We start from the raw sequence: 71,706 nt of genomic DNA, 5'->3' as shown, positions 1-71,706 counted from the left end.
GAAAATGTTATGAGAAATAAATAACTAGCCATAAAGGTATTGTGAATAATATGCAAATAGCCATGAAGGGATCATAAGTAATAAATAACCAGTATTGTGAGTAATAAAAAAAAAGTCATGTCAATTAAATAACAAATACTTTGCCTGTTCATTGTTTCAGTCAAATTTTAGTATTTATTTTCAAATAGTAGCCAGTTATCTTCTGCGTCATATTGTATTTAAGTCATTTATTTCACGTTTACAACATTATATCTTATCATCATTGCTTGGAGTGTAGGAAGTGGTCTCAATTTTTAGAAGCGATTTCATGTCTCAGAAGTAGGCTTAAATCAATTTTCATATATAGCATCACATTTACACATATATTTTACTGTTTAGTTCATTTCAAATGGTTTTGAAATACTTATTTTACTTTCTTATTTAACGTACGTCAACAGCTGTCGTTTCATATTAGAAAGAACCAGCTGGAAGCAGAAATCTAATCTCAACCATTCCTATCTTAAGAGACTACTCACTACTACTGATGCGAGAGATTAAAAGATGATACTAAATAAGTCGCTCGTGCTGCTGAAAGCCTTGTACATAAAGCTAACAACACTTAATTGTATTTGATCACAGAAGTTTAAAAAATAACTTTAAAGTTTCATCGGCTTCATAAAAAAGAAAGTACTCAAAATTTATTCCAAGTAATACAAATATAGAAAAATTAAGGTAATTTTACTGTAGATAAATACTTTGAACTTATTTGCTAGTTGATATCTAGAAGAACACTTGGTGTTATGAGACATATGAATTAATTGACTAATCTGAAAATTCATTCACGAATCTATATCACATATTTTGTTTTTAACACGTCCCGTTCGTTTATTTTTCACGTACGTTTTAATGTCTTGTTAAAGCAAAAGGCAAGTTAATGACCAGCATAGGCTGTGTTATAAATTTCTATTAATGGATTATAATTATTCAAGCCAAGATAAAAACATAAGCAATTTGAATAATGAAAACATCATATACTAGACCTTTTATAAAATAAGCCCTCCGTTTGCTTCAATAATTATATTTATCCTTAACCTATTTCAGGGCAACGTCTGTTCAGGTGCTAACATTTATTCGTGTGAATAAATACATTATATCTTTATTTGGTGTATTAAAGTCCTACACATGGCGAACAGTTCCACATGTATTTATCATATTACATTGGTTTTACATTAACTGAGAGCATTTACACAAAATACCCTATCAGTACTGTTTTAACAGTTTAAAACTATCAGTACTGTCTTAACAGTTTAAAAATATCAGTGCTGTCTTAACAGTTTAAAACTATCGTGGGTTTATTAGTCTAGCATTAAGTGGCATTATTCAAATGCTTATTATTTAACACACACACACACATATAAGTTAGTAAGAGGTTATTGGTTATCCCAATTGTTTACGCAGTAGCGATCTAATTCACACAGGAGGTCAATTTTGTGTCAATCAATTGCAAAATAATTTTATGAATCACGAGGGAGTCTACCGAAAATAATCGTATATTTACATAATTGTGTACAATTTTTGATGAAGTATATCAGGGTACTTTATACGAATTAGTAAATTTTGTGTTGTTTGTAGTTTATCATTATGTTTTGGTTCTATGTTTATCCATGCAGGGCATGCATATTCAATTAATGGGCGTGCGTATGTTTGTCAGAGTTTTATTGTGTTGCCAGGTGAAGTTCAGCTATTGTGGCTCGTTAAACTTCTGGCATGATTCTTATGTTACCAAACTTAAGTTAGGATACTATTAATGTGTTTAACCCACTTTAATCATAGGTTAATCCTAAGAATTTAGCTGATATTGTGATCTGTCGAAGTTTTACATTCATGTATAATATGTGAGGATCCTTTTTGAATTTTGTTAGTTTTGCAAATACTACCAACTGATTTTTAGGGACATTTATTGAAAAGCGATATTTTTGGCAGTATTCTACGGAATTATTTAATTAAGATTGCGTTTACAGAGTACGAAACAGTTATGGGTGTTTAGTGTATGATGCGTTTTGGAACCTGAAACAAAAACGAAAATGAAATCCGTAGTAAAGAAAAAAGTAGCTAAAAGGTTTTCATAGCAATCTATAAAACGAATCGAAGCTAAATTATTGCAAAGTAAAGTAAATCTAAAAACGTAATGAACATAAACTTTCTGAATATGCAGAAACGTCTGAATATATGTTTTGAACGAACTGCGAATATACATTTTAAACCTAAAGAAGCAGGGAAAGTCCAGCGTGTTATAATAAAACTTTTCTAATCATAAGGAGCAAAATAATGAAGCACAAGAGCTAATGATCGAATAATATCTGTAAAATAAGATAAAGAATTCATTGGACATATCAAGATATTTCTTTTACCAAATCTGGACGCATTTCTTAAACTCTTAAATCGAACAGCGTTTTTTAGATTTGAAAAAAAGACATTCCTTTTATAAATGCCCCAATGTAAAAAGACATTCCTTTTTTATAAATGCAAAAAATAAAAAATATAAAAGTGATTTTTCATGTTCAATTTACAATTTTTTCTTGTACAAACAATTGCATGAATGAAACTGTATAGTAACACTTTAGCTTGATAACATAGTAAAAACTGAAATATTTGGCTTTTTTATTTTCAAAGTAGTTGGCCAATAGAAAATGATATGTATTCTTCATTATTAATTTTTTTATTCCATATCCTCCACAGTTTGTAATTTCAATGACCTCTAGAGATTATCATCTCTGTCATTATTAGAAAGGTTTTGTATTTATAAAATATTAGACAAACGTTTTCCAAATATATTTTTTTTTTTACCAAGGCACACCTGGAACTAGTAAAAGGTATTGCAATCCATCAGTTGCGGCATTGCTTAGCAAAGTGAGATAAAGTTATACATTCAAACACGAGAATCAAGTTACACACTCAAGTATCTGAGTGAGAATAAAATTATATACTCAAACACGTGAGTGAGGATCATGTTACACACTCAAATATCTGAGTGAGAATAAAGTCATACACTCAAACACGTGAATGAGAATGAAGCTGGACATTCAAATATCTGAGTGAGAATAAAGTCATACACTCAAACATGTGAATGAGAATGAAGCTGGACATTCAAATATCTGAGTGAGAATAAAGTTATACACTCAAACATGTGAATGAGAATGAAGCTGGACATTCAAATATCTGAGTGAGAATAAAGTTATACATTTAAACATCTGAGTGCTAATAAAGTTATGCACTCAAACATCTGAGTGAGAATAAAGTTAACATTTAAACATGTGAGTGCTAATAAAGTTATGCACTCAAACATCTGAGTGAGAATAAAGTTACTCACTCAAACATCTGAAAAGCAGAGAGTGGTAACTGAAATGGGGTGCGATTGTATTTTTGTTTGGTTATCTTACTGTAATCGTTACTCTAAGTATTTTACTCAAATCATCTACGTTTTAAAACGGCTATAGATAATTGAGGCACTCGATCTGAGTGCTCACTTGCGACATAATAGAGTGTTGCGGCAAGTTATGCGGGTTATATTATGCTACACATACCTTTTGCTATCACTTTTCTAGAAAACTTACAACAAGAAATACTTTCGTTAACTGACTAAGCCAAAGGGATAAAATGAAATTTTAAATTGATTCACATTAATCGCTCCAGATTCAATAATTGGTCCACAAATGTTAGATCATGACATTTAGGGAATAGAACAAAATTTTAATGTCAAATGCTTTAGAACAGCTTATTTAAATGGATGTGGTAATGAAAATGTTTAATTTCCCTGTACCCTTTTCATTACTTTCGTTGTTTACTATTTAAGAAGCCATACACCTGCTTTAACTTCCAGTGTCCCTGTTATTTCGATTGTCATTTTTCTGTTCGTTGCTTCGCATTTGTAAATGACAGAATCCATTGGGTCAAGACTGGACAATCAAAGACGAGAGCTGACGTGACCTCCTCCGTGATCAGAATATTTTATGTCCATTCTCTCTTCGCCTTCTTGTAACGGAGCTTTGTTTTTATACCATCTAATTCCAGCAGCAGAATGTCCATAAAAATTACATTTCATCCTCAGTTAACCAGTGGACATTCAACACTAAAAAAAACGAAACCTTAGAAAAAACACAAAATTTAGAAATTTGCTCACATTACAAGTTGTTTTAATAAATACTTTAAAATGCACTAATGAGGTACAAAAATAAACATCACATCTTCAGAATCAGCTTAATTCACAAACCTCTCGACTTTTAAAAATTGCACTTACTAGCAATTACAGTAACCGACTAGTTAATGATAGCAACGTTTACTGGTGCTCAGCTTATGTAACTAGTACTACCATTATTTCTTCCTTTGAAACAAGGAAGAAACGTAAATAGATTAAAATATTTTAAACAAGTTCTCAGAGACGAATTTCGTCAAATAGTCTTTTTATTTCAATTCATTTTTTGTAATAAAAACATTAGCTGTATATATTTATCAATATTTTGTATACCCGGCATAGCCAGGTAGTTAAGGCTCTCGACTCGTAACCTGAGGGTCGCGGGCTCGAATCCACTTCGCATCAAGCATACTCGCTTTTTCAGCCGTGTGGGTATTATAAAGTTACAGTCAATCCCACTATTCGTTGTAAAAGAGTAGCCCAAGAGTTGTTGGTAGGTGGTGATGACTAGCTACCTTCCCTCTAGTCTTACACTGCTAAATTAGGGACGGATAGCACAATAGCTCTCGTCGTGTAGCTTTGCGAGAAATTCAAAAAACAAACAAACAAGCCATCATTGTCACTGAATGTTCTGGACAGCTAAGTATGGGCTGATCTAAATATAAGTTTTTGGCAAATTACTGAAATAAATTTTTTTTATTTTTCATTTGCGATACTTAACATACACTGCCCATGAGAACCATCAGTCATTTATTTGTTTGTTTTTAGACACAAACAATTATTTCCACTTCGCCAACAACAAGGATCAAGTTCCGAATTTTAACATCATAAGCCCTGAGGTTGGGATAGGAATAAGACTCTCTATCAGGAAAGTTATAACGGCTTTGTATCTACACTAATTATCTCACTATCAAATACCAAGAAACTATCGTCTCACAAAATAGTGATAGATCCTCGCACATTTTGTAGGTGCAAAAATTTTATTCTAAATCTAATACGAAGCGTTTGCAAACATAAATTCTAATGTGTAAATGTATACTTAGAAAATGGTATGAATCATGTCCTACAAAGAATACCCACTGAGGAAAGGTAAAAAAAGAGAAACATTTATACTTTTAGTATACTGTAACATTTATACTTCTAGTATACTGTAACATTTATACTTTAGTATACTGTGACATTTATACTTCTAGTATACTGTAATATTTATACTTCTAGTATACTGTGACATTTATACTTCTAGTATACTGTAATATTTATACTTCTAGTATACTGTGATATTTATACTTCTAGTATACTGTAATATTTATACTCTAGTATACTGTGATTCTAGTATACTGTAATATTTATACTTCTAGTATACTGTAATATTTATACTTCTAGTATACTGTAATATTTATACTTCTAGTATACTGTAATATTTATACTTCTAGTATACTGTAATATTTATACTTCTAGTATACTGTAATATTTATACTTCTAGTATACTGTAATATTTATACTTCTAGTATACTGTAATATTTATACTTCTAGTATACTGTAATATTTATACTTCTAGTATACCGTAACATTTATACTTCTAGTATACTGTAATATTTATACTTCTAGTATACTGTAACATTTATACTTCTAGTATACTGTAACATTTATACTTCTAGTATACTGTAATATTTATACTTCTAGTATACTGTAATATTTATACTTCTAGTATACTGTAACATTTATACTTCTAGTATACTGTAATATTTATACTTGTAGTATACTGTAACATTTATACTTCTAGAATACTGTAACATTTATACTTCTAGTATACTGTAATATTTATACTTCTAGAATACTGTAATATCATTGATATTTAATTTTATACCATATATTTACAATTTTATTTTAACTTAGTTATACGTTTTTCCAAACGTTTTAAAAATATTTTTACCGGTAGAAGTTTTCTTTCCACAAGCAACTATAATCCATCGTCAGATTAAAAACTACATTTTATTAAGCGCAAGGCTCACAATAGACTATCTGTACTCTGTCTACTGCTGGTATTGAAACTCGATTTTTAGCGTTATAAGTTCCCAGTAGAATTATAGCTGAGCTACCTGGGAGCTTTGTAGATAATCAATATTATGTGAACTTTCAGATGTAATAATTTTTAGAGAATATTTCGATAAAGTCTACTTGCATACGATCATATATTCCATACTGTAGTTTACTTTCCAATACATAAATGTTGGTAATTGGATAAGGTATTGGGTTCAGAATAGATAGTTAATAAAATATGCCGGATAAAGATTAACGTTTCAGTTTTTGAATGAACTGTTGAGAAATTTATAAGTCTATGTTTATTTTTATGTACTAACCTTTTATATATAAGAAAGACTCATGTAACAAAAAGTGCCTGATAGTAGAAGTGATGTTATGCTAAGAACCGCTCTGAGTTGTATGCTACCCAAAGAAATAACTTATTTTGGATCCTTAAATTGAATCTCTGTGGGCAACGACTTGCCCTGTTGAACGCGCACCAAGAATATAAAATAAACTTTATGTTTTTTTTTCATTTTTATCTTCTCAGAAACTTTATCGTTGCGACATAGCTTCTCAGGAAATGAGCATTACTCCACCACCTTTTGAGAGATTGGAGATCTAGTGTATTACACCATGCTCAATGCCTCATAGATTAAGTTACTTGAATTCTACCTAAAATAATTTAATTTCAGGGTAGGTAGGCTGGAAGAGATCCTGATAAGTAATGAAATCGAATCGGATATACTAACTCCACGTTTGTTATTGCTGATACATAAAAATATAGCTAATAAAAAGGAAAAAAAGGACTTATATAATAATTTATTATAATCCTACATAAAATAATTTCAATTGCTGCGGCTACTGAGGATTCTCTCTTGTTTGTTATATTGGATAGTGAAGGTCAATGATGGGTCATCAGTGCAGTGATTTGTAATATTTGCTACCAGGTAGCTAAGTGGTAAGCTAGAGATCTTGTAACATCAAAAATCGTGGTTTGATAACCTTGGAGGAAAGAGAGGGGTAAGGATAAAACACAGAGCTTTGTTCTCAAGCATAAAGAAACAAAAGCTTTATAACCTGAACAGCACTACATGTTGTAGCGAATAAATTAAAAGGTCAGCTAAAATAGTTACTTTAGTAAGACAATTTTGGAAGAGCTTCTTAATCTGTGAGTCAATACTGTATTTTTAAAGAGACTTTACAAACATCGTTGAAAGAAAAACAGAATGACTCGAATTGCAGGCATTTTGGATATAAAACTAATACACCCAACTTTAATTTAAAGACACATTGCAAGTTCAATAAACATAAAAGAGTGTTGCATGGTTAATAAATCTGATGATTTATTGCTGTTCTATCATGTAAGAAACAATTTTATTTTTATCATTAAATGAACATAAATTCTTCTCTTGAGGATTATATTTGTCAGTGCTTACAACTATTTTAACATTTAATTGGTCAACAGGTACCGTGATTTTTAGGTATATGCCTACACTTCACACTTTTGGGGCCATGGCTGTATTTAAAAGCGATGATAAAATCCCAGTATTTGGGCAGTCAAAAAAATAATAAAAACACCCAAAATCAGCAATGAGTATTGTTTACCAGCTGTATTCTTTTTACTCCTATCAGTTGAAACTTAGGAACTGTTAGCGCGAAAATTCAAACACGATGGAATCCACAATAGCCACAAGATTAAAACAAATTAATCTGAGACATTGAGCTTGATCGAATTCATCAATCGAAAGGATTTGACCTCTTGAGTTCAAAAGTGTAATTAGATCACAAATCTGTCAAGAGATGACGACGTTATGAGCTAAACGTTTGTACTTGATAAACAAAACTCAGAGCCATTTGCTGAGCCGTTATGCCGCGGCTAAAAATATATGTATAAGTGAAACAGTACTGAATTTTTGAGTTCACTTAATTTTTTTAATTTCTTGTAAGAAAGATAAATAAAATTAAACTACTCATAATTGATTTCATCTTTCTCAGTGTTTGAGTGACATCGCATGATTTGCTTCCCATATATGTGCTTGTATACACACCCACTAATTCATACATACGCACATATGGGCAACACATAACAGGAGTAACATTTGTCGATTATGTTACATATATCTAATCGACAGAAACTACTCTCATGTGTCGCCATCTGTAGACGCTTATGTGTATAAAAATTACACCAGTGTGAAATGCAATACACCCGTTATTGATTATTAAAGTAATATTAAACATCTAAATAAAGTAGATGTCTTTAATCACTTCACTATTACAGATTAATGTGTTACCAACATGCATTGAATATTTGAAACTGGAAACTTTGATTTTAGCTTATTTCTCTAAAAAGAGTCTAAATCACGTTTTTATAAGCTCATTTTATTTGACATTAGGAAACGTAATTAGTGATCATGCCTCTAAAAATAGAATTCTAAAAGCATCATAATCTAAAAAAAAAACATTATTTACCATAGCCCTCCGTATCATATTCTAACAGCATATCTTTTCTTTGTTAATTATTATTATAAATACATATACGTAATCATAACTTACTCTCTCTATTTCATATCCATAGACCCAGCATGGCCAGATATGTTAAGGTGTTCGACTAGTAATTCGAGGGTCGCGGGTTCGAATCCTCGTCGTACCAAACATATTCGCCCTTTCAGCCGTGGGGGCATTATAGTGTGACAGTGAATCCCACTATTCGTTGGTGAAAAAGTAGCCCAAGAGTTGGCGGTGGGTGGTGGTGACTAGTTGCCTTCCCTTTGTCTTACACTGCAAAATTAGGGACGGCTAGCGCAGGTAGCCCTCGTGTAGCTTTGCACGAAATTCAAAAACAAACAAACAAATACTCTGCTGTAATGTACATGTTTAATATGTGCTCTTTTAGTATTTTTCTCTAACCATTGATTCAACTTGCTCTGATTATCTCGTGTTTCCAAGATATCAGAAAAAATTCCCTAATGGGTGATTTATGCGACTGAAAGAAGAGGCAAGTTTAGGTTGCTATTTTAAAAATTTAGAATACAGTGCTTTCTGGAGTTTCATAATTTAGTAAATCGAATATGTTATCTTAAGGCTATTTTATATATACAAATCAGCAAGTCGTGTAACAACCACAGCCGATATAAAGTTGCAGTGGAACGGTATATATCTCAACTATATTTTGATAATATTTGGTGTTTCGTTGATAGTGGGATACCATTTGAGAAGTAAATGTAAAAGCTCTTTTGATGGAAAATATTCATATACTTAGATCATCCCTTTCTGAATAGTTCTACGAGAAATTCCCCAGTTATGGCAAGAACATGTGAGACTCTAAGAAAAAAAAAGTTAGTAGGAAAAGCCGACCACGTTTCTCAGCCACTAGTACGCAAAATAATTAAAAATGATATTGATGTGGAAAAGCGACACAGAGCAGGTGTACAGAAATTGTTTCTACGACATACCTCAAGCATTTAGTGAATGCAACTGGTGTTCATGCTATGTAACAGGCAGATAAATCATAAAAGTTGCTGGACTCAGCATTTATGGATTTTTTTTCGATCCAACTGTTGAAAAAGACTCGAATAAGCTGTCGCACCCCTACACTAGATGGATTATGGAAGTTAGATCTGTTGTGCTTTGGACATGACAGTAACAATGTGGTGATGTTTCCAAATCGTTTTAACATAACGTACTTACCGGTTTAAATCACAGTTGTTATTCACTTGTCTTTCCAAGTATCGTCAGCTGTAATAATGTACATATAATAAGATACCTGTGGAACTGAAAATGCTGTTTGAAGATTAATCCCTAAATTAAGTGCTCACACCACTAATGACGGAGAAGATACATCTTAGGCTTACGGAGGGTCTAATAACCCTCAAAACTAGGCAACAATATAAATCTACCAACCTTAATTAGAGGCACAGACTTGAAATGAAAGATAAACCATGTTTTATCATAGTAAATATGCCCGACACTATCTGTTATAAAGTCCTTGGCAGTTGAAAGTTAAAATAAACTAATAAATAATATGCATGGCTGTGTATTACTGAGAGTGTTATTGTACTGAATTGTCAAGCCCACTACACAACAAGCCGGTACAAGTTTTTTCCAGGTAGCTATCCAAGACGTCATCTCCTCTATGATTTTTCAAGACGGGTATTATAGTATGTTTGTAAGAAGGTGAGTCATGTATTTTATCTGCTTGGGTAGTTTTTGTTTCCAACCTAAACTATTTGCATAGCTAAATGATATTTAATTATTTACAGAGCTGAGTATCTGGCAATATTCAGGAAGTATCAAAATGTTAAAGTTGGAGGAACTTGTATGTACATTTAAAATATTAAAATCCACAAACGAACAACGTTTTATAATCAACAAATAACATCTTAATAATTATTAAATATTAATATGGTAATACGAAATACATTATTTTAAGGCATCATTAATTAAACTAATTGTATGCACAATCCTAGATTCTCAGAAAAGTCTATTTTTCGAAAACATTGGAATTTTATCTTCTATTTTCATTATTCTATTTTCATTATTCTATTTTCATTTTCTTTCTCTCTCCGTTTGTTAATTTCTCGTGCTTTCTACGTTGAGCACGGACCAATGGTTAGTATGACACGTGAGGGATACGAGGTTCCACAGATCGAGCCCATTCAACACGGAAGAAAAAAAAAGTATATGCATTCTGGTCATGGGTGTGTTATAAGATGATTAAACGTTAATGGTGGGTGTTGTTAAACAACTGTCTCCCCTCTAGTCTATTACTTCAAAATTAGAGAGACTAGCATAGAGTAGCTTTGTGAGAAAGTTGACAACAAACAAACGCGATATCCACATACATGAATACGCTAAATATCATATGCTTATATAAAAATTGACGTTACAGGATAAGCCTGCGAATCAATCCAAGAAACTGTAATATGTTCACTTTCAATCGAGCAGAATTTTAGAAGTTTGCAAAAACACTACACTAAACAGTACAAATGGTGATATAAAATCGAGTGTCACCTCATGTTAAAATCTCAAAGAGGTCAGTGACGTTGATGCTTCATTTAATTTTTGAAAAATTGCAAAAGTTTCCAGTTTCATGTTATTGATTCTATGTTTATTAAACAGTCAAAAGCTAAATTACCTAGACTTTGGCGCAGAGTATGTCACTTAACAAGAAAAAAAAGATTAAACATACGTGGGGTAAGATGTGATATTGCACCATTAAATGTTTTTGAATAAAGATGTACTAACTTAACCGTAAATTTTCATTGATGATGTGTTCTGGGTAATATGTAAATAAGGCACAATGGTTATACTGTAGGTTTAAGTAGCTCGTTTGTAATAAAGATAGGCAATGGTTCTGGTAACTGGTTTATTTGTAATAAAGTCAATCAGTGATCTGATACCCAGCCAACTGTAATAAAGACAGTCAATAGTTCTTCCAACTATCTCAACTGTAATAAAGCTGGTGTGTGTTTTTTTCTTATAACAAAGCTACATCGGGCTATCTGCTGAGTCCACCGAGGGGAATCAAACCCTTGATTTTAGCATTGTAAATCCGTAGACTTACCAATGTACTAGTGGGAAACAATGAAGTTGATTCTAACAGTTTAAAGTAAATCGCTGCTCTGAACACAGAATTCTAAATTGTGACTTTTAAACTATGGAAATACAAAGTTCATAACATACTGAAACGCATTAAAAAATGTGTTTGGTCAGGACTTGATACTAATGTTGGTGAATAAAGCCCGCTAAATAAATACTTCAACCATTATATAAAACAATTAATAATGATAATAACTAATCCATCTATATAAGAGACAATCAATGGTTCTATTATCTGGCCAGCTTCGTAAAAGCAGTAAACGGCTCTAGTAGCTAGCTTAACTCGAATTAAGTCCGTCAATAATTATATACTAAAGTCGCTCGTGGTATTAAGAACGTTATACTATTGACACTTTTCAGAACGTTTGAACGCTCTTAGAAGGAAATGAAATTTCTCTACAATATAAACAGTTAAAAGGCATAAGCTATATAGTCTTTCTGAATACCTTTTTAAAAGTGTGCATGAGTTGTAGTTGAATTAGTTGATAAATTAGACTGAACGAGGTTTGCTCATTCTTTTCAAAATCCGATGACAATGTTTTCCCACTTATTGTTATTTTTCCCTATCCTAAAATCTAAATCAAATTACATTTGCTTTTATAAGCTAATTTCAAATACCTTTAGCTGTACTTGATAAAATGATTTAATATTCACGACAATCGTTTTATAAATATAAATAATTATGTTAATAGTAGCTTACTTTCCTCACATCAACTTTTGAAATAATACCATCATTTCACTAAAAAAACCCATAAAAGTAGCAGACGATCTGCATATATTAATCGGGAGTGCTATATGCATATATATATATATATAGGCTTAAACCGAGAAGTTTAATCCGAAATTCAAAACTAAAATCTTTACTTATAACAAAATTAAACTATATTAATTTATCAAACTTTCATAAATATTTGCATACATAAAAATAAAATAAAAAATCATAACATTTTTCAATGACGTACAAAAGGTTTAATTTTAAAGAAAAATGTTTGTGGTAATAACATCCCAAAGCGTTATGAATTTTTTGTCTACCAGACATAACAAAACAAAAGTGAATGAATCAAATATGGGTAACGTAGTGTACTTTAAACCCATAATGTCTCAACACCTACCATCATTCATTGTCTGCGGTCAGTTCTGTATAAGGTAGTTGTCCATAAAGAATTAAAATTGTAAAAGTATTATTGTTGAAGTAACATGTTTTAAAAATCACCCTCAATGTCAATTCTTTTCAGACACTCGCATTTCACTGTTTATACAATTATTACCCGGTAATACTAATTACAGGGTATTCAGAAAGTTACTGTGCAGTTTTTGTAATCATATTTTATTATATTTCAGATTTTGATCCCAATATGGTTTTAACAACTGAAGAACGTGTATGGCTCGTTGAACACGTATTCCGAGAAGGTGATAGATACACAGATGAGGTGCGACAGCGATTTGCTGAAAAATTCCCAGATACACCTGTTACACATCACAATGCAGTTCGTAACCTTGTTGATAAGTTACGGGAAACAGGATCACTGGATGATGTCAAACATTGTGGAAGGCCAGCAAAGCTACTGGAGGAGACACTGTTGGATATTTCTGACAGTGTGATGCAGAGTCCATCAAAATCATTATGAAAGTTAGCTCAGCAGCATGATATTGTTCTTGGAACTGCTCATAAGGTCGTCAGAAAGAAATTAAAGCTCTTCTCATACAAATTAATGGCGGTACAAGAACTGGAAGCAACTGATAATGAAAAACGAATACGTTATTGCAGATGGTTTAACCGATTTATCGAAGAGAATACAGTTAATGTGTTGGATGTGACCATTTTCACCGATGAAGCATGGTTCCATCTCGGGTTACGTTAATTCACAAAATTCAAGATTATGGTCATCCGATAATCCTCACAGCTTGCACAAAACACCCCTACATGATTTCAAGGTTGGTGTGTGGGTTGTGATTTCCAGACGTCAAATTGTTGGCCCTATTTTCTTTATGAGCGAAAAACAGCGAGAGCTATTGTTCAGAGATTCTTCACACCATCATTGGTCAGATGACAAGTGATGAAATCAATTACTCATGGTTTCAACAGAATGGTGCTACTGCCCACACATCTCACAGATCTATGCGGTTATTAAAGGAATGTTTTGGAGACCGCATTATTTCCAAAGACTTGTGGCCCCCACGCTCACCAGATCTTAATCCACCAGACTTTTATCTATGGGGAGCAGCAAAATCTGCAGTGTATCGAGATCGTCCGCGCACGCTGGATGACTTGAAAGCAGCGATAATAGGATTCATTTAGTCTATTTCAAGCCAGCAACTGATAGCGGTGTTTAGAAACAAAATAAGAAGGATCCAGGCCTGTATTGATGCCAACGGGGGTCACTTTCTCATTGTTTATAATCGTCATTCATATTTATCTCCTGTTTGTTTGTTTTTGAATTTCGCACAAAACTACTCGAGGGTTATCTGTGCTAGCCGTCCCTAATTTTGCAGTGTAAGACTAGAAGGAAGGCAGATATTCATCACCACCCACCGCTAACTCTTGGGCTACTCTTTTACCAACGAATAGTGGGATTGACCGTCACATTATAACGCCCCACGGCTGAAAGGGCGAGCATGTTTGGCGCGACGGGGATGCGAACTCGCGACCCTCGGATTACGAGTCGCACGCCTTAACGCGCTAGGCCATGTCAGGCCTTATCTCCTGTATTCTATATTGAAACATGTCTGTCAATAAATATATAAGTACACAGTGACTTTCCGAACACCCTGTATAAACCCTTACTTCAGTAACAATTTCTAAAAATATTAGATTACAGAACTGACATTTTAAGTCCTTGTTCTAAGTAATGCATGATTGCTTATTTCAAATATTTTGGTTTTAATAAACTAAACGATTAAAGTTTATTTGTTGTTTTTCAGCTACAGTAAAACTAATGCCACTTACGGCTATTCTTATAGTTCTAGAATCTAGATGAATAAAAAGGTAAACAGTTTTGAGTTCTTTAATCTGGGCTCGGCATGGCCAGGTGGGTTAAGGCGTCCGACTCGTAATCTGAGGGTCGCGGGTTCGCATCCGCGTCGCACCAAACATGCTCGCCTTTTCAACCGTGGGGGCTTTATCATGTGACGCTCAATCCTACTATTCGTTAGTAAAAGAGTAGCCCAAGAGTTGGCGGTGGGTGGTGATGACTAGCTGCCTTCCCTCTAATCTCACACTGCTAAATTAGGGACAGCTAGTGCAGATAGCCCTCGAGTAGCTCTGCGCGAAATTCAAAAAACAAAGGTTCTTTAATATTAAAATGTAACACTGCGGTATAAGTAATAGCAACTGATAAAACTTTTAAGTGATTTTGAACATTTAAATTATATAATTTAGCACGAAATATACAGTTGTCAATTAAATTCTTTGATTAAGTTTTATCTAATAAAAATACTTTTAGTTCATTAAATCTAACATTTCATTGTTTCGTATTATAATTTATTACAGACGAGTCTCCGATTTATTATGTTAACGTTTTACTCTTTGAAATAACCGGAAATTTGAATTTAGAAGTTAATTATATATTAATATGTATCAAATTCATGGTTACCAACAACAGTGATACAATTTTCTTTTTTTAACACAAATATATCTTAACATAGAAACAAGTAAAATAATACAATTTATAATAAGGGTTATTACTAATAATTATTACAAAACATAGTTTATGTACAAGTTTTACAAACTTACAATCAATACTGAGTCTTATAACTGGTCTAAAACTGAATTTTTATTGATGTTTATGAAGAGCAAATTAATTCTTTGTTGATACACCTATACACTTCTTCTGACGGCTAGCTAGCTTGAAGCATCCCTAAGCTTTCGACACGATAGTATCTGATATCCTCGTAGAAGTACTAACATCCGAAGTAATTCACTGAAGTTGAGATATTTAAGATCTACAAACGGTCCTGGTCCAGTTCTGTAGTTTTCTGATTAATAAGAGTTAACAGTGTAAGCACTATTTCTAGCCTAGTTTGTTTCTTTTTTTATTTTAAATATTCTCTTGTCGTAGGTTTAAAAATATAATCTTTTCATTTGATTCAATGTATTTTTTTACTAGCAATGTTCACGTTTCTTAATGAACATTTTCTAATTATATTGTTCAAATATAAGTGAGTTAAGTACTATGGAAAATATACTTATAACATTTCTTGCCAATATTGGTGCTTCGACATTAAAGTCAACCACACAAAAATGTCGGTACAAATAACACCACGTAACAAAGGTTTTTCTTTTTCTTGTTCCTGGGTAGAAAGTGTTATTTACCAATTGCTTATGCCTTAAGTAAATGGAAAAGACCTATTTTTCTCTTCAAACTTTGCTTTTGTGACCTGGGTAATGGAATTTTCAATTTAGCAATTTTCCAGAACATTCCAGGTAGATCTAGTACTAAGTAGCTGATAAGAATTTTCTCGAACTTACAAGAATTTTCAAGAACTTTCTAGAATGTTGTAGAACTTACAAGAACCTTTTAGAATTTTCTAGAACTTTCCATAGTAATATATATACAGGGGCTCACCATTCACAACTTTCAGTTTAGTTCTAGCTGCCTAAGTGAACACATAAACCTATCTGATATTATCAAAAATGGCATAAAGAAGCTGCAAGCATACTCCAGACGCATTCTGCTATGTATGTGGCCAATTTATCAAAAAAAGAGCGAAAAGTATTCTGTGAAATAGGACTACCACAGCGTCAAGACATTACTAGAAGCTTTGTAGTATGATTAGTATGGCTGGGAGGTTATCGGAGACTTCAAAATGGTGGCATTCCTGATGGGTCTCCAAGGAGGCTTTACCAAGTTTCCCTGTTATCTTTGCCTTTGGGACAGCAGGGGCACTGCAGCGCACTACCACAGGAAATACTGGCCACAACAGACCGAGTTCTCTGTGGGGAGGCAGAATGCCAAGTGTGAGCCACTAGTGGACCTCCAGAAGGTGTTGTTCCCACCGTTGCACATAAAATTGGGTCTTATGAAACACTTTGTCACAGCTTTTGATAAGGAGTCTGCAGCCTTCAAGTACCTAAGCTGTCTGAGGCAAAGGTCAAAAATGGTTTCTTCGTTGAATCACAAATAAAGAGATCCTGGAGTGCACAGAATTCCCAAAAATCTTAATAGGAAGGAAAAAATAGAGTTGGGGCATCTTTTTTGCAGTGATTCCGGGCTTCTTGGGCAATCACAAGGCCGAAAATTATGTAGAATTGGTTGAGGCTCTGGTGAAGAACTACGGAAAAATGGGCTTCAAATTGTCCCTGAAAGTCCATATCCTTAACGCTCATCTTAATAAATTCAAGGAGAACATGGGAACATACTCAGAGGAGGAAGGCGAACGCTTCCATTAAGATATACTGGACTTTGAACGCCGCTACCAAGGAGTGTATAACGAAAACATGATGGGAGACTATATTTGGGGCTGATACGTGGAAGTGATTTACGTTACAGTCGCAAATCCAAAAAACAAAAAATACTCCTAAACATTTTTATAACTTTAGTATAAATACATGTAAATCTTGATTCATATGTTGTTTTATTCAGAACTTATGTAAGTGAAAGAGTGCAAATTTTCCCGTGTTTTACACAGAAAATAGGTTAATTTCTAAATTTCATTATCCAGGTCACAAAAGCAAAGTTTGAAAGGAATAATGGCCATTTTCTGTAATTTTACAGTATAAGCAATTAAGAAATAATACATAATATTCAGGAACAAAATTTGTGTCACATAGTGTGATATCTTTATTGGTGTAATTTTTAAATGCAGTATTGAGAAAGTGGAGTTCTTTAAAAACTATTAGTTCTTCAATAAACGTCACCGCGTTTAATGCATAAAAGCATTACAGTTTATATCAGTAAAATTTATGAAAATTTTGATATCTGTACCTTGAATCATTTTGAGTTGAATGAAGAGGATAGAACACTCATATCACTTTTTCTGTGTTGTACTTTCCGGAAAAAAAAATCACTTGTTGGAAAATGTTCATTTTTTAAAGTTTATTTTAATGAAATATGAATACTACGATTAGATAAACAAGCTATCCGTTTGTGCAAGTACTTTTATTTGGCATTTAGGAGTATTACATGATTTTTGAATTTCTAAATCATTTTCAAATTAATTCTTATTTATAAATCATATTTTATAATTCCTATACCTTGCCATATAATTCCTTTAATACGGCTAATAATGAAAATGCTATTTGTATATTTAGGTTCATCAGCGTGAATTTTTTCCCAAAATGTATTAAAAACATATTCTTGATTCTTATCCTAAAATAAGTTCATATAATTCTTCCCTCATCGATAAGTTCGAGGTTTTTTATTGGTAAAGTATTTGACTCGATCTTTGCAGTTAAAATAGAACAGCTTAGCAACAAACACACTTTACAAAATTGCGTATAAAATTATATTATTGAACTTTCACCATTTTCTATCTATTCTTTCTTTACGTTATCTGTGATCTTAAATAGATATCAGAATAATCCCAATGTCGCTCTCTAGTTTTAATGATATTCAATATAACAAAATATGATGCAAACAAAATAAAGACGAACCTATTATGATATTTATTGACCTTAGATTAACAGCAACTTTTAATTATCTATACAATTATTTGTACTGAATATTTGTTGATCTACAGAGTGTTATGATAAATGCATGATATTATCAGTAATGTAATTTATTCAGTACTCTTATAACAGTAAGAAGAAAATAAAACACTACTGTAACTCTAAAAACTGAGTGTCTTGATAATAAAATACACAAACCTAATATACCTTTAAAATGGTCAAGTGTGAGCCACTAGTGGACCTCCAGAAGGTGTTGTTCCCACCGTTGCACATAAAATTGGGTCTTATGAAACACTTCATAAGTTAGCAATAACATAAGATAAGTTAGCAATCTATGGTTACAATTGTTTGAAATTTCATATAATCTTTCTACCACTCAGAATTAGCGATAAATAAACCAAGTGCAACTCATCCTCCATAATCACCAGTATATCAAATACAAATATTTCTTTATTGCTTGTGGTGGCAACTCAGAAACATCTATTTTCTGGTATCTCAATAACTTCTAATAACATCCAAAAACTACTCTTATGAAATTCAATAATAAGCATAAGTTCTATCAATCAATAGCGGGGCGAAGATAAATAAAAATTCTAAGATATTTAAATAGAAATCACGTAGACTTTAATTGTTGAACGTCAAACGCTAACGAGTAATCTCTTGCACATCATCTTTGAAAATAATAATTTAGTTATATACAATGGTGCAACGTCAACTCACACATTCTTGATTCAGCCACAGTATTTAGTCCATTCATAGACAAAACTTCTGTTTACACGAAACCATTAGCTGTGATCACGACCTAATTTTAGTTTATCTTCACCACAAGTCACACAATACAGATACTACCCCACATCACTAAAATTGATTAGGAGAACATTAAATAAATTATTGACTCCTTGTTACCTCGTTCGAGACTCATCATTCGCGGCACAAATGACATAGATAGCTAAGCTATAACTAATACTGTTCCTACACCCAAGAATGTTCTTTACATCCTAACCTCAGACTTAACAATTAAGCCAAAATAAATAAAGCCAACAATGACATTTAAAAACTGAATAAAAACATCAAGAAACAAAGTGGCTCTCTTGCTGCCAAAGTCTAGACAACTGTAAAGCAAACTCTGTCTTCTTTCGATACAACTTCAAATCAATTTGTAACGAGTGCGCGGCTAAAATGCATAACACAATTAAACATAACAACACTTTGGCAACCAAAGACGAAAACAAAGTCAGCCTCTTCGCTGCTGAACAACATTTATTATACCTAATTCGACCAGTTTTATCAAAGATCACTTCATTACAGCCAATAAGCTTTGTAAACACAATCCTACACTGTTCAAACCGAACTGGCGCGGCATGGCCAAGCGTGTTAAGGCATGCGACTCGTAATCTGAGGGTCGCGGGTTCGCATCCAGTCGCGCCAAACATGCTCGCCCTTTCAGCCGTGGGGGCGTTATAATGTGACGGTCAATCCCACTATTCGTTGGTAGAAGAGTAGCCCAAGAGTTGGCGGTGGGTGGTGATGACTAGCTACCTTCCCTCTAGTCTTACACTTCTAAATTAGGGACGGCTAGCACAGATAGCCCTCGAGTAGCTTTGTGAGAAATTCAAAAACAAACATCAAACCGAACTTTCCAGTAGTATTGTAGAACGGTCCTATTTTCCTACTATCATATCTTCGTTTTCGATTTAACATTTATTTACTTTCAGGGTAATTTTCAAAGTAATTAAAAAGCGCCATCATTACATTTATCGCCAATAAAAGGGAAAACCTTAGCGATTCCATAATTATCGGCAAGAAAAGTAGCTTAAACTGTATATATAAACTATTAGAAAAATTCATTATGACTAGGTTATTCTTTCTTTTAGTATTAAATAACTTGTTAACGGATTTCCAAAAGCGTCCTGAAAACAAATACAAACCGTAGATATATTAACTAGACTAGTGAAATCATGCCATAAAACATGGAGTTTTTCACAGTCGAAGTTACGTCATGTCATCGTTGAAATATTAACGTCCGAAGATGATTCACTGAAGTTAAGCGCTTGGTAATGTTTGAAATCTACAAACATTCCTGGTCAAGTATTTGCACTTTCCCAAATAATAAACGTTAATCACAATTATAGCTTCCGAGGTTTATAATATAGTAACTGTAGCAAACCAACATTATTAAAGTATCTCTCCGTGTGTTGTGATGGCTACCTTTCATAATAATTAGACGAGGTTCTCAAAAGTTCTGTTGGCAACAATGTAAGACATATATTGTTGATTTTTACACTTGAGAATCTTCTACAAATTTAGAAAACAGGCTGGACTTTCACAATATACATTTAACAATATAAGTTACATGCATTTCTAAATATATATGAAACCGAAACAAACACAGGCATTAAAATAAATATACAATATTAAATTCGTTACCTAGGTCTATCAGTATTTAACTCAATAGCACAGTCTCTCCAGCTTTTATCCTATAAACAGAAGTCCTTCAAGAAACCGTACTTAGTTCATTGCTTTATGTCATTTCTACTTCCCAATTTGTGAAGGATGTCATGGTATGCTAAGAAAGTTCAGTGCACCACGATCATATAGTCATGCGATGCTATATTTGAAGCGCCATTCTCAACCCTTCTAAAGACCAAACCATCATAGACTCTAAAAACAGTTTAAAATAGGAAATAATAAATACTTATTAAAGTAAGCATGAAAATATACATACCATACTAATATAAAATATAATACGATACTAATATAAAATTTAGTAACAAAGTTAAATTTCTTCGAATAAAGTTCAAAATCAACATGAAATACAATAATCATTTTAACGAAACACATCGATTTTGTTTTGTTTTTTTAATATCGCGCAAAGCTACTCGAGGGCTATCTGCGCTAGCCGTTCTTAATTTAGCAGTGTAAGACTAGAGGGGAGGCAGCTAGTCATCACCACCCACCGCCAACTCTTTTATCAACGAATAGTGGGATTGATAGCACTACGCCTTTCTGTTTTATACACCCAACACCATAATTTGTTATTTTCCGAAATCAGCACAACTTCAAATGCATCATGAAACAGATGTACATTTATCCACACAATACTACACGAGTACTTGAAATCAATAACAACTTTGAACATTTGGCTTTTCCAAAACCCCTTTCACTAGTAAACGACTCGTCGTGGATTAGCACTGCAAGCGGACGACAGTTTTCTATAATTGTTAAATAAAATAAAGAAGACGAGATATCTGCCTAGAGAAAATGTGTCACAGTAAGTGAAACTCAGGATTTTTTTTAAATATCGCCTTATAGAATTGGAAAGTTAAAACTTATACCATTAAAATGTGGAATAATACTTACAATTGTATGGTATACCGAATGGTATAACATAAATAAGGAGCATTTTAATAAAATATTGAAAGTAAGGCACCAAAACGTGTCCTGCGCAGTAAAGGATGCTTAGGACGAAAGAGATATAGAGGTTGGCTCCCTACAGACAGCGACTGTACAGTGTACAAAGCCTTGAGAATTCTACAAATGCAGTTATTTAATGTTTATCTACTATTGGATGGATATTCCTCTTTCACTCTCTGCTTGAGCTTTCTAAAATGAGACGCAATATTTATGTATGAAAGCTAATTTCTAGAGGTAATAATCTCGTTTACATTAGTATTATGATTTTTTTCTCTTTTTCAAATTTTGCGTAAAATAATATTAGAGTACGTATGCAAAGATCGAGAAGAACGTTTTTCTCTATCAAATTATGATAAAATTATTGTTACTGCTAAAACTAGGTAGGTACTAGGTTTGTTGAAGAAAGATGTTTGAAGAAACCTCTGTTTTAGCCGTTTGCTGGTTTTTCGCGTTTCAGACGCTCTAAATATCTGAAATGCAGCATATACACCGGAAGTAGAAAGACTTTGCCAGATAGCTATTCATATCTTTTCAAGAAGAAAATCCAGATGTATGACTTTAATATGGGCGTGTATACCATCCCTACTTTATGAGCAATAACTCTATATCGGATACAAGGAATGTATTGAGGATAGTTTTGTTCATGGTACCTCCACGGAGATGTCTATATTGAAGATAATACCATGCTTTCTACATTTTTGGGCATGAAGTTTACCTATTATTATTACATTTTCATTTATACGAAACATTGAATATGATAAAATCGTTTCACAACAGAAAATTGTATACGTGTGTGAGATAGATTGCTGACTATAATGTTTATAGCATTTACATAACGGGTAAATTAAGACAGTATGTGTGATAAAAACAAACATAAGTAATACATTTTGTTATAATAGTTGTGTCATTAAAGTAATGGTGTTCTCGTAACGTTTTAGAACATAAACTTAGATCTAGACTACAACGTTGATGATTTAATCACATATTAAGACAATTTACGATGAGCTTATCATCCTATTGAAATATTTCTTTGTAGAAACACCACCCGCCCTAATGTCAGTAATATTAGTAAGAAAAACTACCAAGTAATGCCATCTTCCTACAGAGCCTTAATGATACAATCTATATAGTAATACCACCTGTTTTTTAAAAACACATGTAATATGGTAAAATATTTAAATTGAAACTATAAATATAACTTCCTACAATTGAAATCTGTATGAGATTCTACGGAACTATAGTAACACTGTCCGCCTATAGAAACACCATCCACCTTTACAGAACACATGTAAAACAAACATGTAAATGAAAAATATAAACAAATTTTCAGACAAATTGAAACCTGTATCCAATCTGACAGAAGAATATTAATTAACATTGTTCATCTGTATATTAACACAATCCACCTATAAAAACACAGCAACACCATTCACTTATAGAACTTAGGTAACTCAAACAACCCTTAGCAATTTTAGCATATTCTTTGATACCGAATTAAGATGTCACCCGTCTCTAATACAGCAGCGCCCTTTGTTATGGCCCTTTTAACTATATCTAAAAAAAAACATGCCCCTTGTTAAGTAACTCTTGAAATATTATGTCACGTGACCTATCTTACCATTGCGTTCTCTGGCAGCAAACAACTTCCGTCGTCCGGTTTCTTGCCGGCCAAACCATATATCACAAGTACCGCGCCCTTTGGGTGAGCTACAACGTCATAGTCTCTACCCTTCCTCCGTCAGAGGTAGTAATATAAGTATGTGTGCCTGAAGTCCATTGTAATACGTGTTGTCAGCCCAGGAAAGAAAAGAGATAGACACAAAGTTCTTTGCTCAATATAAATTGTGATTTAGAAAAGATGATTTGAAAATTATGCGTCATTCGACTTATGTATTTAAAAACTAATTTTTGAAAATAAGTTGATATTAGAATGGTTTGTTTGAAAAATGGTAAGAATTAAAATGAATCCTGGGATAGATGAAGAATTTCTTAGCAGATGCAGTTTTATTTGTCTTGAAGTTACGTGTTAAGCTTACCAGACGAATGGAAAAGGCAATATTTCTTAGAATCCCTTGTTAAAAGGCAATTTTTGAATCTATGGAAAAAAAACGTGAGCTCTATGTTGAAGGTATGTTATGAAGTTACATGTAAGTAATCTAGTATACAGTTGTCAAAATGTGTGTGCAGGTGAACAAACTTTTTCTTTTGGTAAACGGTTGTAATAACCTGTTTATTTAGTCATGTAATCCTATCTCAAGAATATGCAGAGAGTGCTAGCAATTCAATGTTATAAGTGTTGAGTCCCAAACAGTATTTAGTAACACAGTTAATAGAGCGTTTCTAACATAGGTGGCTACATTTATAGTTATTCTTTCCCAGATCTGATAACGATAGTAAACTTAACAGTTTGAGAAACAGTAGACTTGGATTCTTTGTCTCTGAGCGTAAATTAAGAAAGTGATTGGTAACAATGTAAATAACGTAAAAGTAATCTTTATTTAGAAGAAAGTAATACATAGACAGGTAAAATTGCAAAATTCAGTATGTAGTGCTACAATGGATATCTAGATACAAACTGTTTGTAAGCTAGCTTTGCTTGACTTCTTGACATCCTAGAAAATCAAAACATGTAGCACACCATACAAGATTTTATAATAGTGTGTTTATCACTATGTTTGTTGTGTAATTAAATATAAAGTTACACAGTGTAATATCTGCGCTGTGCCAGTGTGGGTATCAAAATCATATTTTAACAATATATATTTTCAGAATTATAACCGAGTCATGGGAAATATTTTCAGTACACGTGCATCAGCATCACTGGTTTCGTTCCAATTGAAAAGTAAGGGAAGATCCTACCTTAAGATATTATTTTATTATTGAAAAGAAAAGAAGATTATACAATGAGTTCTACTAAAGAAAAATATTTTCCATGAGAAAGTGTACTTGAAACTAAACAAGAATAACCAAGAACAGCAAATTGGAAGTGAAAACTGAATTTAGCTTAACTAACAATATGTTCTTAAAACCACATGTGCAGCTGAAAATACATCTGTGTAAAACATTCTGAAAAAAATTCAACACAAGTTGCTCGTATTTCTCCCTTAATTTTGCAGTTTCCATTATCTTTTAATCAAGGAATGTCCTCCCTAGTGGTATAACTCTGTGTCAGTGAACTTACAACGCTAGAAACCGAATTTCAATACATGTTGTAGGCAGATCATGAATAACCCATTGTGTAACTTTGTGTTTAACTTGAAAAACAAACAATTATGGAATGGAATATATTTTTTTTACTCTTAAATACAGTGATATTTTACAGATGCCTATTCTCTTTGTAAAACGTTATAGAATTAACTCACAGCAAACAAAGTACAAATATCAAACAGTGACTGCATAGCAGTAATAAAAGTTTCACATCTTGTAACCATATACTTTGACTTCACACATGTGCAAGTAATTTTGAGTTGGTTCACTGCAACCGCTACAGTACTGTATAATCTGGATGCTGACGTAACGTCCCCCAACAGGATATGGTTGGTCACAGACGAAGGTAACTGGTTCAATGGTGATTCCACCTCCAACATGCTTACTGCAAAGTGGATTAGCAGTGAGACGTTTCCCAACCTCTGTAACAGGCACATTTCCAACGCGGATTTCGAAGTCATGTAGTCTGTGAACTAAACATGAATATACAACTTGTAAAATATATAAAATTATACAAAAGAGCATGTTTCCCTTATGTTACTTAAATCAAAAATTGAAATATCACAACTGAGTGTAAACTTCATGGAAAATAGTATTACTATGTGTTTTTCTTATAGTAAAGCCACATCGGGTTATCTGCTGAGCCCACCGATGGGAATCGAACCCCTGATTTTAGCGTTGTAAATCCGTAGACATACCGCTGTACTAGCGGGGGGGGGCAATAGTATTACTTCTGTTTTGATAAAAACTCTAATATCAAGGAGGGCCGATGTTAGGGTGCAGTTCATTCAAAAACAAGAAATAAAGAGAGAACCTATCAAATATTGTGTAATTTGATGTTTTTGTACAGTTCTGATATTATACAATTCGCATTGTGTTTTAAAACTACAATTTCTGTCTTCGTTTAAAACAGTCAACGGTTTGATTCACTTAGAGGAACAATAATTTTTTACAGGTTTCGACAGTTGTCTATGTGACTCCCAATTAAAACAGATTCTATTTTTAGAACCATGATCCAGCATCAATTTGGACAATAATATAAATCTTAAAAATCCTTAATATATCTTCTGATATAAGTAACTTGAAAGAGCCAGCATATACATCTCTTATTCTCCATGAAGCTAATTGAAAGTCATTTGGTAGTAAAATAAAGTTTAAAATTTTAATGTTATTTAGAATATTTCATATTGTAAGAAAAAAAACATGAAAATATTAAATCTATAATTATAATTTGCTTTGTTTGTGTGCTTTTTCCACGATGGCTATCTGTGCTAAGTATTCCTGCTATATGATTGTTAGTTCAAAATTATAAATGACAACAGACTGCCTAACTAGCTTTGCTATAAAATACAAATACTAACATATCGAATATTTCATATGGAATATTTTTATTGTGTTCTATTTTATTTTAAATATCTGGGGCTTTTCTATTACTGTCACATGGAGTAGAGTTATTTCTGGCTATTTGTGACTGTAGGTAAGAGTGGTTTGTAAATACAGTTTAGCATTTTCAAATATATGCATATTCTAGTTGTAAGAGCCAATGCTTGCTTATGAGGTTTTTCTTATGTTTTTTGCACCTTATGTAACGTATTTATCATATGCTTTCTAATAGTTAGTCGAGTATTTTCATTTTATTCGCAAAGTATGTTTGTAGTTAAGCACTTTTTTCCATTTCCATTTACTAAAATGATTTTTAAAAAATTAATTTGTCTCTTTTTTTTTTCAAGTTACATCTGATTTTAACTCCATCCTTAATCACAACTTAGTAGTCTGCCAAAAGATGATCCGCTATTCGTTTGGTTACCTGTAGAAAGTAAACCTTTTACTTTGGTTTGTACTATTTTGCTGGATATTCGAATCTTAGGTTTTTCTGAAGATTAGTAATTGTGTATAAGGTTTATTTACTTACTTCATACAGGAAAATGTAATGCTGTTACCAGAACCTAGATATTCCAGAAGAGGTATTTGGTACGTATCTTCATTTTCTCTAAATAAGTCTTTTTCTCCTATGCTTACAAGCACATTCAGATAATAAAGTTGGAAAGTCAATAAAACGAGTGAGCTCATTGCGGTTATGCAGAGATCTTCTAGAATAATTTATACAATAAACTGCTATGTTTGACATCCAATGTCCTGAAACTCCACATTTTACAGACTCCTTCAGTGCGATACTGATGAGCTACAGTGAGTGGACAGCATTCTCTAACCTGACACTACCTTCTTCTATAATACATAGCTGGAATAATGACCCATACGTCATATACCTTGAATATTCCAAAAAAGTTTTCATTCTGAGAAAATCATTGGTGTTTTGTACCAACGAGAACCTTAAGTTTCAAAGATCTCTGAATGACAACAATCATAAAAGATTATCTTTGATAAAACTGTCAAAATATAACGAGATGAACATATCTTAGGTTCTTCCTTCAGGTGATTTGGGAATAAGATTCAAATTGCTCCTTGAATATTTTTGTAAATTTTGGAATTGTTGGATCGAGGATCATAAAATTCAGTTTTGGTGCTTAGTTTAAAGAGTATGGCATTAAATTAAATTGAATAACTCTAACCTTATCGACTTTTCAGCGAGAACAATTTGCCACAGTTTTAATTTTTTTAAGCCAATAGAAAATTGAGCCACCACGTGAGTGACATTTGAATACAGTAAACATAGTTTCCATATCGATGATCTGTAAGTTTACACTGTAATGCATATCCCAACATTCCAGCAGTCAACGAAACATTATTCTGGGTGATAAGATTGTAAAGAGATTGATAGATAATTCATACAACATGATTTTATTGTTTGAGATATATATTTCCTAATGAATCTTGGATAGGAGGTACAAGATTTGAGGCAGTAACTTCAATTATTTTGCAAGATCAGAAACCTAAAGCTCAGTTATGTGATCTTTACATTACGAGAGACTGTTAGGTAGCAGCATTTCGCAGATGTTGGCCATGTTCATTCTGATTGGCTATTAGCCAAGCAGCAGTAATCACTTAAACCTGCCACTCCATCCATGCAATTGTGTGGATAGAAACACTATCCACAGAAATAGCAGAAAACAGATACCTGCCACAACTGTGATGCAAACATTGGTGTCATAAACCTCTCTTTTATTTGCTTTCACTAAAGCCAACAGGTCTCTTAAATATGCTAAACAATTTACAGCATGCTTTAGAAAAGTGATAGGCTTCTGTTACATCTATTAATTTAGAAAATGAGCCTGAATCAGATCTTGGCACTGATCTTGGAAAGAAAATCTAATGTTTCGCTAGTGATGGTTAATTCGACACCAAAAGGATTTAAAAACAGCTAGAATGCTATTTAGTCTCTAATTGCACTATGACTTTAACATTTCAGAATTAATATTCTCACAAATTGCAATGAGCGTAGAGTGGGAAAATAATGGAGAAACTTTATTCTGCATCACTATCACTAAAATGTGAAATGCTGTTACAAATCTTTGCTTCAGTATCAGCGTTTTATGTAAATATACCCTACAGAAGTTATTTGCGAGTACAGTTGGAGAACTTGTTGACCTGAAGCTCTGTGATGAAATCATAAAATGTCAAACAAAATATACACAAGAGCAGTGGATGATGAGGTTACAGCTCTGTCAGTATTGTCTAATACACAACTATCATTTCATGGCATTACATGAATATACTATCACCAGCTAATGCTGTGATTGAAGTAATGTTTCATATCCACTTTGCTCTTTCTAAATACAAATGCACCTGCTTGGATAGTCATTCCTACCAGAGTAGGGCATATTCCAGTTAAGGTTTGTAATTATGGTAAAAACATCACAGGCATATGAGCATTTATACTGCGTACAACAAAAATATCATCGAAACTAACAGTGTTACTTCATCAGCACAGTGTCAACAAACGCATGATGATGAGTATATTTAACTGACTGTTCATAGAATCCTCAAGCTTTATGAGCTCACACAGGTAGAGAAATTTTACCGATGGAATTTGATAGAACAAAAACAATTAACAATATCATATAGATATTGAAGACGTAAGGCGTATAAAGAAACTATCATCACGATGCTTCCGTGAAGCAACAGGGACATAAATAAATCAGATATATTGAATAGATCAAAATCAATCAGCTTTAATTTGTAGAGGGCTTAATTATATTTTCTGTATTCATTAGAAATGATGTATACTGGGAATTTTTGTGGTCTTCAGACAAATGAATATAGTAACACTCTTCTACACATATCCTTTGTTACACATGGGAAAATGTCTCAATGTGTTGGAAGAAGCCAGCTTTCGTCAGATCAAGCTAGACAAAGTAAAAAGAGCCAAAACCATTTTTAACGTGTAAAAAGACTTTTACGCAGTTTGCTTCATACCTTTTTACATCTTAAACTTACATTATGTAATTTTTAGTTATAACAATGTCTTTTCTGTGTTGAAGATTTTTAGCGTTCAGTGGGATGTTTCAGGCCATAATTAATACCTAGTTCTGGTATTTCAATATTTACAACAATAAGGTCTGTAGCTTAGACAAATAATGCTCTCTCATGCAAATGAGTGCAGTGTTACTTGGACACGTAGTGAGTAGTAGCAGAATGAATACTAGGCTGCCACAATTCTGTGAAAAAGAAGGACATTTGAAGCTGTCTTGACCTTGTACCTATAAACATGAATTGAAGAAATACTAAACCGTTGCTCCAACCTACGCAAATGTGGTTTCTGGCTTGTGATAAAGCTATTCATTCCCAACATTAGGGGACACCATAGACTGTCGAAAGCCTGTAAACATGTGAAACTAATTGTATTAGCCATACCCACAACGAAACGTAGAGCAGTACTATAAACATTACTACACTGTTGTTTATTTGGTACAGAGAAAGAATCATTCAGATCATAGAAAGCACTAACAATAAACTACAGGTTTTACATTCAGAGAATAGCTCTAATTATGGACGAATTCATCCTCTTTCCCAAACAATTATGGTAATCATTAAATTCTGATAGTAATTAATTACTTTAGTAAGAACACTGATATGTTGGCTGAAAAAGCCGCTGGCAAAGTGGTTTGTGTTGGAGAGGAACTATTGGAGGTAGTAAAAAATGATATAAAGAAGGATATGAATGATATACTTATAAAGGTTATAGTTATTGGTGATTCCTCGACAAGGTATGTAGATAGTTTGTAAGATAAATAGGCAGAAAATAAATAGGCTATGCTACATAGTGGAACAGGTGGTTGATATAACTGACACACAATGAAACATAATAAAGGGGGCTAGCAGAGAAGCAGTTTTTGATACGCACATAGTAGCTAACGATGTACGGAAAGATAGGTCAGAGGAAGTAATTAATGAGTATACAGAGTTGATAAGAAAAGATCACAACTTAATTCTTTCAAGAATACTGTCCGGAAATAACTGTGGAGATGGAATTATAAATTGGTCACTAGAGCTAAATGCTAGGCTTAAGTTAGTATGTAAGGATGAGCGAATTGGCTTCATGGACTTGTGGGAGAAGTTCAATGAAAAAAAGAACTTTTTGAAATGGATGGTTTACATCTGAATGCAATAGAGCTGGCTTGTTTGCTAGGGATATCAATTCAGTTGTAACGGATGTTTTAAACTAAAACTAGACATTGGTTAGTGGCAGAAAAACTAAATGGAAAAAGAAAAAGAGGTTGAAAATAATTATTATTTCAAATGAGTATATAAGCAGTTATAAGGGTAGGTTTTATTGTCACTGTTCCAATACTAAAAGCAGAAAAAGTAAAATAGATAAATTTAGACCACCGGTAGCAACTGAGGATTTTGACATAATGGAAATAACTAAAAATTAGTTAAACATAGATTATTGTGATGACAGAAGTGCCATTGAAATACAGGATTACAGTCTAGTAAATAGGATAAACATATTAAAAAGAGGAATAGGAGTGGTTTTATATGCAAAATATGAGTTACATCTTTTTGAACTTGAGAATATCAAAATAATAGCAAGGAAATTGAACTTACGTGTCTTTCTATTAGTGGATAAAACTGAAAAGGCTTTTAGTGGAAGTTGTTAAATATCACTGATGGTACTGATGAAATCAAAAAGCTTTTCAATGAGAATAAGATTTCAATTGTTAATGAAGTGGTAATTATGGGTTATTTTAATTTCATGCATGTAGTTTAGAAAAGGTTAGAGTCAAATCGTCAGGAAGAAAGGTTTTTACAAATTGATCAAGATGGCTTTCTTCACGAATACGTCAAAGAGCCTTATAGTAGCAATGCTATTTTAAATGTATTGTTATTGTCTTTGAATAGTGGGCAAGTACCAGACGAGTGGAAGTTAGGGTAATGTCACTCCCCATTTCAATGCAGGTGAAACAAACTGTCCCTGTAATATAGGATCATTAGTCTTACGTCAATTGTGGGAAATTTTTTAGAAAGTTTGATAAAATATATTATGCAAAGTTATTTAACAAACTGGATTAATGTTAGAAATAGGGTACCTCAGGGCTCAATCTTAGGACCTTTACTCTTTTTTACTTATATAAATGTCATAGACGTACGAATGCTCAATAGTTTATTGAAATTTGCTAATAACATTAAAATCTTGTGTGTTGTTAGCTATGGAGAGGATGCTACTGATAGTTTACAAAATGTTTTACAACATTTAGTGTATTAGGCAAATAAACGGCAGATAGGTTTTAGTTATAATAAGTACAAGATAATACATGTGGGTTATCATAATCTGAATAATAAGTATAATTTGGATGGGAATAACCTCAACATTGTCATCAAAGAAAGGAGTCTTGGTGTAATTGTTTGTTTGTTTGTTTGTTTTTTTTAATTTCGCGCAAAGCGACTCGAGGGCTATCTGCGCTAGCCGTCCCTAATTTAGCAGTGTAAGACTAGAGGGAAGGCAGCTAGTCATCATCACCCACCGCCGACTCTTGGGCCGGTCTTTTACTAATGAATAGTGGGATTGACCGTCACATTATAACGACCCCACGGCTGAAAGGATGAGCATGTTTGGTACGACCGGGGTTCGAACCCTCGACCCTTGAATTACGAGTCGAACGCCTTAACACACTAATGCCGGGCCCATTCTTGGTGTAATGGATGATTAGATTATTAAGCGCTCCAATCAGCATGCTGCTGCTAGTGATAGGGAAAAAGGACCTAGATTTTATCTACAAAAATGTTGAATACTAATCAAAGAGCTTATAATTTCATTGTGCAGGTCACTAGTTAGACCACATTTGGAGTATTGTGTTTAGTCTTGGGCACATCATTTTAGAAAGAACATTGAATTCTTGGAAAGGATTCAAAGACAGATTCATAGAATTGTTTTATCTTGAAGATAGAAATTAGAGAAAATCTGATTTAGGTGTTTTAGAGTGTAAGAAGATTTGATAACGTTAATACATCATCTTTTTTTCATTATTAGTTGTAAGAATATTAAGAACCAGGGGACACAAATGTAACTTTTTGCAAGGTAGGAGCCACCTTCATGTAAGACACTTTTATTTTTCTAACTGAATGGTTAGGCTTTGAAATAGTTTACTTTTGGATGCTGTGAAAGCCGTAATTTTAAGAGAAAGCTAGATAAGTATATGAATGATGAGGGAAACTTCTAAGATTTTTTAAATTTATTTATTAATTGTTTAGTTTAGAGAGTAGGAAAGCCGAAATTGTTTATCAAACGTGTTAATGATATAAAGCTATGCTCCAGTATATTTCACATGACTCCACATGCTGTAGAATATGTGCAAAAAAGTGGAGTGTTTACAGAGAAAGTAGTAAAAGATATAAAAGAGCATGTGATAAAATAATGTAACTATGAAGCTTTAAATGAAAAGACTTAATGTGGCTCCTATGTATAGGAGTAGCAAAGAAACTGAATCGACAATACTTTAAAATTCAATATCTAAATGTAGATTCACAAAGGTACATTAAACACACTTATAAACCGAAACTAAATGTTACATAAATAAACAACTAAATGTCATGCTTCTGCTATACTAATTTGACCAGAAAGCAGAGGTTGAATAGGCTGTAGATCTTGCAATTAGAACAGCTACATTAAAGTTTTATTGGCTACTTATGCAGAGTCAAAGAGGAGTGGCATTGCCTGAGCAAGAAACACAGTGAAAACGTTAACCACCAGGCACTATAAGTGGAAATCAAGGAGAAATTTCAATAGTTGATTGAAAGGTATGAGAATGCTAGATAGCAATAGTAACCATTGCTGGGATCTTGGGTGAAAGTTCACCGTGAATTATTTACAAGATATATATGTTACAACGTAAAGCATATTTTTGGTTTAATGAGCAACACCAATAACTGTCTTTTGAAGGAGAAAAGAAGAAACAAGCTGTAATATACCAAAATTGTCATATAGATTTGAATTGAATATCAGACGTTTCTTTGTTTGTAATTAAACAGAAAGCTACACAATGAACTATCTGTGCTCTGCCCATCAAGGGTATCGAAACCCCGATTCTAGCATTGTAAGTCTACAGAGATACTGCTGTGACACTGGGGAGCAAGATCAGACGTGCAGATTGAAGAAAATATATACAAGTCTAAAATATTGTCATTCTCATGAAATGAAAATACAGTTGAAAGGAATGAGTGTGATCATCTGAGGCATTAGTTATTATTTTCACTAGATATACAAACTGCTGGAAAAATATACATTGTTCGTAATCGTTTATTTCCATTTTGTATCAGTAATGTTGAGTGTGTTTAAGTACGGATAGTGTGCTAGCGCACCTAACACTGAGAATGTGTAACTTTGCAACTGTTAAAATCTCCTATTAAGCAAAAACCCCATATGTGTTTTATGTGTTGTACAAATTTATGAAGATAAATTTATGTATACTAAACATTTATTAATTCACATAGGTCAAAATGCTAAGTTAATCAAAACACCTATTTATGAGATAATAATAATTTGTAAAGAAGAAAACATGTTACTGAAATATAACCGTAGTTGTAACATGTGGAGTACTGTTGTCATAAAGTAGCTATTTTTTTCTGTACAAATTAGGTTAAAGGAATCAGTAGTTGTGCAGTTTAATAAAATAGGCAAAATAATTTAGTATTTTTGTTTTAGTGAATGCTTTAACAAGTCATAATATTTATTCATCATATAGATTGTTTGTTGTTTTTTTTTAATTTCGCGCAAAGCTACTCGAGGGCTATCTGCGCTAGCCGTCCCTAATTTAGCGGTGTAAGACTAGAGGAAAGGCAGCTAGTGATTACCACCCACCGCCAACTCTTCGGCGACTCTTTTACCAACGAATAGTGGGAATGACCATCACATTATAACGCCCCACGGCTTAAAAGGCGAACATGTTTGGTGCGACGGAGATGCGAATCCGCGACCCTCAAATTACGAGTCGCATGCCTTAACCCACCTGGCCATGCTGGGCCTTTTCATATAGAAAACATCAATCTCTTAGAGTGATGTGTACCAAGAGGTTTAGAATATAATTCTGTTTAATGTTTTTTTTTTCTCCTTCAAACTGTTCATGCATAATTGTGAAAGTAAGAAGTTTGACTCGAGCTCTAATCACTTGCATGTAATTAAATAAGTGTTGACAATTAATTCAGTCATAAGTGTACTGTATTTCATATATAGTTCATTTAATAAGGCTTCTAGTACTGTAACGAATAGATTGTAAACCTCGCAGTTTATAATTAGTTTTCTTTATTTTTTTATAGTTTGCGACAATCAGTTAGAGGGCCTCATGGAGCGTTTTCTTTTCACTTACCCATGCCTATTCCAACTAAGCATGCCAATCCCAGGCCCAGATAAATGAGAATGGTTACATTCAAGATTTAACACTCAAGTGTGGAACTCTGGCCAAAACCAGAATGCTAACGTCGGGCCTACAAGAAATGAATGTCGAGCTAAAATGTACTTTAGAAGCAAGTGATGGGAGGGATGGTAAAAAATATACTGCAGAATCTACAGTTGCGACTAAAGAATGCAGTGGAGAAAAGATTGAGGGGGAAAAATGAGTTATTGAAATGGGCACGTGAAATGTTGGAAGTCTTGTAGGGAGGAGACACAAAATAGTTAATGTAATCGAACGAAATAAAACGAGCATTATTCCGACAGGAAACAAAACAGAAAAACGTAAGAATGCTAGGTGATGGTTACAATGTATTTTACAATGGTGAAAATATAAGACAAAATGAAATAGGCATAATTATAAATAGGGTTATAAAATAAACAATAATTAGTGTTAAAAGAATAAATGACAAATTGACGGGTGTGAAAATAGTAATTGGGCAGAAAACGATGAATGCGTTATCAGCGTATGCTCCACAGCAAGGATGGTTGGAGAAAGAGAAAGAAAAATTTATAGAGGCTCGTGGAGTGTTAATAAGAAGCAATGATAGGAGGAAGAGATACGAACTGCCATCTAGGGAAAAGGAAGGAAAGTTTTGATGAAGTGCAGGATAGTGGTGTGGAAGTAGGATGCAGGGTGAATAAAGGTTGTTAGGAAGGGCTGATGTTTTAGATGTGTATGTTCTCAACATAGGTTTTTCTGAAGAGAGAAGAACATCTTGTTACTTACAAAGGTGGACTGTATAAACACAAATTGATTATGCTCTATTAAGTAAGAGAGAACTGTTATAGATTACAATGTCATTGTAGTAAAAGCAACAGCGAGTTAACAAACACTTTTAGCTGCACAATGCGAGAGTAGGAAGAGAAGAAAAAAAAACGAGAGAGAGAGACATGGTGATGGAAGAAATAAGTGTAGAGGGAGTAAAAGAAAGGAAAATGTGAATAAATAACAAGTAATAATAACGATCATGCAAGAACTAGATGTGTATAATACAAGAATAAAGTAGTTACAAGAGTTATAAAATCAAATATCTTTATTATCCTTCTAAGGAATTTACGATCCATGGTTCTTCATAGCTATTCGGCAGAAGCTAAAATATTTTAAAAAGTTCTTTCGTTCACATGTATATAAAAGGAGGACTTGTTGATTAAAGGTTTATTAATAAGGTGGGAATATTGCAATGGTACTAAGACACTTTGAAGAACATATATTTAATCTTTTATTTAAAATATGCATTCATAAGTAATTGTTTTATTTATATAAAATTGCCACATTTTCATAAAAAAACATTACGAAATAGACGTCTTATTAGATATTATTGATCCATATAACGATGCTTGTGAGTTACATCTCTTAATAAAACAGATAAGAGGGACTAGAAATGTGAGATTTATAAATAACTTAAAATATATTACAATCATTCAGAAAAATAACTTTTCGTTTGTTTAATACATTCACGACCTTTTTCAGTTGTTTTATACACAACTTTTAATATTAAATATTACTCAAAACAACCAACTGCAAAAATCAGTGTTAAGCAATGTACAAAATAACATAAAAAGCTCAGTAAATACAGAGTCGATTATTAGAATTTGCTGTTTCATCAGTCAAGTATCCTTGCTTTTAACGATACTTTTGACCTTCAAACTAAAGGAAACAAAAATGTACAAAGCTTTATCTTTTTCTATAAATGCTTATTTATGAACATACGACTTCACATCTACATGATCTCTTGTATTACAAAAATGGTCCGTATAAAAAAAACAACTTTTACTTCGAATATTTGGAAAACATGCAACGTAACTGTCGAACTTACCGTAACCAGTATGTTGTGTATTCCAAATTACGACTTTTCTGACAGTATAGATAGCGCCCAAGTCGACCGACCACCAAGGAAATTTTTCATTAGCTGTGTGACTTATGAGGGAATGGCCACAGTCCAGTCTACCATCCACACACATCGATGCTTGAAAAGAGGAATGATACAAAGTGCTCTGTGTAGCTAATGCTCCTTCAGCAACGTTCGTTGTAGCTGAAAACATTTATATTTGTTGATGTTTTACATTTACAAAAAATGAAGACATCGTGATAATCTAATTGCATTACACACAGTCGTACACTGTATTTTGTTTATTTATCTTAACTGTCTATGAACCTCCAAACAATATATTAATATCACTAACCACTTCTAAACAGAACTGTAGGATTAAGAACACATGTATGTTTTTAACATTCATCATAATGTTTCCAAAGCTTTTCAAAATCATCCCTGAAAAAAGTTTGACATTAAATACTGAAAGAGTTCAAATCTAAGGTTTGATTATTTCTAAGCGATCAAAGCTTCAACCAAGTACGCTGGTTAAGGGGACTGTAATGTGTAGTTACGACCACAAACTATGATATAATTTACTGGTTTACAAGATTTATATAGGTTCACGTAATGTATTCTATATACAGGATATACCTCCTGAGCTTTCCAAATCCTAGTTCCACGAATCACTGCCTCACTAGGTACTTGCGATTGTGTTACTCTCTGTAATTGAAATATAATCCAACCTGAGCCCATTCTTCTTACTACCATCTGGTTGTCATGTATATGTAACATAGTTCCAATAGAAAGGAACTGGGGTCGAGATTGCAGGTAGTTCCTATATACCCAAATTGTCGTAAGCTGAACGATACTTACCGTTACCCTTGACAATCAGCTTTTGCCAACGTTTTCATTGTTTCTTGTTGGAGAATTACTTCCACTTATAAGTCGTGTATAATACTTTTTAGTGCGACTGCACTATGTAACTGTTATCTTCCACTTCCCCCTAACGCATATAATGTCTTTATTTTCATGCTTTAATATTACATATTGTTATAAAACAAACTTAAGAAAATATTTAGGAAGTGTATTTTTATTTACACTATTTCAATCTGTACAACTGAAAATATTCGTATCACAACCAAACTGAATACACGTACACCACATGTGTGTATTTGTTATGGTATGTAACTCATTGTCGGTAAATTTCACCTGCACGTGAATATTTCAACTGATTCCTCTTAAAACGTTGTTTACAACATTATTTATAAGCAGTGTTTTCCTCACTTTCTCTTTTATAAATAATATTTCTTCATGTTAGTTTTATTTCCTACATAAAAATGCATACCATTCAAACATTTCAATGACGAAACTGAAGCATCCTTTCTACAGTTTTAATGATAACAAGAGATACACAGTATATTTCAGGTCAGCTATTACATATAATCTCATATTCGTCATTACGCCATTGCGGAGGACAAAGACAATTGTTTACTATACACATGTAGTTAATTTATTATGACCATGGTTTCACCATTAAATCAGGAATACAGACTGAAGTAGGTTGTAAGCAGATATATTTATACATATATCTATTACACCAAAGAACCAGAAGTGTCTCTGACACATCCTGAGGCAAGTAGAGTGAGAAATGGGGCGGAACATAAATTGGTTTAATTTTGTCTAAATTCGATTTTATACTTATATTTATTTCTAAATTTTACATATTATTTGACTTTTTACCTTTTTCACAGAAATTTTTCATTGGTTGGTTCAAGAGGCGGCTGGGTCGAGGAAACTTTTTTCTTTGACGTGGGTAAGTCTGTGTCGACTGGCTGGTTGATATGATAGACTTAGTTATGGTAACTCAGTCTTCCATTTGTGGGGTATCTGTCTGTGTAACTTATTCTACAACTAAGTTTGTTCTCAGGTTTGTGATAGCTTGTTGTTTAGTGAAGTGCAGGGTAGCATTGAAGTCATAGTTTTATGTTGATGATGTTTGTGTTGGAAGATGGGAGATCTGGTGTATTCGGGTATTACTAGGATATGGTTTTCAGCTTTCTTAGTGAGATGGGTGAAACGAAAATCCATGGATAAGTATTTTGTACGTGAATTGTTTAGACTTGATTACAGTTTTGGTAAATGAGTCAATTTTCTGGTATTTTTAATGAATTCCGCGGAGTGCATGAAGTTTAGTATTAAGTTTTGTTCTAATGAGTGAGTGTTAGTTGGAAGCACCTTTGAAATACGGAGAAAAAATACACTTGCTTCTTTGGGAAGAACATATGACGTTTGAAATGAAGTTTCACGGGCGGTAAAAGTAGTTCAAGTCGTCGAGGGATGCGAGTGAGAAAAATGTACCCGTCGTAAAATATTAGTCTTGATCAGGTCAACTGGCACTGCGGGTTTAAACCTACCGATGAAATCGATGATTTGACGCTGCGAAAAATCACAGATTAAACCGTTTAATCCAGTGATTCTCAACCTGTGTGCCGCGAGAGATTGACAGGTGTGCCGCGGTGTTTTTCAAACGCATTTAACTTTCTTGGGATTTTACAAACAAGTCAAACACATCAGTTAATAAAAGCTATTACAGAGACACTCTGAAACCTTCCAAAACATTCGATGATTTTCATTAAACTCGAGCACTGAGAAGTTCATACTTAAATTTCATTCTCGACCGCAACGGTTCGACTGTTAGTTTAACTGTGGCGCAACAAGCGCTTCGTACGTCATAAATGATGCATCAAACAATCAAACTGCTTTCAGGAACACGTTCTCATTCTGAGGTAAGCTACAGCTACTACGCTGTAGGTAGGAATTTTATATCAACTGCAGAACTTCGTGCTTATCGTGTATGAATTAGCTTTATCATTTATCCACGGAAAAATATTTACAATCATGTGTAAAAGTCAGGACACCCTACGAAAGCCTGGGTATTTTTGTAACATTTTTGGATATATAGATATTTAATCTCAATTCTAACAATACTGAGAGATTATAGGAATATAACTAAACAATTAAAACTGAAGAAAAGACTTTTCAAGACCTTCTGTAAATGTAATTCTACAAAAATGCATATTCTAACTGAGGAAAAAGTTAGGACAACCCTACATTTATTCCCACTTAAAATTGCTCAACTCACACACAGGTATATCACACCAAGTGCACATGATTAGAAGATCATTACCCAGCGTTTTGAATGAGGCTTGCCCTATTTAAACCTCAGACATTTAGTTTGGTGTGCTCCTGACTGTTGAAGTGAGAGTGAGCACCATGGTGAGAGCAAAAGAGCTGTCTGAGGCCTTCAGAAAGAAAATTGTAGCAGCTTATGAGTCTGGTAAGGGATTTAAAAAGATCCCAAAAGATTTTGAAATCAGCCATTCCACTGTCCAGAAAATAATCAACAAGTAGAGGGCTTTCAAAACAACTGCCAACATGCTCAGGTCTAGTCGTCCAAGCAAGTTCACCTAGGGAGCAGACCGCAAAATGCTAAAAGAGGTCTCCAAACACCCTAACATGTCAATACGGGACCTACAGTAGGCTCTGGCTACTGTGGATGTGAAACTCAACCTCATACCAACTGTGAAGCATGTAGGTGAAAGTGTCATGGTTTGGGGCTGCTTTGCTGCAGCAGGACCCGGACAGCTCACAATCATAGAATCCACCATGAATTCTACTGTGTATCAGAGGGTGCTTGAGGAACATGTGAGTCCATCTGTAAGAAAATTAAAGCTGAAGCGGAACTGCACTCTGCAACATGACAATGACCAAAAACATACCAGTAAATCCACCAAGGACTGGCTGAAAACTAAGAATTTGAGAGTCCTGGAATGGCCGAGTCAAAGCCCATATCTTAATCCCATTGAGATGCTGTGGGATGACTTGAAATGGGCTGCACATGCAAGAAAGCTCTCAAACATCTCACAGCTGAAAGAATTCTGCATTGAGGAGTGGGGCAAACTTTCTTCAGACCAATGTCAGAGACTGGTAGATGGCTACAAGAAGAATCTCACTGCAGTTATTTCAGCCAAAGGGGGTAACACTAGCTATTAGGGGGTAGGGTGTCCTAACTTTTTCCTCACTTAGAATATGCATTTTTGTAGAATTACATCTGCAGAAGATCTTGAAAAGTTTTCTTCAGTTTTAATTGTTTAGTTATATTCTTATAATCTCTCAGTAATGTTAAAATTGAGATTAAATATCTATATATCCAAACATGTTACAAAAATACACAGGCTTTCATAGGGTGTCCTAACTTTTTCACATGACTCTAAATAAGTCTGGTCCTGCATAGGAGAATGTGTTGAATCAAAAGCAAGAAATCAAACGAAACTACAAAAACGAATACATCGAATACGGTTTTATTGCTTTGGAATCGGAACATTCTCAATTATCATTCTGCCTAGTCTGCAGTGCAGCTCTATCGAACGAAGCGCTTTTTTTTAGCAAACTGAAGAGACACTTGGAAACAAAACATTCAGCTGTGAAGGATATACCAAAAGAATACTTCGAGAATCTCGTGGCTCAACAACATAAACAATCAAGAATGCTTGTTTGTTTTTTTGTTTTGAATTTCGCACAAAGCTACTCGAGAGCTATCTGTGCTAGCCGTCCCTAATTTAGCAGTGTAAGACTAGAGGGAAGGCAGCTGGTCATCACCACCAAACCGCCAACTCTTGGGTTACTCTTTTACCAACGTAGAGTTGGTAACATTATAACGCCCCCACGGCTGAAAGCGCATGTTCGTCACAACGGGGATGCGAACCCGCGACCCTCAGATTACGAATCGCACGCCTTAACACGCTTGGCCATTCCGGGCCTCAAGGAAGCTTGTGAACTACATGAAAATGCCCGAAAAAGGATTGATTGCATGTTATAAGGTTGCTCAATTGTTGGCAAAACGCAAGAAAGCGCATACGGAGGCCGAATCAGTCATTGCGCCAGCTTTAGCAATCATCGTTGAAACTATGCTTGGAACGGATGTCGCCAAAAGGGTTAAGCAAGTTCCACTGTCCAGTGACACAATTTCACTCAGAATTGTCGACTTGTCGTCGGATCTGAAGGATCAAGTTTGCGAACACTTCGAAGCTCCTGAAGATGAATTGTCTCTGTTATGGTCTCTTGAAGTTGATGAATCTACTGACGTTAGTGGAAAAGCTCAAGTTCTGGCTTTTGTTCGATTCATAAAAGATGGAAAAATCGTAAACAAATATTTATTTTGCAAAGATTTATAAAGTACAGCGAAAGGCTAAGACATTTTCGAGTTGATGAATGAAAACATCTTGCTCTTCAAATTATATTGGAATAACTGTGTCAGCGTTTGCTCCGATAGCTGTTCTTCAATAGAAGGAACAAAGAAGGGATTCGTCACTCTGGTGCGCCAACAAAATTCAAACATTAGGATTGTTCACTGCATAATTCACAGAGGCGCTTGCCTCCAAATCTTTGCCGAAAGATTTGCAGTCTATTATGAATCAAGTTATTCAAGTGGTGAATTTAATCAAGTCTCGGCCACTTCAATCTCGACTTTTCTTTCTTCTCTGTGAGGCGATGGATTCAGACTACAAAAAGCTACTGTATCACACTGAAGTTCGATGACTTTCGAAAGGAAAGGTGTTAAAGCGTCTTGTCCAACTAAAAACTGAAGTAATTTCTTTCTTGGAGGTTGAGGAAGCAGGTTTTGAATTTTCTTTTCATGATGAGATCTGGTGGCTGAAGGTTAAATTTCTCTCCGACGTGTTTGACAAATTAAATTCTCTGAACTAACGTTTCCAAGGACCATCTGAAAACATTATTACTGCAACGTCCAAACTGAAGGCCTTCAATGAAAAGGTGACGCTGTGGAAGAATAAGATCTCGAAAGGAGTCCTTGATTGTTTTCCTTCTGTTAACGAATGTCCGTCAAAGAAGAAAATAGTCCCTCAAATTTTGAACACATTAAGCGACCTACAGTCCGCACTAAAACATTACTTCCCGTCACTTGCTGTCGACGAATATAACTGGTTGACATTTCGGAATCAATGAGACAACAACTCTTACAACTTAGGAGGAAGAACAGCTCATTGATTTACGAAACGACAAATTTTATCAGTCGTTGTTTCCCGAAAAGAGCTTGGATGAGTTTTGGATCTCCATTAAAATTCATATCCTGTAATAAGTTTTAAAACAATTGAAGTTCTGCTTTCATTTGGATCTTCGTGGCTTTGCGAAATTGGATTTTCAGCATTGACGGAAATTAAAGCCAGAAAGAGAGAGAGGCTTCTTACAGTCGATAATGAAATGCGAGGTTGTTTGTCTACGTTAGAGCTTCGCTTCAATTTGATTTGCTCTCGAAAGCAGGCACAAACTTTAAATTGAAAACATATGTAAAAATATAAAGTTTTTATTTTTTTGCTATACCACAAAATCGTTAAAAAGCCTTAGAACGACACTCACAGCCAAAGCAAGCGATAGTATCGTCAATGTGCAGATGAAATTAATATCGCTTGCTCTGGCCGTGATTTTCGTTCTAAGGCTTTTTAAGTTAACTCTTCTGTGTTACGTGTATCTAAACGTGATGCACAATGACATTAATATCGCTTGCTTTGGCCGTGATTTTCGCTCTAAGGCTTTTTAAGTTAACTTTTCTGTGTTGCGTGTACCTAAACGTGATGCACAATGACATTAATATCGCTTGCTTTGGCCGCGATTTTGTTTTAAGGCTTTTAACACTTGTCGTATAACGTGTACCTAAAAAAATCGTTAAGGCTTTCCAGGTGTGCCGCGAAAATTTTCAGATTGTCGTAGTGTGGCTGCCGCAAGTCAGAAAAGGTTGAGAACCACTGGTTTAATCAGTTACAGAAAACGTCGTCATTAGAGGCATGTTAAATATAGTAGATAGCATTGTGTTTCAAAAACAAAAAATAGTTACCTAAAAGTGTTAAGTTTTACTCATTTATATTTTATGTTTCTCAAAATAATCACTGCCAAAATTTGAAAGAATTAAAATTCCGAACTAAACGTCAAATGACCCAAAATAAAACTCCTTCTATCAGTAATGTACATCACTGTACACTCAGAAAAACACAACTGTCTCAAAGCTAGTAGATATGGAATATTTTGTATGTGAGTAAATAGAAAAAGTTAGGAAGAACAGAGATGGATTATGGGAGCGATTCTTTTAAATATAGTAATGTTTTACATCAGTGAATTCATTCAATTGCTTGAAAACTAGAAGTCACAACATCCTTTTGACCTTATTTTTCAATAATATGAAAATCTAACTTTTGTAGTCAAGTAGTAACTGGAACAACAAATATCTTACGTCACATTGATAGCTCAGAAAGCAAGAGCCATATAACCATTTAAACTGCGTTTCTATCTCATAGCTACCATGTTTAGTAATAAAAAATGTACTAGATATATTTACATGATGTCAGAAAAAATAAGTAGGTTCAAGAAGTCGTAATATAAAAAGATAAAATTCTATAACCCGAGAGTGTTAGGGTTTCAACTATGAGTGAACTGAGGATTCTCGTACAGTAGATGTCTGAAAATTGTTGGCAATAAATGTAAACAGTAAACGGATAGCACACAATCCACTTGTTTGAAAATAATATATTCAAAGCAAGTCAAACATATATACACAAAGTATTTATATTCTAAGGATATCACACTTTCGTCTAAAACTAATTTTTTTTTTCGTCAGAAGTCCACCAATGCTAAATAATTACTTTAGAATCCAACTGACAAGACAAAGTATTTTTTTTATTCTTATCAATGAGTAATTCATTTATTCTATCCCGTGGGGTATCCTAATTGTATCCTGAACCTTAAATAACTGTCTCCTTTTCCTCAAATTCCACATAGGACTGACAATGTAGAACCCACACTATCTGTCAGTCTTAACTTCCGTTCGCCAGTCTCATATGAAGAAATTCATAAAGGATAATATCAATTAAATAATAAAATAATCTAAAGAAATAAAAGTTATTAAAGCGAAATGTGGGTGCTCAAGCCCACAACGTCCCATATCTTAATAAGTTAGATTTCTGTGATAGCTAACGACAAAATATGAAATTATACTAAAACCTAATAAGGTGTCTTGATTACGTGACCACTGTGATATTCTCTCCCACACTTAACATACAATGTTTATCTGTACTTTATTGAAAACAGAAACCTGCACTCTTATTGCAGATGGTTAATGTTGAACCAGTTAGTTTGGAGAGCATCACTTAGTGTTAGTTTACTACTATGATGGGGGGTTGAATGCCAACTTCAGGAGGTAAATTTATCTTACTTGCCCCCAAGTAGTAGTACTTTATTATTATCATTTCCTTTTACTTTTTTATTTTCGAGAGTATTCACCTTCCCACAAATATCTACAAGAAGTAAAGAGTGATATAGATATGGGATCTTATGGGCTTGAGCACCCACACCTCGCTCTCCTAATTTGTAATTTCTATTTCTTTTGATTATTTTACTATTATGTATGAGGTTCTTCATGTCAGACTGGTGAACGGGGGCTAAGACTGATACGTGGTGTATCTCCACCACAATGTGTGTCCTACTTCCGCAATCACCTCCAAAACCGAGGGTACATTTCATATCTAATATTATAGCCTGTACCCTGTGGATCCTTTTAGTTTGTACAGTGTTTTTACTTTTTTGTTTAGGCTTATTTGTATTTTGTAGAAAAATATATATTAAAAACAAGGTAAATGCAAGTGCAAAAAATATTTACAGTACAGCATATCACAGTTTTATCCAAAACTAAATAATTCGCTTTTCTTCTCTAAAGAGGCCCGGCATGGCCAAGCTTGTTAAAGCGTGCGACTCCAAATCTGAGGGTCGCGGGTTCGCATCCCCGTCGCGTCAAACATACTCGCCCTTTCAGCCGTGGGGGCGTTATAATGTGACGGTCAATCCCACTATTCGTTAGTAAAAGAGTAGCCCAAGAGTTGGCGGTGGGTGGTGATGACTAGCTGCCTTCCCTCTAGTCTTACACTGCTAAATTAGGGACGGCTAGCACAGATAGCCCTCGAGTAGCTTTGTGCGAAATTCAAAAACAAACAAACAAACTTTAGAATCCAATTAACAACACGATTTTTTGGGTTTTTTTCAGTGAATAATTCACATATGATACCCTGTGAGTTGCCACAGTAGTACTTTGAACGTTAAATAATTATCTTCTTTTCGTCAAATTCCACACAGACGGGGAAGACAAATTATTCTCCTTTTCTATATTAAACTCTAAACTCACTTTAAAATATCACTTGTTATGCCTGATCACTTCCCTCAGTAAGACAATAGTAAGTCTTCGAATTTACAATGCTAAAATCAAAGGTTCGATTCTTCTTGGTGGACACAGCAGATCGACTGATATGGCTTTGTCATAAGAAATCACAAGCGCGCGCACTATAATCGTACTGTAACTAATTTCATTTTTCCTTTCACTAATTTTCTCACTGAACTGCACTTGACTTTTCCTCTACTTTCCAATATGCTTGCGTTCGCGAGCTATACATATGTGTGTGTGTGTGTGTATATATATACACAAATAGCGACTCCCTGAGACCTCGAACTAGCAAGCGGCGTTATAATGTATCAATACTCTGTTTAGAAAAACGCCGAAGATCTGAGTAACTTGACATCGATAATACTAGTAAAGCCTAACCAACAATGTGATTGCAAACATAACATACAATTTGAACAAAGTTACGTAACGAGTCCTGTCACAACAAACTTCTTTAAAACAATCCACACTCCTGTCTTAAAAACTAGATAAATATAAAGCCAAAAATAAACTAAATAAGAACACTTACGTCGTACAGTCCTGTATATCCAACATATACATTCTTTCTTAAAAAGAATAACAAAAACCATGCATTCTACCAGTAACTATCAAAAGTCTTTTGTCTCAAAATGAACATCTAAAAATGTTTTAAAACACTTCATTCTTCAAATACCTCTCAAATTAACAAATCTGTTAGTAATAATATTAATAATAATAATAATAATATTGGCCTCATAAAGCCAGCAATAAAATTAACAATAAAAAAACTTCCAGGTAGATTTTATCTCTTACAGAAAATACACAGACCAAACAATCCTAACCGATCCATACATAACTTTTAACACAACCGTGGCTGCTAAAAGGATATCGACCTTTATTGACCAACACATAAAATGTATTTCCTTTATTCTACTTTGTTACATAAAAGATATTAATCACTTTCATAATATCATATCACTTACCGTTTACACTAACATTTCACACGATGAAAGACTAGGAACTCTCCTTAACCATTTATTATCCATCAGAATCCCACACACTAAATGATCTTGCCAGCCTTCTCTTAACTTAGAAGAACTTTGAATTCAATAACAAACATTACCTACGAGTGAATGGTACTGAAATGGCTACCAAAATGGCCCCCAGTTATGCCAATATTTTATGGATCATACTGAAGAGCATCTTTTAGAACTAAGCCCTGTGAAACCTCTTATACGGAAATGTTACATTTATGGCTCATTTTTAATTTGGACAGCTGGTTTTGAATAACTTAAAAGAAGTTATTTCATATGTAAATTAATTTACCTTTAGTTACATTTCAACATAAGTTATTTTTGTTTCATTGTTGTGTTTTATATAGACCAAAAGTTTACACACTGACTTGTGCAAAAACCCTGCAAACAAACTACAGTGCCTTCACTATAAAATCTGTCACTTCACTGTCACACAAAACACAACATAACCTTTACTTAAGCTTTTAGAATAAAGAAAATATGTTCAGGCGAAACATATTACATAAACATACTAAGGATATAAAACAAACCGTGTTAAAAAGAGGATATAAAGAAACTAAAATTGATATATCGTAAAAGTTAGCAACGTTAAGAGGAAAACATTCTAAATCAGAGCAACACTAATGTTTCAAATATAATTCTTCTTATTACCTATTACTTTTACTCAGAAACGTTTTGCGAATTCTTAACAAAAAATATTCTTTTACAGATATTTTGTGAAATGTCTATAACCTCCTTCCGGAAAACAAGTCTGAAAGATAGCTTTGTTCATCCAAAACCGAATTACCTCACCAAACGCTAGTCGGCATGTACTAAACTCATTCTTAAACATACAAATTCATAAAAAACACTGACTTCTTTTTCTGACAAGCACAACCTTAAAATTTATGAAGACATTATTTCACAGTACAAAGTACCATTTAGCTTCTACAGCATAAAAAAAATGTTACCATCAGTATGTAGAACAAATCCAAACGACTCCTGGGAAACGTTGCAACAACCATAAGTCTTCTACACTGCTGGCCAAAATCTTAAGGTCAATGAAGATAAAGAAAAAATATGCTAGCTGGTCAAAAGTTTAATACCATCCTAAAACGTAGCGTTAATCGGTACACACGTAACGAAATTTAGTCATTTGTGTTCAAGCATTAGTGTTGTCAACATCTCCCACCGACATCTCCTGTGTTACATTGGGTAAAAACATGGCAAAGACTAAAATGTTGACAGAGTTTGAACATGGTCGAATTGTCGAGCTGCAAAAGCAAGGTCTCTCTCAATGTGCCATCACTGGTGTATTGGGCGTAGTGAAACTGCTGTTCCAAATATCTTAAAAGACCCTGAGGAATACGAAACGAGAATTTCAAGTAATCGGCCCAAGAAAATTTCGCTGGCGTTGAGCAGGAGGATTCAACGGGTTGTTCGGCAAGACATCGGCTGATCATTGAACCGGATTAAGGTCCTTACGGACACAGAATGCAGCCCAAGAGCAATTAGATGGCATCTACGAGAGAAAGGTTTTAACAATCGTAAACGTCTTCAAAGGCCACGCCTCCTTCCATACCACGAAACAGCTCGGTTAAACTTTGCTGAGAAGCACCAAACATGGGACGTAGAAAAGTGAAAGAAGGTTTTGTTCTCTGATGAGAAAAAATTTAACCTGGATGGTCCAGATGGCTTCCAACGTTACTGGCACAATAAAGATATCCCATTGGAGACATTTTCTACACGACACAGTGGAGCAGGTTCCATCATGATCTGGGGTCCTTTTTCCTTCCATGGAACAATGAAGCTTCAAGTTATACAGGGGCGTCAAACAGCAACTGGCTACATTGGCATGTTGGAGAGAGCATCCTATTTGACTGAGGGCCCTCGCTTGTGTGGAAATGACTGGATCTTTCAGCAGGACAACGCTGCAATCCACAATGCCCGCAGGATAAAGGACTTTTTCATGGCGAATAACGTGATTCTTTTGGACCATCCAGCGTGTTCGCCCGAACAGAACTCCATTGAAAATGTTTGGGGGTGGATGGCAAGGGAACTCTATATAAATGGACGTCAATTCCAAATAGTGCATGATCTTCGTGAAGCCCTCTTCACCACTTGGAATAACATTCCAGCCAGCCTTCTGCAAACGCTTATATCGACCATGCCAAAGCGAATATTTGCAGTTATTCGCAATGAGGGCCGTGCAACTCACTGCTGAGACCTCTTGTTGGGCATTTCCTACTCTGTTTAGGACTTCTTTTTATATGGTCTTAAATCTTTGACCAGCTAGTATTTAGGCTAATTTCATAGTGTTCACATTTTCCCTATTAAATGCTAAAAGAAGTTTTTATTTTTATTTTCCTTCTTCTTATTTTCATCTTTCGAAGCTGTACTCAAATAAGTGGTCGAGTCTAACAACGCAAAATGCATATTTTTTCTTTATGTTCATTGGCCTTAAGATTTTGGACAGCAGTGTACATGGTAATAATGTGATTATATAAAGTAATACGTTTCACATCAGTCACATTGCTGGGTAGTGTGTTGTGATCAATAATCTATTTTTTCAGTTGCTTTCCAGTGATTTAAAAACCGAATTATTGTAAAATACAAGTCTCGTGTTCTCTTTCCGGTATTGCTACACAACTTAATGTGCCGAAATCTACTGTTCAAAGCATAATTGCCAAGTTTAAGCTTACAGGATCAACTGCTAACCTCCCTCGTTCCGGACGCCCCACCAAAATTCCAGAGAGAACCAAGAGGAAGGTTCTCAGAGAAGTTAGTAGGAACCCTTGTTTAACACGTAATGACATACAGAAATGTTAAGAGAAACTGGGGTTGAAGTAAGCACCTCTACAGTTACGAACATGTTACGCTCTTCTGGGTTTAAAGAATGCCGTCCTCATAAAACTCCATATTTGAAGCCTGTTCATTTAGAAGCACGACTGAGGTGTGCAAGAAAGCATGTAGATAAACTCTTTACCTATTGGAAGAGTATTCTTTGGTCAGACGAGACTAAAATCGAGCTTTTCGGCCACAATGATGTTCGCTATATTTTCCATAAGAAGGGGGAACAAAATCTTCCAAAGAACACCGTCCCTACAGTTAAACACGGAGGTGGCTCGATCATGCTATGAGGTTCCTTCAGCTCTTTTGGTGTAGGCAGCCATCACCGCGTTAACAGAATCATGAAAAAAAGAAGAGTACGTTGATATATAAGGCACTTATATCAAGAATGATGCTCGGAACATGTGGCTTGGGCGTCATTGGATCTTCCAACACGACAATGACCCTAAGCACACATCAAAATATGTGCAATCCTGGTTGCAGAGGAACCATATAAGCATTCTGGAGTGACCATCGCAGTCACCCGATCTCAACCCAATGGAAAACGTTTGACATGAGTTGAAGACCAGGGTTCATTAGTGTCATCCGAAAAACTTGCAAGAGTTGGAGGCCTTCTGTAAAGAAGAATGGAAGAAAATACCATTCGAGTACTGTCAAACGATCATAGAGGGCTATGAGTAGATATTGCGTCAAGTAATTCACCTGAAAGGCTATACAACTGACCATTATATGGTCACTTTCTGCCCCTCCTATGTTTGGTTGTTTGTTTATAAACAGTTTATTTGTCGTTCAATTTACATACAAGTTTATGTAGATGTGTGTTAGTGTAATATTTATAATATACTATACTTTCATTATCCTAATTGTGATACTTTTTTTTAAGTTATGAGGAAATAATTACTCACGACGCAGGGGTACTAACACTTTCTGTTATAACTGTATCTATTCACTCCGTTTATTAAACTTATTTTGACCGCGTGGTAGAGTGCATACATGATATTTCACATTATTAATGAAAGAACTTTGTACAGAAAGGATCGCAAAACCCTATTAATAAATGCTTTCACTCACATGAATGTCCTAGTTGTTGATGATTGAATGATACTTCTATAAGATAGTACACACTTTGTTCTTAAGTATCTTGGAAAGTAAGGATTGGAAAATATTTTCAATAATTGCTTTCTCAATCAAACGACTACCCTAACTTTTGATGATTGAGCAGCTATCATTCAACATCCAATGAATGTTTCATTATATGAAACTCTACTCATTAGTTTAGAAAGCAAGGGTTCCAAAGCATTTTCATTTATTGGTCACATGTACCATAATTATTACTGTAATTTTATAGTCAAGTGGAAATCATCTAATATAGTATATATATATATATACACACACACTGCTATAAACATTAGTCCTCAGCTTGAAAATCAAGGACTAGTACTTTAGTTCAGTTTGTGATTATGAACATCAGTGACTCTCATAGCTGTTTGTTTGGAAGTAACCATACAATGTAACACATGCACAGAACTTCACGCTACCTTTCAGAACTCAGAAAGATAGGGTTGTGACACATTTTTTGTCAACATTATTTTCACTACATGGCTTAGCTTATGAAGTGGTTGTTTTGCGCATATTCGAACAAAGCAACTAAGCTATCTGTGACAAACAACTGGTAAAAAACACATAAAAGTAAAATTTTTATAAAATGTGAAAGAGAATCAAGGTAAAAATCAAATAAGATTGAAAAAGCAGGCAAAATACTTAAATAAAGTTTAAATAGCCAATGGTTCTTAAAAATTTAAAAAACGCAAGTAAGTTGGATAATGACACTATTGCCAATGACTCTGTACAGCGTCACGAGTTAACCCATAAAAAGAAACATGTATAAAAAATAGTGCCGTCGTTGAGAGTCTCAACGACGGCACAACAGTAAAATGTGGGCTATTGTGACTCGTGTGTCAAAAATGCCACACACATCAGTAAAAGATAAAAGAAAACGATGTGTTAAAAACTTTGACCAATGCTTAGTGTAGCCAGGACAACTTCTTTCCAATTCTTATGGACACAAGATGGCCAAAGAGCAACAAAAAAATTGATCTAGAAAAGCTTGATATCACATTGCTTATATTATTACACTGAAAATACGAGTTTTCAACACATTTCTTTATTAAATTTATGGTGTCTCAAATTTCAACGATTATTTACTATTATTATTTAACGCCATAAAAAAGTAAAAATATCAAAGCCCTGTACAGAAATTGTTAGCGAGACATTCGAAGACGCTTTATTCAATACAAAATTTAAAATTTAGTATAAATTGGTTTAAATGTCTATATGTAATAGCAGGATTCTTACCATGGTAATATCTTTAAATTACTCACCTTCTTGAAGCCAGATATCTAGCTGTAAAACGTAAAAATTATCAATCACACATCATTATAGTTAAAATATCAAACTATAAACATCGATACAAAATAGTTATAAATATTTCCTGAATATAAATATATACTGGAAGATACATATAAGAACAACTAAAGTGTCTCAGTTTCTTAGATAGTGAGTAAAAAACAAACACTATGCACAAAAACATAAAAGCTACAGTAGTTATACCGTATAATAAGACGGTCTAATGTTCCATGTGAAAGAAATGAAACTACTGCGCAGAATTATTCGCTGGCTTTCAAACTTTCTAGAAAACAGAAAATGTAAAATAAGTATTGGGGGAACATTCCAGGAGTCATTTACTCTAGAGACAGCTGTTCCTCAAAGAGGGGTATTTAGTTTTGGAATGTAGCACGTATATGAACAATACGCCCCTGAAAAATCCTAATCTATAGAATTCGTCACAATTTGCTTAAGATGTTATGGTCTAGAAACGTGGATCCTCTCCCTCAATAGCAAATCTACAATATCAGTTAAATAATATTGTGGAATATTGCCCAAAACCTTTAATTAAAATAAGTGTACATAAAATTCAACTCGTGGTATCAAAACAGAAAATACATAAGAATGACCCTTCAAAACTATATATGAATAGAATAGTCCTCCAGACCATAACATCAACAGAATTATTGGAAGTAACCTACGACTCTAACTTGGGTTAAATAAATAAACAATAAATTTAAAAAAATTGGATATCTGACTGGAAAACTATGGAGCCTCACCCGATAATACAATCAAAATATACAAAATATATATACGACTTGTCATAGAAAACACCTGTCTAGCACGGTTAAACATAGCGCCTAAACACTTCATTAAGTTCCAATCAATATAAAACTTCCTACTTACAACAGCATATAAAGCAACCCGTTCCACATCATCAAAATTAATGCATAATTATGAAAACATATAAACCATCTCAGATAGACCCTTATCTTATTTGTTAAATTACTTCGCGAAAAATTGGCAAACAAAACGACATACAATGTGAATAGGATCGTAATTGCATACATTATGAAGATAAACTAAAGTACCTCTCATCTGTTAATATGTATATTACAATAAACATTTAATAAAGCTATTATATCTTAAGATACTAATATTAGTTTTAAAATTCCACTTCAAGTACTAATCAAATATTTATATGAAATGCTTTCATAGATCAAATAAAATTAATGAAAATACGTATATACATGTGAAACTGTTTGCTTCGTGTTCAACTTTTTGCAACCACGGATGAAGCGAAAGTGTCCACATTCACACGAATATTACTGTTATTGCATACACATGGACATTGCCACGAAAGGGGTCAGAGAATATCGAACTTACTCCAATGTACTACTAATAATAATTAATGTTCTCCAGAAACCAGGAAGAAAAAGATGTCAATTGAACCTCATCCACCCAATTCTTCAAGACCTAATCCCCGATAATGTAGAAACCAAAGTGGCATCAAGTTGTAAATGTTATGAGCAACAAGAAGTTGTAACTGTTATAAGCAACAGCAGGTTGTAATTGTTATAAGAGATAACAAGTTGTAATTGGTATAAGCGACAACAATTACTGAATGTAAAGAACAGTGATCTCTTTGAAATTAGACGCCCGGCATGGCCATATGCCAACAAATAAACTTTAATCGTTTAGTTTATTAAAACCAAAATATTTGAAATGAGCAATCATGCATTACTTAGAACAAGGACTTAAAATGTCAGTTCTGTAATCTAATATTTTTAGAAATTGTTACTGAAGTAAGGGTTTATACAGGGTGTTCGGAAAGTCACTGTGTACTTATATATTTATTGACAGACATGTTTCAATATAGAATACAGGAGATAAGGCCTGGCATGACCAAGCGCGTTAAGGCGTGCGACTCGTAATCCGAGGGTCGCGAGTTCGCATCCCCGTCGCGCCAAACATGCTCGCCCTTTCAGCCGTAGGGGCGTTATAATGTGACGGTCAATCCCACTATTCGTTGGTAAAAGAGTAGCCCAAGAGTTAGCGGTGGGTGGTGATGACTATCTGCCTTCCTTCTAGTCTTACACTGCAAAATTAGGGACGGCTAGCACAGATAACCCTCGAGTAGCTTTATGCGAAATTCAAAACAAACAAACAAACAAACCTTTGAAATTAGTAGGAATGATCAATTTAGCTCCTATTTAAAAAATGAAAAAAAAGGAGTTTGGTATACTTATTTTAACAAGTTAATATGAAATCAATGCTCAAAGGTAAAGAAAATGTTAACATGTGAAGAGGCTTATCAGTATTAATAAAAATTCAATTGAAATGGTATCAAACAAAATAAACATCTCACGGACAGGTATAATACAATAGAGAGTATTAAAAAGAGCTGAAACAGTGCACGCTCTTTAACCTTTTTTATTGTATCTTACATAATATCTCAAATGTGAATTTATTACACGTATTACACTGTCTGCTAAGCTAGGTTATTACTAGAATCTTTATTTACGTAGAACAAATTATTACGTATAATGAGAAATTTTCCCCCACCATAAGAATAATGGGAAACGTAACGGATACCGACTGAAAGAACGAAAACATTGCCTATACAATGCAAACTGGCGCAATATCTTCTATAAGAAACAATGAAACTAAATGGGAGCCATATCTTAATAAATTATTGTGTTTCACACCTAGCAACTAGAATAATCCTGTATATGTACTATTCTGTATTGTACACCACATAATGTACACATATTTATAATTGATATCGAGTTCAAGGACCTTTAAGTAGCATTTATATTTACAAAACATTGCATTGAAAACCATTTTATGAGCATTCTAAAACATTCTTAAACAAATATATACTTTAAAACATTTTCTTTTTTTAATAAAAACATTTCTAACATTTTTAAGATGCTACATAAAAACATTTTCAGTATAAAAAATCACAAATATTAAATAGCATTTTATTATAACGTTTAATTTTTATGTTCTTTTCAAGTGTTGTGTTTGATTAAACAAAGTGTTGGGAGAGAATTAGGCAGAGGATGATAATGGAGATGCAGCTGTGAGGCTATCAATATCCTCACATCCACCATCTTTAACTTTACAGAATATACAGACTCAGAATTTTCCTTCACTTTAATGCCAGAAGGGCCTGCTTGAGTGTTTTTTGTTGTTGTTGTTTTTTAAATAAAGAGTCCAAGGATGTCTGCTTTCTTAATTGCATATTATTCGTCCATGTTCTTTGGTTCATTGTTTAATTAAATACGAATTATTTAGTACATTACTACCATTAATATAGAGAGTAGGGTTAAGTGTCATCCACTATCAAAAAACATTATTTTTTGTATGTAAAAACTTATCATGTTAACTAACAGACTGCTAAATTTCGTAAAGATATACATATCATATTGAAAGTTAGAAATATGAAATCTATAAATACATTAAACGAATACAAAAAGATCATGTGGCCGGTTCAATTGACTGAACTCGCATTTAAAGAATTGAGTTAAACCGAGGAAAAACTATGACGATGTGAGGAACATTTTACCTTAAGTTCCTCAAAATGTCAGCAACGTAAGTGCGAAAATCACGACGACTTACAATGAGCACCCCTCCTCATTCCTTTTTTATATATATATAAAGATTACATAGTGTGTTATATCAAAAAGATTTTGAATATGCAAATTAGTAAGTCACGTGAAAACCTCAGCTGATATAAACTAACCGTGAAACGTATAAATCAAAACTACACTTTCACAGTGCTTAGTTTTTCGTCACAGTGTGATGCACCGAAAGTTAATTGCTTTTGAAATGGTAAGAAAGGAACATTCCTAACACAAAATACTCCCACGCAATCAGATAATAAAGAGGTATTCATATCGGGAATTTAGCATTTCCAAAGCAGTTATATCCCCTTTTTTCTTTATGATACTAAAAAAAATACAAAGGTATATAGATCAACATGTTGGACAAATCAGCATCTAGGGATTTCTGTGTTCAAAAAGGCCCTAGAAAACTCTTATCCTTATAAACTAGAGTGTTTATGTAAAAGCATCATAAAGGAATGGTGTTCTTTGGACATAAAAGTCTTACAGTCAGGGCCTTTTATAATGCGAAATACACTTCAGTGGTATTGCTACCATGTGTTATTGTCAAATAGAAGACGAGTGAATGCGATGGCCCGGTTAAAGTGTTGGACTCGTAATCCGAAGGTCACACGTTCGAGTCCTGGTCGCACCAAACATGCTCGCCCTTTCAGCCGTGGAGGCGTTATAATGTGACAGTCAATCCAACTATTCTTTGGTAAAAGAGTAGCCCAAGAGTTGGCGGTGGGTGGTGATGACTAGCTGCCTTCCCTCTAGTCTTACACCGCTAAATTAGGGACGGCTAGCGCAGATAGCCCTCGAGTAGCTTTGCATGAAATTCAAAACAAACAAACAAACAAACAAACAGTGAATGTAACGACGTGGTGAGGCTCCTAAATTGTTTTAATATAATAATCAACCTTTGTGTTTATTACGCTGAAAGTTAGTATACATAATACTGAATCGAAAAACATCATAGGGGGCTTTATCAAGATCAATTATAGCTAATTCTTTTAGTTATTGTTTTAAACCTGATCATGCAAATACCCACCGGTTTTATATGATAAGGAGCATCAGGTAATAGATCTCCCAGGTGAAGCAAGTTGCAGTCATTACTTGGGTAAAATCTATATAGAATTCAATCAAAATTTCTATTATTCATCATCATTATTTAACGGTATCATAAGCTTTTGCGTTTTCATTTATCTATTTTACACATTTTACATCAATAACACCAGTTTTTTAAAAAAAGAGTTACAATTAATAGTGTTCAACATAAAATAAATATTGAAGTTACTTGAGAAACTTAACTGAAGCTGATTTACTTTGTAATTATAAGACAGTTAATTTAAATAAAACATATTTCATCCATATTTATACCATGAAAATTATAGATTTCTAAGAAACCATGCAACGAACACTTAAATTAATCATTCAAGGTGCCGTTTATATAAATTTCTAAAAACTAAATATTCGTACATGTTGCATGATGTTATTCTATGTACAAGACACATAACTAATCAAGACACCTAGGCCGTTGTATAGACTAAAATCCAGGCCTACATCGTATGTTGTACAGTTTCACAGCATGTGGTGTATGCTATCTAGCATTTAAAACATCAGACCAATATAGTTGTATATTTTCTACAGCTCATTTTTAAACTGGAAATCACACGTTGAAAAATTCTGAAAATTGGAATTCTACGGAGTCTGTAAAACGAATAATGTTTATGTTGTGTTGCGTGATAAAGTGGTGATAATGTACACATTTGTAGACAGTAATATCTGTAGTTTTTACAAATAAAATGGCACATTTCCCAAGTTGCAGTATAATATACTCTTATTTTCATTTATAGGTATACAGTAATAGAAATAATTATAGGTACAGTGGCTAAAATGTGTAATAAATGCATGCAAAAAAGTACAGCCACGTGTTAATAGTTTACGCTGTAATTGACTCATATCAGACGGAGCTACACAACAGTACTGATTACACTATAAAAGTATAGACAGTTATTTTATTACAACCAGTAATGTAGTGAATGTAATTAGAACTTCCACGACAGGAACACATCATAAAAGCGTGTAGAAACCAAAGTTGTGGCTTGTGAAGGCAGTTGTTCCATGCGGCAAACAAGCAAAATTTCGCTTTTCGGCAGAAAACATACGGAAAGTCTGAAGAGGGTATTTGAAGCTAGTACTTTGATTATCAATTTTTTCGAAATAGAAAGTCCATTCTCTTCAGAAGTGCTTGAGTAACTCTATATGTCACACATGAGACGAATTTACTTTATACATTTATTTAAATGCCAATGTTTTTCTCATATATATATTTAGAAATGCATGTGACTATTACTGTTAAATATTTATTGCAACACTCCTAGCTATTCACTAAAACTGTAGAAGATTCTTGAATGTAACAACCAACAACACGTGTATACAAAAGCACTAGTGCATTATCACTATTGTTGTGCAAGCTGAAATTTCTGGAAATTCCAAACTTACACAATTAACCAGTGCGACGCGCCAAGAGAGAATAATGTATATATTATTAATTTGCTGCAGTTGGTATACTATAAACATCAGAAGCTAAAACTGTGATTAACGTTTATTAATCGGGAACTTCAGATAATTTACTTTTACAGATTTCGAACATTACAAACTGTTTAACTTCAGCAAATGAACTTCGGACCTTAGTATTTTTATAAAGACATTGTATAACTTCAGCTGTAAACAACTCACGTGTAACCAACGAAGAGCTAGCAAGTTTCCCGTTAAGTGAATTGTACTTACAAAAACTCTAAATTAATTCCCTCAACGTGAACCTTCGATAGAATATCAAAAAAATTCCGTATCAGATGGAAGATTCAGTGTTATATGTAAGTTTATAAAACTTTTGTATATAAATCATTGTTTGTAATAACTATTTGTAATAACCGTTATTATAAATTTTATTATTGTTTGTATGTTAAAATATATTTATAATAAGAAAAAAAATGTGTGTATCAATTTTGTTGGCAAATATTATAAATTGTACACATATCGAAATTTATTTAACTTCTTAATCTAAATTATAATGTAACTCGGTTTTAGGCTATTTCAAAACGTAGAAGAAGCTTTCTATTGATCTTTCTGTGTATATAAAGGTAGCTATTACCTGCAGATCAAACAACACTCATTAGTACAAAGGACCTCAATGGGCGTGTAGCTCCTACAAAAATACTAAAAAAAGATAAGTACTGAAATCAAAAGACTGAAATAGGCTACAGACGACAAACAAAAGATAAAGAAAAACTGAACGAAGTGCTTTTGTGTATAAACCTAAATTTAATTTGTTTGACAACGATAACAGATAATAAATTCGATGTCAAAGAAAATAATATATACCACAGTAAACATACACTATGTACATTAAAATATACAAAGGTACAGACCACATATTAGCTAATGGTGGTGGATACCAACGTAAATCTGATAGCATCTTGATAGTTGCAGATTAAACAAATTCCCAACCACCATGTTTCCTCAGGAACAAGAATTATTGGTTAGGGATTAATCTTTAAGCTAGATAGTGATCGTAGGCATGCAAAAAATATAGTGAAATTATAACTGGAAAAAGAGGCCGATATAACTCTTAAAACCCTGATTCATTCTGTACAAAATCTTTTTGAATATTATTAAGGCCATAAAGACTTATGGAAAGTCAAAAAATCAAACGGCAATAAACAAAATTGTTTTAATTTTGGATAGTTATACAGGACATTTAAAACAATATTTAACAATAATATCTTGATAAACTTATGTTAAAATAAAAACAAGTTTTACCATTCTGTTTATGGCAAATACAAAATACTAAAGCATTGTGCATTTCCTTTGCATTTATATGATACTGTGCACTAAAGTAACTATCTCTGCTACTTTGTATCTTTCTGTATATCTATGTAAACACACACCTTTCAATAATAAATATGAAATTACTTTAAACATTATATTCCCGATTGCGGGAAACTACCTTGTCGAGAACTTGGTAGTCATTAGTTGTGGAAGGTTATCCTCAGGTTATAAATAACTAGTTCTGAAATAATTTTTTATGCTTTTGTTCTGTACACCGGATTGAAACAATTATCTTAAAGTAACTGCACTTGTCTCAGATTATTCTTGAATAACTCTTCAAGAAAAGAGTTTACGAACTATTAAGATGAGGTGTTTAGTTTTGTTTAACATCACTTTGTACGCAAATGGGTGGAGCTAGGGAGTTTTACCTTGTAGAATTTTTAGGGCGGATTTATTTCTATTTTAGGATTATTTCTGAGTATTAAAAATAACTGCCTTCCCAAAACTGTCTGCAGAAAGTAAAAACTGGTAGAAGTTGAGACACTGTGGGTGTTAAACAGCAGTAGTAGTTGATACGTTGCAGGTGTTAAACAGCAGTAAGAGTTGAGAAGTTTTGGGTGTTAAACTCCACTTCTAACAGTGAACTAATTTTCAATAATTGATTTCTAGTTTATTATTAACGTCTGGATTTTGTCTGATGGATAGAATATCCCCATCGCATTTGGGTGCTATAGTCAGGGGCATTATCCATTATGACATAATGTAGACAATTAGAACTGATAATGGAAAATAATTGATTAATTTCAATTCTTTTACAGCACTAGGAGATCTGTGTGGATGTGCTGAATTGTATTAAATGTTTTAGCTTTCAAGGAATTGTATCATAAAAACCTGGGGAAGTGTTTGGAGCTTATACAGATCTAACTTCTAAAGCTTTAACAGGGTGGCGCTGGACTTTATACGATGATGGTTATAACTGTTATGTTTTTAACTTGATTTATAAACGTAATCCATATTCCATACTTAAAAATCTTTTGTTTAGTATTTCGGAATTATGTTCCACAGATATAATAACAACAACAAAACACCTACGTGAAGCCATAGCAAGAAATATTCAGGTTACATTTTGCTCCACATTCTAATCTTTGTTGTCGAGATGCAGCATCGTTATTGTGCTTGGTGTAGGTGCACGAGCTTGCAACCGAGTCGCCAAAGTTTTGCAGAATAAAAGTAGACAGGATGACAAAGTCCCAAAAGTCAGTGCTGTACGATAACAGAAGCAACATTTGTAAATTACATTGAAAACCACTAAGGAAAAGATCCTTTGATTTAGCTCTTTAAGTAGTTGAACAACAATTTTGATATGTGAAAATAAAAATCTAAAAATTCAGAAAATTCGTAATTCGTAGATAAAAATTTAACTAAATAAACAATTGAATTTGTGCGTGAAGGTGCATATTGATTCTTTGTTTGGGAAAAGTTATTATATTGTATGTTTAGATAATAAAAATAGTAATACACGACTTTATGACACTAAACTTGTTATTTTTCGTTAATTGGGCACTCAACATTTCGCTTTACAGCTTTTTTTAAGAGCGTTTTACTAAAACACAAACCGTAAATGACAGTACAAAACTTTGATTGGTTTAAATAATAAATTCCAATTGATTACTGAAATTTTATTGTATTTCAAAATTTATAATGCATACAGTAGGGATTTACACATTTTTATAAGTTAAGAAAAAAAACGACCTTTACTCTCAAGATAAATATAAAAGAATATATTTAAGCTGCAAAGGTAAGTCGTTGGTTTAAATACAAATTGGAGTGTAAAGGTTGTTTTATCTCAACTTTTATGAAAATTCTAAACGAATCTATAACGTGTTTTTCTACAGCGTGCATTTCACAGATTAAATAGCAAAGCTTATTCTTGAAATATTAAATGGTACCTGTGGTAAACAAAATATCTAACAAAGTTACAGATTAAAATTAGAAAAAGATAAAACAAAAATTTAAATAATTATAGGCGCCATCTTTGTCTCTGTTCATCTGTGGTCGTCATTGTTCGATGTGTTTGATTTTTGAATTTCACGAGGGCTATCTGCGCTAGCCGTCCCTAATTTTGCAGTGGGATGACAGTCATCACCACCTACCGCCAACTCTTGGGTTACTCTTTTACTAACGAATAGTGGGATTAACCGTCACTTTATAACGCCCCCACGGCTGAAAGGGCGAGCATGTTTGGTGCGACCGGGATTCGAACCCGCGACCCACCTGGCCGTGCCTGATCATGTTCGATGTGAAAGAATTGCTTGAAATATTCTGTTAGTGTAGTTGATGTTGTTATTAATTCTCTTTATAAACAAGAGAGTTGCATGTGATGTTTTAACTAACGATGGACAAGTAATATTTGCCATGAATCCACCATTCTTTGTATAAATCATTACCAAAGAAGGCCCGGCATGGTCAGGTGGGTTAATGTAAAATAATAAACTTGGCGTTATAGTGTCGTTTATTACTAGTATTAAAATATCTCGTTTACCCAAATTTCCGCTATAGAAATGAAATAATACGGTTACGTTAGCACAAATAATTTCTCTTTGAACTTACTTAGTCATTAAGTATTACTTTATTACAAGTTACAGTTTTAACAGTAAGAAATGTTATTTTTCGAATATGTACGACGTTTCGTTCACTTGGTAATCATTCTCAAGCTCAGAAGTTTATCTAAGAATGATCGCACCAGTGATCAAAACGTCGTACATGTTCGAAAAAAATAGCCTTCCATACTGTAAAAGCTAAAACTTGCAATAAGACATTATATTAGTATTATCTGAACACTCTACAATGTTTGAGATATTTATAATAACATTACAACGGAAAGCAAAAAAAAGACTCAGTTCTGTTCTTCAAACATACACAATCGGGTCTGTGCAAATCTCGAAAACTAATAGATCGATTAATTCATGAAACTTTTAATCAAGACTAAAAGTCAGTTTTGGATAGTTCCTCCCATATGTGATTCGGATTCAAATTCGGATTCTGGATCACTTTAAAGTATTTTTACAATGGAAAAATAAGGCATTTACGCGGCTTGGGGTTAATAACTTTGTAAAGTGTGATTGGATTTGTACGGAATTTTATGGACACATTAAGGTTGAGATTTCTCATAAAACTGTCAAATATGATCTAGATTGTCGGTTATTCTGTATCTGAGAAGGATTTTCTGAATTTTCGAAAGGAAAATTTAACATTATTAAATATAAATGCATGTAATCTCAAAAAGGAGCGGCGGGGTGAGGTTGTGAAATCACGTCGAGCTCATGTTTTTCTGTACATTCAACGAAGTTCGATAAATATTAAGTTTTCAAGTTTTTATGTGATTCTAGTTAATTTTAAAACTAAAACACACTAAGGAAAAACACATTTTTTTAAAAAAAGGAGAGTTAGTTGAGTAATTAAGGTTTAAATGTGGTTTTAGTTTTGGGCTATCTGCGCTTATGTCCCCCGCCGGTTACGATACTCGTGACAGGTAGAGCATAGCTAATTGCTTGTATATCTATTGTGTTTAGTAACAAAAACAACCAAACTTTTATAAGAATTCTTCTGTTACATTATAACAGGTCATTCAGGAGTCAGTGAAAAAACAAAACAAAAATAACCGATTATGTTTTTCTTAATTAAACCTAATTTTTTGGAAATTTTTATTAGCTAAAAAGAAGACATTTTCCCTCAACCTTTTAGCATTGGGGTTGCGAAAACCGATTTGAAGTGGTGAGGTTGCTGAAATCTGTCAGTACATCACGAGCTTAACGGTCAAGCATGAGAAGAAAGAAGTCTTCAATGACTCGAAATTGTATTCAGGAAGAGTTTAGAATAACTTTGTACTCAGCAAGCCCAGTACAATATTATACCTGTAACTGTTTTCAAAATGTTCCTGTCTACTCATCCCACTGCTGACTATCGTGATGTTTCGATCTTCCCTACTGAATCACAGGTGAAATCTCCATTGAGAGCTAAACATAAAAAGATGACAGCACATGCATAATAGGTTGGCAGTGGCTCACTTGATGATGCTGACAATGTAGCTTTATTAATGTATGCTGAATTTATCTCGAGCAGGTATACCTTAGTACTACCATCTATGGAGACTTGAGGATGCTGTATTTTACTTAAAGTCTCTTAACGCTATTTCCAAAACCGCGATGAAAAATTTTTGCTAAAATATTTTAGTGTTCTTGTTTCGCGCCACCTTGTATACTGTTTGTAAATCTGTTGCTTCTCCCAGTAACTCCCCCACATCCACCTCACATAGTGATAACCACAATCTCCGACAGCTGTTGTAAACATTATTTATAGGGTCTGGAGTACTTTTTAATTTACCGTACAGTAACCTAATTTAATTTAGATAAGTAAATAATATTGAAACAGTGCACACATACCTAATTAATATATGTAAATGACATAGTAAGAATGACATAATGTTTTCGAAACGTCGTAAATTTATATAATAATTTTTTTTTCATTACCAAATCAAACTTTTATTTCCTATATAATGGGTTCCTTGTCATAAAATTTATTTTAAAGATGTGTTTAAAACAGGTTTTCTGTCTGTGTTTTTAAGTGTGTTTTATTACGTCTTGGGCCTGAAATGTTCTCTGTAAAATCGCATCTTCAATTACACAATGTTTAAAAATGGGAAAAAGGTTATATGGGCAACTAACTGTTACAGAAGGAACCTATTCCATATAGCGAGAGATGGATGTATTTTCACGTTAAATTCGTTTGGTTATTTGTCATAAACAGGAGATTCTTTTACGGCCTTTACTAATTTCTTTTATTGATTTTAGATGTTCTTAACATAATACTTATGTTATGTTAACAAGTTAGAAAACTAATGAAGCTAGTCTTTATTCTGTGATATGTATTACATTTCTATTTTTTAAAGATAAATTGAGATACATTGTAATTAAAAATTAGTAAAAGGAGAATTATTACAAACAAATTAAAAAGCATGTGAGAACAGAACACATGAAATATGAAAAAAATATATTTGCTTATATATGTAAAACAATCTATAATTCACGTAAAAAATACAACTAAGTTTAATGTCAGTTTCTTAAGGGATGAGTTTCACGACAACCCATTATACTTACGACGAAAACGCAGACGCTTTACAACCAGTTAGGTTTACAGTGTAAATATTACAGTGTTGTGTATTAAGTAACCCAGGAGTTCCGGTTTTTCTTACAATGACATTACTTTTGGTATTATATTTTAAATAGAAGTCACATCTTGTGGAACGTTTGGGATAATTTGCAACACACAACAAGGCTTTGTTTGTTTGTTTGTTTGTTTGTTTCAGAATTTTGCGCTGAAATACGCAAGGTCCATCTGCTCATAACAATCACTAATTTTGAACTAGTAGACTAAAGGAAAGAAAGCTCGCTTAGGCTTTTGTGATATGGTAGGGAGAAGAGACTGTCACTGTTATAGAACAACCATACCCTCAAGTACAAAATGCATTTTGCCTCAACGAGCTGCAAACCATTAATCCTTGGATTCACAGTCTGAACACACTAACCACTAGGCTACGCTCGGCCAGAACAAAACTTTCATTACTCTCTACTATACCTACTTTAAACGTTTGTCCAAAATTTGATTTCTTCATACTGATAAAACATACAGCAGGCAAACTGCCAAACTTGGTTCCACCAATATGTGTTAAATAAATGATAATATAAATACACTGTATGATTACTAAGATTCGTAAAAGTTTTCACACAGACAGAAGGATGTAAGTTGAGTTTATTAATTTTTTTTTTATTTCGCGCAAAGCTACACGAGGGCTATCCGCGCTAGCCCTCCCTAATTTAGCAGTGTAAAACTAGAGGGAACCAGCTAGTCATCAACACCGACCGCCAGTTTAGTTTATTTCATCCTCCAGTGGCACAGCGTATGTCTGCGGACTTACTACATTAGAACGGAGTTTCCATACCCTGGTTTATTTTACAAGTTCATATTCCTTTAAAACGCCAGTAGCTACAAGTTACTATGAGAATTAAGAATAATAGGATATTGAAGCTCAGAGGAAATATTACAAGTATTATATTATCATATTCATTTAATAGAAATTTGAGCTCTTTAATGTATCTAAAGAATACTGTATACAGTTTTACCTTATCTAATGATCTACAGTGAACGCGAAACCTATCTTTTAACAACGCATAAGACATGAAAGTAACGTTTCAAAAATAATAAACATATATCTTTTCTTTTTTCTCAATTGAAAAAACAAAGCATATACATTGAAGGATAATGACAATCGAAGTTTTTTTAAAGAAGAATAAATTAACAAGTTTGTTAGAAACCGTTTTTATTGTGTTCTTCCATAATATAAGTAAAAACTAGAATATGAAAAGCAGGGTTTAATAAGAGCAACAGATAAAAATTAATGATTTTTGGAAATTCTGAACGCTGTCATGCTTGTTTAGGAGGGCTTGTTATGACCAGGTGGTTAGAACGTTCAACTTCTAATTTACGTATAGAGGGTTCGAACAACTGTTTCACCAAACATGGTCGGTCTTTCAGTCGTGGTAACGTTCTAATGTTACGCTTAATCCCATAATTTTTGGTAAACCAGTAGCAAAGAGTTGGCAGTGGGTGGTGATGACAAGCTGCCTTCCCTCTAGTCTTTCTCTCTGTGTCTAGCGAATATAGTTCTTGAATTTCGCACAAAGCTACTCGAGGGCTATCTGTGCTAGCCGCCCCTAATTTAGAAGTGTAAGACAAGAGGGAAGGCAGCTAGTCATCACCACCCACCGCCAACTCTTGGGCTACTCTTTTACCACCGAATAGTGGGATTGACCGTCACATTATAACGCCCCCACGGCTGAAAGAGCGAGCATGTTTGACGCGACGGGGATTCGAAACCGCGACCCTCAGATTACGAGTCGCACGCCTTAACGCGCTTGGCCATGCCGGGCCTCTTTATTCAAGATTTTCCAGTTAAGCGTACATTTAATTACTGTAACTTAAAAACCTTGGTGTTATTTGTGATAACTTTGAGAATTCAATTTCCGAAAACCGTGTTATAGAAAAGCTTCAGGAATTCAGATAAGAGAACCTTGAAAAGTTTGTTGTTGTTATACATTAATGGTCCATATTTCATATTTTCTCGAAAAGAACCTCTAAGACCTCTAAACACAACAAACACTGCGATTATCTGAAACAATACTTTTGGTTCTATCTTTGGATCTAGTTCAATGTGAAGATTGTACTTAAACGAAATGTTTTCATTTAAAGAAATCCTTGAATTAGACCTTATAATATATATATATGTTTTGGTTGATTGTTGTAAAGCATAAAGTAGTGTCAAAATCACATTTCTAGAAGCCTTCCTAAGATTCAAATGGGATTTTTTTTAACTTCCACGGCTGTTGAGGATGTATATAATCGCTTGTAATAATTAATGATGTCAGAAAAACAAAATTATAAAAACAATCCTATTACCCGAGCACTTTCGAAAGGTGGATCTTTCTTATTGGACTCAGTTTGCCCCTTTACAGATGTTAGAAGTACCATACAAGGATAATATACCTTGTCCCATAAACCCTTGAAATTTCTTCCTGTTTTTGATTGTGCTCATTTTAAATACCACTATTACGCAATTCCAATAGTAACGAACTTCTGAAAAGGACGGTCAGGATAATCTTTGACCACATATCTTGACAATCTTTCTATATTTTTATCGGCTATACTTGTCAGGAAAACAACGGTTGGTTTGGAGCTATAACTGGAAACTTGTATTCGTCCATAAACTTTGACATCTTGTTTGTTATCTTGTTACCGGTATCACGAGATGCGCTCAACTTCTTGACAGTGTTTGTTGTTGTTGTCTTGGAAGGGGGGGGGGGTCTTTATAATCACAGCGGATGAGGACATTGCTCAGGATTGAGGTGTATAATCCTTTCAGAGCCCTTTGTTTTCCCAAACACTCTGCTGTGCGAGTGTTTCTACCCTTGGGAAATAGGTATTACATTTCTTTATCTTTAGTAATAATAATTAATCTCATGTACTCGAGCTACTTTTGACCATTAATATTAACAACTAATTTTATTTTTATAATGCTTTTCCTTACGTACTCATATAAAGAATAATTCATTTTTCAGTATACCTCTAAAAAATCACGTTTAAGGCTTGTGGTATACTATGTTTGTGTTAGCGTTCGTTTCTATGGAACAGCAGTAAGTCTCCGGAGTTCCAACGCGAAAATCGGGGGATCGACTGCTTTCGGCGTACAGGCCAGATAACTCATTGCGGCTTTGCTATTACGAAACACATATAAACTGTTCTTTTAATTATTATGTGGACAAAGTGGCAAATATTAAACCAACATAAGGACCATTATTGACCAGAAATCGACAAAATTTAATCATTTTTATTTCGTGATGACGAGAAAATGGCTGGTATAGGTATTAAAACTGTAATTAAAATAAAGTAGAGAACAACGTTTCGACCTTCTTTGGTTACCTTCAGGTTAACCTTTTCCCTTTTTATTTCGATCCACTCTATTGCTCAGTCTTAAATAAAGTATTAAAAATCTGGTTTCCATACCTGTGATAAGCAGTACATATGTGGTTCATTGGAAAGTTTTTGGTTTAAAACAAACAATTTACTTCGAATTTGGTTTTTCTTTACATTTCTGAAAAGGCTCACCAAATATAAAATATGTCTAAATGTTTCGGTATTAAGCATTTCTTTTTAATTTTAACCAGTTTGCAGAGTAATAAAGAAAAAGCCCCCGCTAGTACAGCGATAAGTCTACGGATTTACAACGCTAAAATGAAGATGTTGCTTTGCTATAAGAAAACACATACACACACTAAACACCTGACTAAAAATTTACATTCAAACATTATGTAGCATGTTACTCGCACATTTGGCGATTAAAACAGTTAACAAATATATGGTTGTATCATATCTACGAATGCTTGATCTAATTTTCATATATTAAACATGATGATATGCAAATATTTTGAAATTAGCGTGTATATAAAATTTGTGTAGGCGATAATATAATTATGTGTTTACTTCCAAAACTGGCTTGTTGTTATATCTATACGAAATTTGTCTAAGTTTATATCCGTGACATGTTCACCCTGTTTATTATTTATAAAACTAATCCATACATCACCAGGATGGTAAAAATAATAAGAACTCTTACTTTAATAGAACGTTTTTCTAACGTACCTGATCGTGAACATCTCTAACACTAGTGTACTTCTGCAGGCGGTATCTGAAAAATGAAATGATGAAATATCGCCGTCAAAGCTTTATACGAAATAATAGATAATCAGAACGAGAAGGGCCACTACCAGAGAAATTCTTTGTATATCTCTTTTGTATTTGTACTATCACCCGAGTAACGGTACAATAATTCCAATCTGTTCGTACTGTAAAACCAAATCAACTAGCTTTGAGCGTGGGAAAATAGCCATGTGTTGTATTTTAATTAGACATATAACAGAATGTACAGTTTCTTTTTCATATTCTAACACTACCTCAAAGTTCGCGGTTTTAGATATATATTTATGAATATTCATGGAGTGAAAAGTACATAAGCTATATATCTTTATTTAGTGGATCCAGTTCTTTTAAAAACAATATACTGCACACTGATACTAACAACAAACCTTTGCCCCTCGCTAGTACAGCGGTAAGTCTACCGAATAACAACGCTTAAATCAGGGGTTCGATTCCCTCGGTTGGCTCAGCAGATAGCCTGATGTGGCTTTGCTATAAGAAAATCACACACATACACAGCAAACCTTATTTCTAACACACACTTAAGTTTTGTTGTTGTTGTTTTCCCCATTCAATACCGATTGGGAGTTCATCGTACAGGTTCTAAATAACATTATCCGAAAAACGATAAAAGATGCTAAAAATTGCATTGTAACTATGATTTGGTGTCAGAAATTTCGTTTTTGTCAAGATTTTGATGAGAGTCTGTTGTTAGGATTTTACGTACATGTGGATTGAGAAGTATTCTAAAGTAGGTGTCTATGACTTGTTGGCAATAAATTCGAACAATAAACGGACGGTACTTTAAAATATTATATTCAAAACAAGTCAAAGGTATGTACAAAATTTCTTCACACTTCAAGGTATCACAATTCTATCTCAAACTCTAAATAATTTTCGTTTCTTGTCTAAAGTCCACATAAGCTGATTCAGTTACTTTAGAATCCAATTGAGAAGACGAACTATTTTTCTTGTACACGTAAGGGCTAACAGTACAGGAAAAAATACATCAGAGAACCTAATTAACAAGTACAACGGATTGATGAAAGCATTTAAAAGATAAAGGCTATAAATTATTTGTGTCAGGAATACTGCCAATAATTAATCATGGCTGATGTTAATATCTAAGAATAAAAAAATTAGCTGGTTGAACATGTGTGATCACTTCAATGGGAAGAGGAAACTTTTTGTTAGGGAAGGTTCACATTTAAATAAGTTCAGGGTTTGCTTGTTTTCAAGGACTAGTAACTCAGCAGTAAGAAAAGTTTTAAATTAGGACTATACAGTGATGAGGGTCAGGATAATCTAACTGCAGAAAAAATAAACATTTAGTACAGGATATTAGTACAGAATTGGTTATAAGGGTAGGTTTATTTGTTATTATTGTAATGCTAAAAGTATAAGAAATAAAACAGATGAGTGTAGGGCACTGGTTGAAGCAGAAGATTTTGATAAAAGTGGAACAACTGAAAGAATGATTAAATGTAGGAGATTTTGATACAGAAATGTCTTGAAATACATAGTTACAGGTTATATAACTCTAGGCTCTGTATGTAAAATATGAGTTACATCTCGCTGAAGTTGAGAATATTAAGGATAATAGCAAGGAGGCTGAATCCGTTTGGATTTATGTTAGTGGATATCAAAGGATAAAGCTCTTAGTAGGTATTTGTTACAGATTAACAGATAAATCTGATGAAATACTTTAGTAACTTTAAAGTGAGATTAATATTTCAGCTGTTAATGAAATCATAATTATGGGTAATTGACTGGTGTTATAGGGTAGGCTGGAGACATGCCCTATCCTCTACTCACAGTAAGGGTTTAGTTAGAAAAGTTAGTGTGTTTTCTAAGCTGAGGGAATGGAGGCAGAATACAAGAGATGGAGCTAGGAAGCCTACCCCTAGAATACAGGCCGTACCCTGGGGCTTGTCGGGTGGTGGACAGTACTTTGCGGCGGACGGCGCAGGAATTCCTGTGTTGTTAGCTGTCGAATGGATAGTTCGTCATGTTGGCGGGTGTTGGGTACATGGAAGTGAGACCGGAACACTTAGGTCAGTGATGGAAGCCGACTATTTATGAAAGGAAAGACCTACATGGTCAAGTACTGACTTGGAGTCTAGCGACCACACAAACTAGATAACCCGGAGTAATGGTCCGAAGTCGCTCAATAAAGGTAAGAGTTTAAATTCCGAGCAGAAATCGAATGTAGACTATAACCAAGTTCCAACGGCAAAGTCAATACGTAAAGTTAAAAAATTGATGTCATTGGCAAATGCCATACATAAAATAATGATATGTTATTGTTCCCCTAGCACAGGGTTCTGGATGATAAAGAGCTATCCTTAGCACCCAAGCCCTTATCATGCTTACAGCAAACACTTGTGGGAAGATGACGTTTAAAAAGTAGGAAAATTATACGTAAACTTTAGGTAAGGTTGCGTAAGCGTGTTGCCCACAGAGACATCACAACAGACAGTTGCCGTCCATTTGTACAAAGTTTCATCATGAATACTCTCCCTAAACAATCTACAAGAGAATGACAAATTTTCTATTTTATGTTATAGGAATGTTGTTACGTGTAACCTATGTAGGTGATTTACTTTGTTCAGAATTTCATTTATAACTCTTAGTGGAAAATAATTCACTTTAACTGATTGGGAAAAGATAAACCATGTGCGATCTTGGAGTAACTTCTTTACTGTGAGGCGTGATTTTTAGTTAAGCACATAAACAAAGAAATAGTTTATGTTATAACGGCCTTACACTTT

At 33.8% G+C, this 71,706-nt stretch overlaps 1 protein-coding gene across 2 annotated transcripts; it reads right to left on the bottom strand.

Moving 5' to 3' along the window:
• Nucleotides 1-24,339: 24,339 nt before the first annotated feature.
• LOC143240638 (fucolectin-like) lies at nucleotides 24,340-69,038 on the bottom strand. Of its 2 annotated transcripts, XM_076483405.1 has the most exons (6): nucleotides 68,882-69,038; nucleotides 60,722-60,892; nucleotides 56,847-56,922; nucleotides 52,184-52,205; nucleotides 36,687-36,902; nucleotides 24,340-25,495 (listed from the first exon to the last, which is right to left on the bottom strand). In XM_076483405.1, exons 1-6 carry the CDS (start codon nucleotides 68,893-68,895, stop codon nucleotides 25,230-25,232), a joined length of 765 nt encoding a protein of 254 aa, XP_076339520.1. In that variant the 5' UTR covers nucleotides 68,896-69,038; the 3' UTR covers nucleotides 24,340-25,229. The 2 variants fall into 2 exon arrangements, with proteins under 2 accessions (XP_076339520.1, XP_076339511.1); XM_076483396.1 differs by lacking the exon at nucleotides 68,882-69,038 and having other exon boundaries at nucleotides 60,722-61,114.
• Between the last annotated feature and the right edge of the window lie 2,668 nt (nucleotides 69,039-71,706).

The sequence above is a fragment of the Tachypleus tridentatus genome, chromosome 2, assembly GCF_004210375.1.
Source record: "Tachypleus tridentatus isolate NWPU-2018 chromosome 2, ASM421037v1, whole genome shotgun sequence".
NCBI classification, from domain to species: domain Eukaryota; kingdom Metazoa; phylum Arthropoda; class Merostomata; order Xiphosura; family Limulidae; genus Tachypleus; species Tachypleus tridentatus.
Note: the sequence above shows the minus strand (reverse complement) of the source record. Positions and strands in the feature narration are given on the sequence as shown.

Excerpts from the sequence above, each read along its gene's own strand:
- LOC143240638 (XM_076483396.1), bottom strand. The coding sequence starts at position 60,915 with ATGTTGCTTCTGTTATCGTACAGCACTGACTTTTGGGACTTTGTCATC. Across the intron at positions 56,923-60,721 it reads ATTTCTTGCTATGGCTTCAC|ATTTTACCCAAGTAATGACT; the intron begins GTAGGTGTTTTG and ends AATTCTATATAG. Across the intron at positions 52,206-56,846 it reads CTCCTTATCATATAAAACCG|CTAGATATCTGGCTTCAAGA; the intron begins GTGGGTATTTGC and ends TACGTTTTACAG.